Source organism: Saccostrea cucullata, unplaced genomic scaffold (assembly GCF_032062105.1).
Source record: "Saccostrea cucullata isolate Sc308-1 unplaced genomic scaffold, CSIRO_AGI_Scuc_v1 ctg1289, whole genome shotgun sequence".
Lineage (NCBI taxonomy): Eukaryota > Metazoa > Mollusca > Bivalvia > Ostreida > Ostreidae > Saccostrea > Saccostrea cuccullata.
The window spans coordinates 1-51,047 of record NW_026928460.1 but is presented as its reverse complement, the minus strand read 5'-3'; the positions used below and the strand labels follow the sequence as shown (position 1 = coordinate 51,047).

Here is a 51,047-nt window from a genome sequence, read left to right as displayed (position 1 = left end):
ATTTAGAAAAGAACATCAAAAGTGGGGGTATATGATGTAAATTTTCAGATATAAATAAAAAAAAATGGCAATTTTACGTTAAAATTAGCTCAATTTTTTAAATGGGTTTTTCAGAATATATTTACTATATTTGTCACACTTTGTTGAATGAATTTATAACAAATAAGTTAATAGATATTTTAGAACCAGCATAACACATTTCACTGCAAAAAAACAGATTTGTGTGCAACCAGGATGGAAAAATAGGAATCTAAAATTAACAGTACTGTTATAGTTCAAAATGGAAAAACTGATCATTTTCGTCTAAAAAACCTTCCGCTACAAAATTTAGTCCCTAGCTTAATTCTACTTGAATAGAATTTAATCGTGGTTTTTTCATTGAATATAGCTAAATTTGCAATGTAGAATTTAGATTAAATGTTAGAACTTAAAAATGATACAGAATTTTATAAATAAAGGACCTGACCAAAATACGCTCAAAATCTCAGGATCGAACGTCCTTAAGGAGGAAGACCTTTTTTAACGGTGTCTAACACAGTAGGAAGTATGGCACTCGGTGAAATGGAAATTGACTAAAAGTCTACTCAAAGTTGACTAGAGGTCAGAGCTGTATCATTACGTCACCTTTCCAAACTCTAGGACAGTTAGTTGACTTATAATCAAAGATTTGTACATTTTTTTTCGTGTATACATGAATATTATAGATTAAGGTGTGTCCAAGCTGATATTACCCATGGTGACTGTTATATTTGTACCGTAACATTATACATTTATTGACTGAGTTCGAGGGCAATATGCGTTTTGTCGGACCCAAGAACCAAACTGTCTACTTGAGGCCGTTAGGCCAATGACAGACAGTTTGGTTCGAGGGTCGACAAAACATTTTGTCACATCGAGAAAACAGTCAATAAATGTTTTGTTACACTTTTTTTTTATATCTTAATATATTATTTTTTTGACATACATGTATCTTGCAAAGTCTTCCGTGATGTAAACCTCAGGTCCGTCACTGTTGAATACCAACAAATGCAAATGAGAAATCTTATGCTCCGCCCATTGTGTGACGTAAGCGGTCCAACATCTCACTCAGTGGTCAAACATCGATTTTTTATGCCCGCTCAGTAGAACATTAGAAATATTAAACTTTTTTCGTATAGATTTGTATAAGAACAATTTTTTTAAAAAGGTACATGTATAACAAAATGTGTTTCAAAGACAACTGGAGAATACCTGTATGTTGATACCTTAATTTGTAGACAGTAAAATTCTGTATTTTTTATGTCATCTTATTGCTTTAAGTTAATATTATTAAAATATTGATTTTCTTGTCTAGTTGAAATATTTGTGTTATGGTTTTTATGTTATACTAGTCTTTGGCCAAAAATCTAAGAATTGTGCAGTGTAAATAAGGTGCACTTTACGACACAAAGATTTTCTGAGCTCGGGTTGGGGATTATCTCCACTTTCAAGCATTGGTCAATAAACTATCTTTCACTAATTTAAGCCATATTTTTTACCCACCCTGTGTATTTTACCCACCTTCTTACCCTCAATTACCTTCTCTACAGACAGACAAACCCGCTTTCCAAAAATTTTCTGCCAACAGACAAAAAAAGTATTTTTCAAAGACAAATGGAGAACAGTGTTGATACCTTTGTAGATTAGTAATAGTCTATACTTTTTTTTCATTTTATTTTTTTAAGTTAAAATTCAAAAGAAAGGGAAAAATAAAAGAAAGAAAGAAAAAATATCACCAAGGGTGACTTAGTAAGGTATCATTCAATACACCGCCATTGTCTTTGAGCTGACTTCTGGTTGTCTTGTGAAATGAGACCCTCTTGTATTGGACGAGGCAGGCTAATCACCGAGTCGGTCGTGTGAAAAGACATATCAGCTACCGTCAATAACACATAAAGCTGCCTGCACAACTATTAAGATTTTCTAAAGCATCTGTTTGCGCTGATTTTAACACGATTAACTTCAATTTCTGGGTAGCCCGGCGATTACACATGATGACCGCTCTACGGCATGTCGTGACGTTAATGGCCACTAGACTAAAGAACGGTTTATGGCATGTCGTGAAGTTAATGCATTGATAATGCCTCCGCATTTACAAATTAAAACAGCCCCCAGTTGCCCGGTTATATAACGATCACATCTATTAGAATGAAAACATGCGTTTGATAACGAAATTCGGGGATTTGTTGCGAATTAGTTTTGTGTGTCTTTCTAGTTAACAAGCCGTAATTGAGATACGGTTAATTTATTTTCATAACTAGCCAAACGAAATAATTTTTCATTGCACTCCTCAAAACAGCTGGTAAATCCTTCCTGCAAAAGCACTCATTCTGATCATTCTTCTAAAAATAAAAAAATAATAATAAAATCTCGTCATGGTAAATAAACTATTTGAAATAAATAAAGAAAAATATACTTGTATCACTCTTTTCTGATCGGATGTATATGTATCTGACTTATGATATGTTAATTAAAAATGAATAAAGTAAATCAATTAAATATTAATAAATAAGTTATTTATTACTCAATAGTAAATGAATGAAATGACACAGTCAGTTTCTTCGTCTACAGTATTCAAAGTTTCAGAAATAAAGAATTAAAAAAAATGTACATTGAAAAGCTCCGACAAATCTCGCTTTTTTCTAGAAAAATGCATTGCATAAAAAAATGAAGGATTTATCGTTGATTTATTTATTGTTTATACGCGCAGATATAGAAAATAAAATGGGTTTCAGCATCGGGAATAGTTTAAGTATGTATAGTTGTATAGCTATATAATAAAAGTAAATAACACAATATGTTAAAGATTTTTTTTATCAACCGTTGCAAAATTTTGCAAATATAAATTTATCATTGGAAGCAATGTATGTATTTGAATGTTCCAAAACTTTACATTTCAAGTTTTACTTTTCAAAGTTGAAGGAAAAACAGGGTTTTGTGTCCGCGTTTTTACCGAAATTTTTTTTTAAAAACCTCGCCCTGTTTTTGCGGTGGTCTCCATGCCTTTTAGTTCTATAGATGAAGATTCCTGATAATTTGTCGGTCACTTTAGAAAGTTATTTTCATGCTGTTTAAATAAATCTATATTTCAAAAATAATGTCTATATCTGGGCATGATCGTGTGTTGTGACAAGTTTATTTAGATTTAAAGCCGTGCAAAGCGGGACTGAAATTAACATAGAAATCTTCTTTTTCTGACTCCGTGTCCTGATTTTAATGGAGATGTTATCACACACCATCAAAGAATGCCCATCGACAGTCCAAACCTACCCTTCACACAGATCCTACCATTCACACACATCCAGGATACGAATAAATAACTGGTTAGTCTGATAGCAATGTAAGGATAATTAGATCTAGTCGAAGTAGACTTTCGGGGTTTATGTTTATAAGCATATAATGTTTATTGAAGAAGGATAAGGATTTTACTTCATATATTTATTTTGAATTTTCAACAAACAAAAAAATTATTAATTAAAAGTAAAATTAGGTACTCGGTATCTTGCGATGCCGTATGATTATCCTTATTAAAGATTGCTTCTAATTCAAAGACTTTATAAAAATAACCAGTTTAACAAAAGCCAGTAAAATAGTAAAATGTTATCGTCAATATGATAATGGAGTGACATGAAATATCTCTCACGGAATGACGAAGTAAAGTATCACTTATAAAAAAAAGTGTTTAAGAAGTGAGTTAGTAATAAAGGAATGAATTTTGAATTTAATAGCTACTCAAATCACACGGTATACATGTAATCTGGATTGGAACATTTAGTTACTGCTTTAGGCGGTTTATGAAAAAGCGGGTTATACCGTAAAACTTAGGATGCTTTTAATATTCATTATCACTTAAGGTTTTACCACTTAATGTAGAAAAAAATACACTCTCTTCTCAAATATAACAATAAATTATGTAATATTTTTAATCGTAATTCCAAGCTGGTTTATACGTTTTTTTTTAACGCAGGTCTTTGTGACTTGGGCAACCTAATATATAAATAATATTTCAGTAAAAAAGTGTGTTGTAAACAGAATTAGATTGTTAAAATATCAATTATGAAAAAGGGATAAAGAAATGTACTTATGTAGAAGAATTAATGCATGAATTTGTAAAAATAGATAAATAAATTAAGAGACTGAACTCGCTACAATTTTCCCGAAATATTCATTTGTGTTCTAGTTCAATTTGAAAATGTTATTGAGAGGAACGTTTAAAATGATGTACAGTTTTTATTATTAATCCTTAATTTAGTTTGATTAAATAAGAAATTTAAGCAATAGAACACATTGACAATCAATACTAAAAGTACAAAAAGATCTCTTTTAAACTTTTAACCAGCTGTGCAAAAAAAAAAAAAAAATAAAGCAGTAGTAATTAATACCAATTAAATGATTTTAAAATATACACTTATTATTGAACATACTAAAAATGATGGATATAAATGTTTCATCCTTGACTGACCCCTCCATGAAAATTAACAAATAATAATACGTGAAGTACAAAGAGAGCACATATAAATTGATACATTAATAAGAGCAGATTTAGAACCCTGTTGTATATTTTCAACGCTAGTGATTTCAAATACTAGCCTTTCTTTCTTTATTTAATCAATTGTTTGTTGTCTTTCCTTTTTTATTGGTCTCGAAGGGTCCAAGCTACAAACACCTTTAAGATGCCCAAAGGTCCATTTCGATTTTCAGATACAAGAAGTGAATTTAGATTATGGTCAGTCTATAAATCTGACCGTATGGTCATAAAACGAAAGAAATGTCCTATTTCACAAATTGTTCCGCGCCCTTTGAAGTGCTGGACCGATATCGCTAATCTTCTATGCGGATTAAGACGCCTGGTGGACAAATGGCCGAATGGAGTGGCTATCAGCAAATATAATCATCGTTTAACGACGGAAGAAACTTTTTTGAGATGCTCACAAAAACTTTGTCAAGATGGCCGTTGGACTTGACCAATGGTCGACAATGATCGCGTTCATACGAGGCATGTGTTGAAAATACACGGATCCTAAACCTGTCAAACGCTGCAGTGATTCTGATTGACTTCGATGATTGAGTTATCAATTTATATTGAGCTGGTCAGTTGAGCGTTTTACTGCATTTTTCTTTCTTCGTGTATCGGATACCCGGGGAGAAGCCTGAGTGACACCTACATATAATCCATAAATCGTACCATGGTGTGTTTGCAGTGAAGAAAAAGAGAGACAGAAGTCAAAATTACTGTTTATATCTATAAGACCCTGTAATTAAAAACTTAGAGATGTACGTTAGGGAGGATCGACATACAAAAAGTCTGGAAGAACAGAACACATGTTGATTAATTTGTATCATATGTTGAAATATTGAGAAAACGTCTTAATCGATAGCTGAATGTATTTTATGGTTTTAAAACATATCTTTATTTCACAAAATAGAATTTTAACTGTCATACACCAGTTTTATATCGATTCGTTTTTTAAGGCTTGATAATGCGCCGATAGCTATGGCAATTGAAAAAAAATTAACGTTATTCTTTGGGTGTTACATTACATATCTACTAGTAATATTTAAGGAATGGAATGGGAACATTTTGTGGTAGATTTCTTGGACGAAAAATCTTGATATTGTAACGTGAAACCCGGTTCAGGATTATCCACGCTAGAAGCTTACCAACAAAACAATATGCACGTACTTTAATTTTCTTAACAAACTTATTGCTGCAATATTTATCCATATTTAATTTTGTATTATTAATATACCCCTGGTATTAGTGTTAAATTGTTCACTCAGTTCAATATACACTTCAAACTATAGATGTCTTTTAAAATGTTCATCTCCTGATTTATATTTAGTCATAAAACTTAAAATCAAGTCTTATATCTGATTATGATTATATACAGTTGTATATCTACATGTAAATCAATTCTTGAATAGCAGTGTTGCTAGAAATCAACTCTGTACCAACAATGGTGCGCGGGAAATGTGTAGTCCAGCAAACCTGCACACACCAATTCAAAGAACTGAAAATTAGTATTGACTAATTAAATTGCGTGATACAATTAAGAACAAAATGCAAAACTGTAATTACCCAAATAAATAGTTACATGCAGACAGTAAAGAAAAAATATTTACATACAAACATAATAAAAAGTATTGCATTAAAATTTGAAATTGTGTTGTTGAATTAACATTATAAATTTGTTCTAACGTCTTACGGGCCGGTCGGTAAGCAGAGTTTTGATATTTCATCATGTTAATACAGACAAAAAATGTAAAAGTTTAATCCTTAATTTCAGATCACCAACACCATTTTGATATATAACACTTTGGACCATAATAAAATGCAGCAATGGAAGGATTGAATAAATAAATCAAATATTCTTGTCTTACAATATTTCTTTTTATTTTATCTAAAGTCATTTTGAAGAAAAAAAAGACATGAAAAAGGTAGCTTCATAAGACTGTACTTTATCGCCATGCTCCAACAAAAGGCGGTTTTATAGCTGACAGAACGTAATCTGTGCTCATCGAAATCACATTAAAGTAAGAAGAAAAGGAATCGCCGGTCATTTTGACAAGGCAAAATGTAATTAAAATTAAAAGGCTAAATTAATGTGAAGTCATTTAAAAATTGATGAACGTAAAATCGATCTCCCGTTTAAGATAATTTTGTGCTCGTAAAACGTGATCTTTGATTCACCCTTGTAAATCTCTGATATTATCGTTGTGTCGGGACTATCGCGAGAACAAAGTGAGACTTCAATGGATTACAGGATTAAATCCGAATTATCTCTGTCTACAATTGCGGGGAACAGTGCATAGCACGTGCCCTGGCATTGCTGATGGCATTTCAAAGGAAGTTCCAGAAAATAGTGGCTTGCTTGTCGTGCAGACATGAGAACAATTTTCAAAATGATGAAGATTTAACCATATGAGGGACATGCTCGAGAGACTTGGACTAACGGCCGCGCGGAATACGGGCGGGAGGATAAAAATTCCAAAATCACATACGTGTGTTAATTGTTAAACACGACGGTTACAAGCTTACAAAAAATGATATTTTTTTTTAAAATCTACTACACAGTAAGAATTTACATAATAATCTTATGATCATTCAAAATTTAACACTCATCATGCTGTATAATATAAGTAAGGTCACCCAGACCTTCTCTACATGTATACAGATTTATAAATGTGTGCAGAAGAGTATTAAAATATTAAGTATAATCATTTTAGATAAAACCTTTATCCTACTGTAGCTATAGATTTTATTTTGACAATGCTTACTGGTCTAAAAAAGTAAATATATAATTCCGTATTATGGTCTTGATCGATCGTTTTATATTTTAAAAATATTCCTTTTTTATTTTAATTGAACATTAGACATGCGCGCCTTTCAAATGAATACATTTTTTAGTTCTTTTTACAAACATTACGTATTCACAAAGACTATCTACCTGCAACGCTCTCTAAGTCAAAGTAAGTATGCAAAGCTAAAAAAACCCAGACGCACCGGAGTTTTTTCTGATGGCCTGTCACTTGCTACTGTTACTGAATCTATCGAGGCTGGGTCTTATATATTTACTCGGTATATCACCTGATAAGCCTATTCGGAATTAATCGAACTCGTGGATTTTGTGGAGCGCACTGTCACCTTCCGGTATTCATCTGTTTTTACTGTGCATTTGTTTGTTGTTTAACGTTTCTGATGGATGGCTGCAAATTTAAACCTTTACTTGGCATAGGGACTTTACGTGCCACCACCTACTGCGATACAGGACCTCGATTTATACGATCTCTTTATCCCGCAATAAATTCGAACTCGGGACGTAAAGATCAGCCTCTTATACTCTGCGTCGCTACAGTACACGCTCTTTCCACTGTGCCACACGCTCTCTTCACTGCTCCACACGCTCTATCCACTGCTCCACACGCTCTATCCACTGCACCACACATTCTATCCAATGCACCACATATTCTATCCACTGCGCCACACGCTCTATCCACTGCACCACACACTCTATCCACTGCGCCACACACTCTCTCCATTGCGCCACACGCTTTATTTACTGCGCCACACACTCTCTCCACTGCGCCACACACTCTATCCACTGCGCCACACACTCTCTCCATTGCGCCACACGCTTTATTTACTGCGCCACACGCTCTATCTACTGCGCCACACGCTCTATATCTACACGCTTTATCCACTGAGCCACACGGTTTTCTCCACTAACACACACACTCTCTCCATTGCGCCACACTCTATCTACTGCGGCACACTCTCTATCCACTGCGCCACACTATATCTACTGCGCCACACGTTCCCTTATCCATTGCACCACACGCTTTTTCCACTGCGCCACATGCTATCTCTACTGCGTCTCACACTTTATCCATTGCACCACACGCTCTATCCACTGCACCAGACACTCTATCCACTGCGCCACACGCTCTCTATCTACTGCGCCACACGCTCTATCCACTGCGCCACACGCTCTTTCCGCTGCGCCACACGCTCTATCCACTGCGCCACACGCTCTATCCACTGCGCCACATACTTTATCTACTGCGCCACACGCTCTCTCCACTGCGCCACACACTCTGTCTACTGCGCCACACGCTCTCTCTACTGTGCCACAAAATATTTCCACCGGAGGGAACGAACTTGTTAAGATTACTCGTTTATTTCTTATCTTCTTCATCGGGGGAAAAGAACTTGTTAACTTGAAGGTTACTCCTTTATTTCTTATCGTCTTCTACAAATTTCAAACAACTGGACATGTAACGCTAACCAAGTGGTAGTGATTTACTTCATGATCGAAAGGCCATGAAGTTGTAGTGGAAGTGGTAGTGATTTACGTTATGATCGAAAGTTCATTTACTATGTCAGAATTAGTAGACCTATATCAAGGTTAGAAGATACTTCTTCCGTCGACCCTGGATATCAAATCTAGGACAGTGGTTCTTTTAATTCAATATCGAGTCAAATTTATCTGTTTTTATTTCAGATGATATATTTTGTACTATTTCATGAGATGAAATGTGAGGACACATTTTTCTCAAATAGAAGGAGAATGTCACAGGGTAAATTATAATTAGTTAATTAATATTACTAATTATCATTCATATCATTTTCATATATTTTTGATTATGAAATTGCAGCTTTTAAATAATGATAATTCAGTGCTTTTGTTGATATTTTGTGTCTCCTGTATTTTCTGCAATTTTTTCTATTTAGAATTCCCATGGTATCCTTCATGCAAATTGCAATTGATAGAAAAGCCTTTGGAACAGCTTAATCCGGGAAAGAAAATAGTGCACACTTATAACAGATAAAAGTAATCAAAGTTTTATTTATTTTTCAATTTCAAATAATATTCTAAATTTTTGCAACAAAGAAATACAAATGAATCGTATATAAAACAATTTTTTTTAGATTTGCTTAAAAATAACGGCACACAGTCCCTGTGTTCATACGCCAGACAGGCTTCAAATTGGTGATTAGGTCTTGTAAGTTATGTGTAATGATCACTTGTAATTTTATAATGCTTTTTATTAGGGTCAAACAAAGTAGATGTAAATATTCATAATTGAATTTAAAAAAAAACATATACAACTCCCTGTATCTGTATTTATGATGGGAGGGGGGGGGGGGCTAATTCAATGCAGTATATGTAAATATGGTGGAAGTAACTGCTATATCTGCAATGAAAAGGAACCAAAAGGAATAAAAGTCAATGGCAGAAGACACGTCATTCCAGCTTATATCCTCATCCATTGCCTCCTCCGCCTTTTCTTTGTCCTCCGTAACCGGAAGGTCTATTACCTGCACACGTCCTGAGCATGCGCAGCCCGAGCCCGATCTTTGACCTGCACACCGCAGACGACGCTCCAGCCTTACCAGACCTTGGTACACCTTCCCGATTTTCCTTTCTGACTTCCTTCGGTTAATTCGTAATTGTACTGACGTAATGACGATAATCATGGCGCCAAACATAAGCTTGATGACGAGGTACATAGCCATGTACGAGACACTGTCAGAATTAACTGGAAGGTTTGAACTGATAATAGTTAGAAACACGACGAAGGTCAGAAAAATCGTGACAGCGTAGCCCATTTTTTCTCCGGCATCGGCTGGGATAATGAATACCATGGGACTGAGAATACCCAGAAAGATTATAGGAAGAAACACATTCATGATGTAATACAAAGATTTACGCCGGAGATTAATTATAAATGCAATGGTGGGTTCAAAGTTTGAATCTTCATTTACCGCATCTGTTGACGTCACTTCCCATACAGTGTTTTCCACATATTCCTTAAACCCAATCTTATCATCAGCAAAGGTTAGATTTATCTCCCACTGCGTGTAGCTCCAGGACTTGAACTGGATTTTACATGTTTGTGTGTCGAAGGGATAAAATGAGACATCGAGTTCACACTTGGATTCAAACACCATGTACGGATACCAAGACACCGATCCATCGCTGTCCACGAAAAGATAATAGAAATCGCCACCTAGAGGTTTGAAGGTTGTGAAGCCATTACTCAACACAATGTCTGGTATCCATAAATCTTTCTGAATGAGAACAGAAAATTTACTTTCGATATTCACTATTATGCAGGTAAAGTACTAAGTAGTCTGTAGTTGTAAACCTAGTTGAGTTAGATTTGGGCATTTTTCCATTTAGAGGAAATCAATGAAAGAACTCGTTAGTTTCATTTTTAAAGTTCAAACGTTAACGCTATAAGGTTTCAGTTTCTGACCATTTTATACTTAGAACGAAACGTGTATATTTATTCCAGTAAAAATTATGCATCATTTTGGAAAATTTAGATATAGACTACCGTATTTCCGTTCATTTTTAATTTGCAAAATATAAAACACACAGAAATTATATCAGCTATAATGTGACCTAAAAATCACTACCATTTTGAACAGAAAAGAGCAAGAGTCATCTTATGCATAAAATGGCCATGTACGTATATCAATTAATTAACGATCACCCTCTTTCGCATTTTAAATGTCAAAATAAAGTACACTTGGTGCTTTCATTTTCTATAATAAAATTTCGTTTTGGGAATCCAAATCTTGGAAAACAGCTTTGAGAAATTGCAATATTTTTAAAATTTGCAGAAAACATACGTATTTAACTACCTTCAGCAAAAAATTAAAATATGAGTTCAACCCTCGATCCAAAAAATAAAACATGTTTTTTGATCTCCAGAAACAGAGCTTTCATTATGTATTTGCATATTTTGGATCAGAGGTTGTGCTCTATATGAAATATTTAAAAAATGCTACAACTTTAAGCCCTTTTCAAATGAATTTACGGAATAGGAGGAAATTGACGCATTTTATGACGTCATAATGCATTCGCTAGACGGAAAATTACGTCAGGATTATTAGAAACGTAGGCACCAACACTCCAAGTGATAAGTACTGCATTTGCAACCTAAACTGAGCGGTTTTGATTTTTCAGAAATTCTCAAGGCCAAATAAGGCCCAACATGGCTCTTGCTCTTTAATTGTAAAAAATAACAAACAAAATATAAACTGTACTAATCTAACCCCTTTTCGCAAAATTTACAACACGCCAAAACCAAAAAAACTGATATACGGTATGTGTATAGAATATGTTTTTATTTAGACTTCTTTACTTAACCTGAGAAACTTGCCTGACTAAAATGCATCCAATAAATCCCCGTTTCCGTTGAATTCCACGTCAACATGTCGTCTGTCCACGTGACGGCAAGGTATGCTGTGGTAACCATTTTCTGGGCGACATCGTTGACGTCATTAATACCCGCTAACCACATACTGACTTGTATGGGGAGGCTCTTACTCTGATCCCAGATAGGTCTGATCTTGCTGGAGTAGTTAGCCAGTAATCTGTTGGTCAGGGCTTGGTAGTCCTCTATCGTGGGGGAGAGGTGAGTACAGTGTACCGTCAATATCACGGTGGAGAGTAGAAGAAAAACTGTGGCCATTTTCTGTCCAGTTTTAAAACACATGGCCCTGTTGATGCGTTCAGTGCATAAAATCATTTAAACATCCGTATTTATACCTCCTATAATTATATTGTAATTGAAACATTCATATTTTTTTACCGGAAGGAGTTTCATTATTTCGTCTCTAAAATGTACTCTTATATTAAATAAACACTTATTCATCAATTTACAAATTTATCGAGCTCCTGCATCAACCAATTCTAATCAAATTCATTAAATGTACTTGTCCGCTGTTAATTGCTTTTGTTTATGCTCGGAGCTTACAAATTTTCTGATGGACACAAAGAAGAACAGTGCTGATGGTTAGGCCTAAATAACAGGAGTGCCAGTGAACTTTTTAAAAAAGTTCAATTAAGCTAAAATGTATGTCTTGTTTTTAATATCAACAGAGTTCAGTCATAACACAAAACACTATTAAATTGCTCTGATTTTTTATTGTATAATTAACAGAATAGCTTAAGTTACTAGTTCAATATATTATGTGATTGTTGAATGAATGACAAGACCATGTGCCAAAAAATAGATAATAATGAAAATAAACACAATCAACATATTAAACAAGTTCTAATTGTTACGCGGACCATTACAGACGTTCCACAAACGGGGGTATACACCAAAATGGTATTCAAATCAATTTCACAGTTGGTTCAGTAGAAAAAGACAGCGAATGTAAATGTTCTCGAATAAACAGTGAAATATTATACAATTGTGGACTTCAGTATAGGTCGATATGTTGTTATAAGGCCTCGCAGGCTCGGTCGCTATCACGTTCTGTGTCCTCGGTCAATAACAATTGCTATGAGTCCCATTAACTACATATTGACCGTTCACAGAATACACTGACACAGTTCTAACTAAACAGACTTGGCTGTCATTACGTCACATTGGCGTGTCGTGGTCATTACGTCACAAGGGCGTGTCATGCAATGTCAATTTCTGTCGACGCACTTTCGCGTCGATATCATAAAAGGAGGAACATCACATCCTTTCGGCAAATGAAAATTACGAAAATAATCCTCTTATATAATATTTCATTTTATTTTACCTCAACAGACAAGGATTCATTTGAGAAAATTAAAAGATGAATTTTGACTTTTGTCAAATGGTTACATGAACAGCAATGCTTAAAAAGTTAAAAAGGTACAACAATGAGGTGTAAATCAGACTTGGGTTTCTTTAATATCCAACGAAATTACAAAAAATAAATAAATAAATAAAAATTGCCGAAGTTTTCAAAATCCATTAAGATTGAAGATAACATTACAACGTTCTACTATTCTACACTTAAATAACCATTTCGCACTAGGAATTATAAGTAATAATATTGATGGAAAGTCGTAATACATGTATGTAGACGTATTGTACATCTAAATTAATTGAAACAACGAGACAATTCAATTGGAATTATTCGATATTAAGACTCTAAAAATCTTAAAGTTAGAAGAATTTGTGTAATCATGGTCGTTAATTATCGCAGGAAGACAAGAATCCTACTGTGTGAATATAATTACATTGAATAAACAACATCTATATCATTATTTACTTTGGGTCACGCCTCCATAGAAATGGAGGATAGCTGCATTTTCAACCACCCACTGCTTAATTACTGGCTACTGCTCATAGATGAATGGCCTCTTTTGTGTAATTTTCCAATTGTATTATTTTCCATTTGTATTGTCTCATTTTCCATTTGCTTTGTCTAATTTTCCGTTTGTTTTGTATACTTTTTTATTTATATCGTATATTTTTTTATTTGCATTGTATACATGCCCATTTTCATTCTATAATTTTCCATTTGCATTGTAAAAATCATTTGTAAAAATAATTTTTATTTGCTTCATATATCTTCCATTTACATTGTGTAAATTCTTATATGAATTTGTATAATTTTTTATTTGTATTGTGTAATTTTTCATGTTTATAGTATCCGAGTAATTGTTTCTTTTTTTTCTTTTACGAAGGATTTCATTGGTTTTCGCAAATTGTTTGACATTTTTTGTAGTAAAGTGTTCAAAGCAGTAAGATAACTTGGCCCCTTCATATGTATTTCCTTGGGGGATAAGGAACCTCTCTGGGCTGGGGAGGGGGTTGGAGAATAGGAAAAAATCTGATCAACCCGGAAACGTAATGCCTTGACTTCTGAGGGTGGTTGGTTGAAGTACTACCAGTCAAATTCAAATTATTTATTTTTCTCAGACAACATTTCTAATGACAATATTATAAATTGACAATTCAACACTCCCTCTTCATATATACTATATAAATGTACACAAATACACGAGAAGGATTCCGGTTTGCTTTTCAAGAGCACCCAGAACGTTAACATCTCGCTCATTTTCTGCACGATTCAGACTAAATCTTGACCAATGAAATCCTACATACCGTTATAACATGTATAAATCAAATATCATCATATACATTATATAAATGAAAGAAAAATCGATTACAGTAAGAATGAAAAAAATCTACTATACAAATGGAAAATTAAGAAATACAAATAAAAATCATACGATACATTAAAGGAAAAAAAAAATACAATACAAAATTAGAGAATATAAATATAAACAATACATACAAATAGAAAAGATACAGAAACGTCTGACATCCCATGCATAGCATAATTACTTTGTTTGCATTGTAATTTTTTATTTGTTTTTGATAATATTTTCATTTGTATTGTATCCGAGGATTGTTCATTTGTTTATTACGAAGAACTTCATTGGTCAAGATTTAGCTCCTTGACTCAAGCCCTGATTCGGTGTTCACAATAGCTCCCTCCCAATATTTGAAATAACCGTAAATATTGGCCCTGTATTGCGACAATGAGCGAGATGTTCTGTGTGCTCTTGAAAAGCAAACTGGGCTCCCTTATTAGACGACAGCAATTTAGGTAAAAAGATTGCGAATAAATAATCTGTCCTTGAAAGTTAGAAAATATTGCAAATAAATAATCTGTACTTTAAAAATGTGATAATAATTATCTCATCCCTCTGAAGAAATAGAGTTTGGGGGTTTTTGGTACATTGCCTTTTTCATTCTTGTATCTGGTCTGTTCTTGTAGGACATAAATATGCTCTCCTGCAAGAGCATGGAAACGAATAGAAATTAAGCTCACCGTATTCAACGTTCCTCAATGGGATTTGAACCTGCGACATAAAATTAGCCCCTCCAAAGCAAAATGCTCTAGAACCACTGCAATTCTTATGGCCCTCAAAAAAGTATATTGAATGTCTATAAGCACTGGAGGCTGATGGTAGGTTTGAAAAATATACTCGGATGTCTGGTGTTTGCGTACTTGAGAATCTTTTTTATTTATATAGGTAGTTTTCCATTAAATTTTAGAACGTATTTCCAAATGTGCTGTCTGAAAAAAAAATGTTTACCTACCTATCGACCCAGCTTGAGAATTTAGGTTCGGGTTAGGGGAAACAAAGATATTTTTGAATCCGAACTTATTTTTTTATACATGTATTTTATATTCTTCAAACTTCATGATCAAACAACCGGACAAGTAACGGAAGCCTAGTGGTATAGTTTTACTTCATAGTCGAAAGGCCAAGATTTGATTCCCGTTGCTGCACTGCGTTAAACCTAGGATGGCATGGCAATATATTTTGGTTTATTTCAAAATAAATATTTTGAGTGATTAAAGGATAAAAGTTATAAGCATTGCGTTCTTATTCATTATTGATATACTCCCTCTATCTGTGTGTATAGGGGGAGGGGGGGCTAATTCAATGCAGTATATGTAAATATGGAGGAAGTAACTGCTATATCTGCAATGACAAGGAACCAAAAGGAATAAAAGTCAATGGCAGAAGACACGTCGTTCCAGCTTATATCCTCCTCCTTTGCCTCCTCTACCTTTTCTTTGTCCTCCATAACCGGAAGGTCGATTCCCTGCACACGTCCTGAGCAGCCTGAGCCCGATCTTTGACCTGCACACCGCAGACGACGCTCCAGCCTTACCAGACCTTGGAACACCTTCCCAATTTTCCTTTCTGACTTCCTGTGGTTAATTCGTAATTGTACTGACGTAATGACGATAATCATGGCGCCAAACATAAGCTTGATGACGAGGTACATAGCCATGTACGAGACACTGTCAGAATTAACTGGAAGATTTGAACTGACAATAGTTAGAAACACGACGAAGGTCAGAAAAATCGTGACAGCGTAACCCATTTTTTCTCCGGCATCGGCTGGGATAATGAATACCATGGGACTGAGAATACCCAGAAAGATTATAGGAAGAAACACATTCATGATATAATACAAAGATTTACGCCGGAGATGAATTATAAACGCAATGGTGGGTTCACTGTCTGAATCTTCATTTACCGCATCTGTTGACGTCAGTTCCCATACAGTGTTTTCCACAAATTCGGTAAAGCCAATCTTATCTCCAGCAATGGTAAGATTTACCTCCCACTGACTATAGCTCCAGGTCTTGAACTGTATTTTACATGTTTGTGAGTCAAAGGGATAAAACGAGACATCGAGTTTACACTTGGATTCAAACACCATGTACGGATACCAAGACACCGATCCATCGCTGTCCACGTAAAGATAATAGAAATCACCACCCAGAGGTTTGAAAGCCGTGAAGCCATTACTCAACACCAGGTCTGGTATCCATAAATCTTTCTGAAAGAGAACATAAAATTTTGATATTCAATATAATGCAGATAAACTAGTCTGTAATTCTACACCTAGGTGAGTTAGTGTTGTAGTTCTACACCTAGGTGAGTTAGTGTTGGAGCATTTTTTTTATTTAGAGGAAATCGATGAAAGAACTCGTGAATTTCAGTTTCAACGTCCAAGCGCTATAGGATTTCAGTTTTTGATCATTATTTAGAACAAAACATGTATATTTATTCTAGTAAAATCAAAGCTTCAATATGGAAAATCCAAAGCAGACTATATCATATTTTTATATCAGACTTCTTTATTTAACATTAAAAACTAACCTGACAAAACTGCATCCAATAAATCCCAGTTTCCGTTGCATTCCATGTCAACATGTCGTCAGTCCACGTGACGGCCAGGTATGCTGTGGTAACCATCTTCTGTGCGACATCGTTGACGTCATTAATACTAGCTATCCACATACTGACTTGTATAGGGAGGCTCTGACCCTGGTCCCAGATAGGTCTGATCTTGCTGGAGTAGTTAGCCAGTAATCTTTTGTTCAGGGCCTGGTAGTCCTCTATCGTGTAGGAGAGGTGAGTACAGTGTACCGTCAATATTACGGTGGGGAGTAGAAGAAAAAGTGTGGCCATTTTCTGCCCAGTTTTGAAACACATAGCCCTGGTGATTCGTTCACTGCATAAATTTATTTAAACACCCGTATTTATACCTGCTATAAATACTAAACCTTCATATTTTTCCCGGAGGGACAGTTTCAATGTTCCGTCTCTAAAATGTACTCTTATATTAAACAAACACTTATCCATTAATCTTCAATCTTCAAATTTATCAAGCTCCAACCAATACAACTCTAATTCATTAAATGTACTTGTCCGCTGTAAATTGCATATTTATGTTTATGCTCGGAGCAAACAAATGGTCTGATGGACACAATGAAGAAAGACGCTGGTGGTTAGGCCTAAATTACAGAAATGCCAGTGAACTTTTTTAAAAAAAAAAGGTTCAAATAAAACTAAATTGTCTTGTTTTTAATAACAACATAGTTCAGTCAGAAAATAAAGCACTATTCAATTCCTTTGCCTTGAACGTATTGTATACATGTAATTCATACATATTGGTTTGGTTACAAGTTCATACAATTTAGAAAAAAAAACATTTGCCTATAAAATATTATAGTGCATGATTGTTGAATAAATAACAACAGTGCCAAAAAGAAAAAAATAAACATAATCACCATATTAAATTAGAAGATATACGTCTTACATTATAAAGGACCAACGATTCACATCTTTGATAAACATAGAAAAAAAGATACCTGGAATATACCTGAATCTGGAACAAACAGTGAAATGTTTTAAATCTGTCATTTCCGAATAATAAAAGATGAGTATTGACTTTTGTCAAAAAGTTATAATTACATTGTACAACAATGCTCAAAAAGTTACAAAATGCTTAAAGGGTTGTAAATGAGACCAGGGTTTCTTAAATACCCAAAGAAATTACAAAAAAAAAATTAATAAACAAAAATCACCGAAGTTTTCTAAACATTGAAGTTAACATTGAGCCGTTCTGCTATTCTACTTTAAGGTACTCTGATCCTCGGGTTCTGAAAATCAAGCATTGACTAATTGAAAATGCTCATAAAAATGCCTCTGAATTTTCAAAGTAACAAGTATTCTTCAAACTTAATCTTTCAAGTTAATCATATTATATAGAGAAAATTAGTAAATCTCAAATATATTTTCAGGAATTGCTAATAAAAACACCAGCTATGCATTTTCCAATTCAAATTTGATCAATTAACACATTTTAAAAACAAAAGCCATAGATATCCAGGCTTTTGAAGAAATTCCACAATTTTTATACATGTAATTTACTTTAATTTCTTTTATTTTCTTCGATCATTTTACAATGCAAATCGTATAAAGATTCTCCTGTCATTGTGAAGTACCATAAATCACTTCTAACTTCATATCATGATAATAAACATTGATATCTTTGGTTAGATTAAAATACACATCAATTTCTTGATATATGTAATTTTAAAATGCTTTTATCATATTTATGGAGTAAAAATCCAACCTATTTATTAGACTTTTCTGAGAACTTTAAAGAACCTTGAAGCACATTGAGAGGTATATAATGATAATTATTGCATGAAAAGATTTTATTTTTTAGCTTCATTTTTAGACTTTTTTGAATTATATTATGAATTAAAGAGTTGTCCTTCCTGGATGAGGATCGGAGTACCTTAAACAACCATTTCGCACTAGGAATTACTAGTTATTTAAATTGATTGAAAGTCGTAATATGTAGACGTATTGTACATGTAGAATAATTGAAACAACGAGACAATTCAATTGGAATAATTCGCTATCAAGACTCTAAAAATCTTAAAGATAAAATAATTTGTGTTATAATGGTCGTTAATTATCGCAGAAAGACAAGAATCCTACTGTGTGAACATAATTACAGTAAATAAACAACATCTGAATAATTATTTAGTTTTGCTTGCTTCAGATCATACGGATGTATAATAAAAATTTCATCTCGTAAGGCAGTTCGTGTCCTTCTTACATGAAAAGGAAGGTCACGCCTCCTTAGAAATGGAGGATAGCTGCATTTTCAACACAGAATTCCTTATACGACCGCCAACTGCTTACTGTTCATAGTTAAATTGCCTGTTTTGAATAATTATATCTTTTATATGGTCTTTAAAACGAATACTTAGATAAACCATATGGTAGAAGGAATACCTGGTATTCAAATGTACAATAAGTAATGAAAAGGGCAGCTAGATTCCGGGACTTTTTACGTTGATGACGACAAAGAACTCGTGAACGGAGAAGGAGTATTTCTTCCTAAGTACAAGGCTTCTAATTCCAACATTTAATGAAGGACAAATTATAGTTTTTCTTTCTTTTTTGAGAGGGATTCAAGACATATAACATCTTCAAAAAATGGGAGGACGTTAGTTTTCCTTTAATGAAAAAGTAAAAAAAAAAAAGAAGAATATGACAGTTATCTAGGCTTCAGTCTGTATGTCACGACAGCCGTCGTGCTCTGTCCAGTCAGATATAACAAGATTTTTTTTTCTATTTACAATTTTTTTTTTCTATAAATAAAATCAATAAAAACAATATTTACAACATATTTTTACAGCTATTATTTACAATACACAGAAATTAAAGTCTCTATTAATCCTCAATATCGTTGACTCTAAACCACGTCTATCCAGACACGACCCGTTTCACGACGGACTCCCGCCAACTGGCTCCCAGTGGGTATCCCGGTCTGGTAAGTTCATTGCCAACACACACATGGATAGATTAACATTGGATAACATCAGGAACCTTTGAATTAAATAACATTTTTTAAGTCACAAGCCACGTATACAAAAGGAAGAAAAGTCACCATTGACTACAATTGCACTAATGGCACACCATACAATCAGTCCCGGTAATTTTAACCGAACACTTTTATAATAAGAAAAACGTTAAGAATACACAACATCTTAACAAAGGTGGTTTTAACTATTAAACCCACAACACCGACTTTATAAGCGGCAAAACAAAATAGCCTACGTGCGTATATAACTCAGTACATTGCACAAAAATAGAACAATAAACGCATGAGTAACTCTACCCAGCAAAACCTGTATACGTAAATAGTAACAAAAACATTAATTAACTCAAGTTCTTAAATAGTTCTACGTTTTAAATGTATTACTCAAAAACTTACACATGAAATAAAAAACAAACTTACCCCTTTGGAGAAATGGTTACCGTTGAAAGAAAAAATTTAGCCACTCATCTTGGACTGTATGTCAACCATTTAAAAGCTATGAAAACGTGGACCCTGGTTACCTGGTCAGCTATGCAGCGATTTAAATACCCCAAAATACAATAGGTCGTAACTGACCAATACCTGCAAAACTTAACTGAGGTTCAATAAGGTAACAAAAGTATAGAGGTCCAGTAAAGGGTAAATAAAATAAAAACCATAAACATAATGTAAATGCAATTAAAATTAAATATTGATTGTGACAATATCTCCCCACATAAGAAAGTTCAACGAACTTTTGAAAAAACACAATCAATAAAAGCATAAAATCAACTATACATAATTATATACATATCTAAATTCTGCTTAGGCAATCAGCTCCTACATTTTCAGAACCCTTGATGGAAATAATGCGAAATCTGTATGGTTGCAGAAGTAATGCCCAGCGCATCAGACGTGCATTAGACACCTTGGCTTTGGTGAGATATACTAGTGGTTGATGATCTGTCTCTAGTAGGAATTCCTTACCATACAAATACCTGCGGAACTTTTGAACTGCCCAGATTATCGCATAGCACTCTTTCTCGATTGTAGAGTAATTTACCTGACATTTGGAAAGTTTCTTGCTAGCGTATGCGACAGGTTTCTTCACACCATCTTCGTACTGCATCAAAACTGCCCCAACACCACGATCTGACGCATCAGTCTGTAAAACAAAGCTTTCATTTAAATCAGGTAGTTTGAGAACTGGTGTTACCGTTAAAGCTGTCTTGAGAGTGATGAACGCATTTTCCTGCGGTCCTTTCCAAATCACTTTGTTCGGCTGGCCTTTCTTGGTAAGATCTGATAAAGGCGAAGCAATAGCTGAAAAATTCGGAATGAATTTGCGATAAAATCCTACCAGACCTAAAAATGATCGCACTTGCTTCTTCGTTGAAGGTTGGGTAAAGTTGTGAATGGCGGAAACTTTGTCAGGAAGAGGTCTAAGTTCTTCATTTCCTGCAATATGTCCGAGACACTCAAGACTCCGGTAACCAATAAAACACTTACTTGGTTTCACAGTCAAATTCGCAGCACGAAGTCTTTGCAAAAGATCCCGAATTACATTAACATGTTCCTGAAATGTTCGAGTGTACACAATCACATCGTCTATAAAGTTATCCACACACTGCATTCCGTCTAAGAGCTTACGCATCAGGCGACTGAAACTTGCGGAAGCGTTTATCAAGCCAAAGGGCATCACCCTGAATTGAAACAAACCAAGTGGCGTTTGGAAAGCGGTGATCTCCTTCGCTGCATCATCCAAAGGTAACTGCCAGTATCCCTTAGATAGATCAAATTTGGACACATATTTACAGCCAGATAATTGTACATAAATATCATCAGCACTTGGAATGGTTTCTGCATCGAAAACAGTTACTTTATTAATTGCACGAAAATCGATACAAAACCTGTTCGTACCGTCCTTCTTTTTCACGATGACTATCGGGGAACTGTATGGACTCGTTGAAGGCTCGATCACATCGGCTTCCACCATCTTCCTTACCTCGTCACAAACAACGTCTTTTGAAGTAAACGGCAAAGGATAAGGTTTGGTGCGAATAGGCTGGTCACTAGTCAACTTGATATGATGAACTCCGAGATTCGTCAAACCAGGTACATCTGATAAAACATCTGAAAAATCTTCTAGTAATGTCTTGACTTCTGCTTTTTCATTCTCAGTTAGCTCATCACTTACTTTCACATCTGCCGGTCCCTCATTTTTCGTTTCTCCTAGAGAATCACACAACAGCTCATCGTCGCTCTCTCCATCATCATCTAGATCGAGTACTGCGGCGCCTACAACACCTAGAACACCTGTCTCATCATTACTCTCGTTTTCTCTGTCAATGTACAACTTCAACATATTTGCATGAAATGTTTTGATTTTTCCATTCACGTTAATTCTGTAATCAACTTTTCCTAGTTTCTCTATAATTTCATATGGACCTTTCCATTGCATTTGTAATTTGTTACTGGCAGTTGGTAAAAGAATAAGAACTTTCTCACCTTTTGACATTTGTCTGTTCCGTGCTCCCTTGTTATAATACTTCCGGTATTTCTCTGACGACTTTTGTAGATTCTCTCTCGCTAATCTGCACGTAGCTTCTAGTCGTTCCTTCAAATCAACAACATACTGGTATGTAGTTCTAACCTCTGAATCTGCTACTTCTTTAGTCCACAACTCCCTCAAAATCTTCATAGGTCCTCTAACTTCGTGTCCGTAAACCAGTTCAAACGGTGAGAATCCTAAACTCTCCTGTGGTGCATCACGGTAAGCAAACAATGAGGCTGATAGATACTTATCCCAATCAGTAGGACGTTCCGCACATAACCGTCGGAGTATCTGCTTCAGTGTACCGTTGAACCGCTCGACCAGTCCATTGCACATGGGGTGGTACGGTGTCGTTGTTAACTGTCGTATAGAAAGTAGACGACTAACCTCTGTCATCAGCTCGGATGTAAATTGTGACCCCATATCCGTGAGCATTTCCTTCGGTACTCCTACTCTACAAAATACATCTACCAGAGCCTCAGCAACTCGTTCAGTGTCAATTCCTTTTAAAGCAATTGCCTCTGGGTAACGGGTAGCAAAGTCAACAATAGTCAAAATGTAACGATTACCCTTACTGGTTGCTGGCTGGATAGGTCCTACCAAATCGACAGCTACACGTCTGAACGGTACCTCAATAATAGGCATATCTCCGAGTGGTACCTTTGTAGTCCTGCCTTTCGGAGTAGTACGTTGACAAATGTCGCATGATCTGCAGAATCGACGTACGTCCGCTTGAACTCCCGGCCAATAAAATTCTGCAAGGACTTTGCTGGCTGTCCTGGAAGTACCTAGGTGACCTGTCATAATAGATTCATGAGCAAGCGAAAGAACTTTAGTCCTATATTTCTTTGGAACAACTAGCTGTGTAAAACGTTTACCATTCCGATGTTTATCTGACTGGAAGACACGATAAATGATACCTTTTTTACTAATGTAAGATACCTTGGAGTCGTCGTCTTGTCCTACCAAAGAGCGTATCTTGGCTAACGTCTCGTCTTTCTCCTGTGCTGCCTTGATGTCGTCAGGACATATCTCAGCGTCAATAATATCTGGAACATGAAGAGATTTAGTCTTCTTACCTTCCTTTTGAGCTTGTTGCCTTGTCACTACTGCATGCGCTTGATAAGGTGTCCAGTTTCTATCCGGATCCTTTGGATCTCTTGCGTTGGGGATGTTCCCTATGATCAAGGAATACAATGGATTTTCTAAACACCAAGCGTCTATTTCACCCACAAAGTAAGGAGTGTCTATTTTCACTCGCGCAACAGGTGCTTGAATTCTAGATCCATCCGCCAGAACACAAATTCGGTGATTTCCTGTAAGCTGAACATTATCTATCAAATCCCTACGAACTACAACACCGTTACAACCAGTGTCTCTAAGCACTGTCACAAAATGTTCATTCAACTTGCCCTTACAGGTAGGCATATCTTCAAGAGATGCACTAACGTTACACGATGAAGTGTTTACAAGGTCCATTGAATTTGACGCCATCGAAAATGTTGATGTGTTTGTAAAGGAAGTAAAAGTTCCACACTTGCCTTGTAATTCTGAGTTCTTTGTCGTAGATTCCTTTTCTGTACGATCGACGACAACATTCAATGAGTTCCGGTTCTTCTGAGTCTGGTGGCACTGAGATGCTATGTGGCCCAGTCTGTCACACTTGAAGCAACGAACTTCTTTCTTCATTGGAGTTTTCATGGGTTGAAACTTCAATCCTGGCTTCTGATCTCGCTGTTCCTGTTCTCTCGATGCCTGACTTTTTCCTGGAGAGTTCTCTTTCTTGCTAAAATGAACTAATGTCTGAATGTTAACATGCCTTGCCTCTCTAAACTGATCTGCTAAATCACACATTTCTCTGATGTTTTTCGGTATGCGTTCTTTCAAAAACAATGTCAATTCTTTGTTACACATGAACAGAAACTGATCTCTGAGTATCATATCGTAGAGGCCATCAAAAGTCTTGTTAACTCGACCAAGTTCAATCCACCTATCGAGATAACTACCGAGACGAACAACAAACTGTGAAAAAGTTTCCCCTACCTCAGGTCTGCTCTTACGGAACTTTTGACGAAATCCATCCTCCGTCTTTTCAAACCTTTTTAGTAAAGCCGTCTTCAAAGCATCAAAGTCCAACGCTTTCTCCTGCGGCAACAGTGCATACACATCCAGTGCACGACATCTGAGTAGTGCGCTCAAGTTAACTGCCCAACTGTCAAACTTCCATTTCTGTGCTGCAGCGTACCTTTCAAAACGTCTCAAATAAGAATCAATATCATCCTTAACTTCATCGAATACAGGCATTTTTGGAAACTTTGCATTACTAGGATTTTCTGATTTCGTTTCTGACTCCTTTACAGCTAACTTTTGCTCTAAGGTTTGAATAGTTTGCATGAATTTAAATCTCTTCCATACCTTTCTTTTCCTGTAGTTTGAGTTTCTCAATTTCAAGTGCTTCTCTACTGAGATGATACTCCCTGTCCTGCTTCTCTTTCTCCCTTTCCGCCGCTCGTAGCTCACGTTGATGTGCCTGTTGTTGCTGTATAAACTGCTGCAAGTCCGCACCAGTCAAGTTCAGACTTGTTTTTGCAAGTTCTTTCAATGTCGACATTGTAATAGAACTTAACACTAACTGACTAAATATGAAAAATATTACTACAATCCAGTAGAACAACATTGATTTTCAAAACAAAATGAAATGTGAAAAATTTTTCTCAAAAATGTGTATACTAGTATCTCAACAGATAAATTAAGTATACAAACTCAATTCATACAAAACAAAGCAACGGTAACCTAGCTTTCTCCATTTGGGGCTCCATCAATAAACCAAGTACTCACACCCTGAGACTGTCAAAAATCTACAAACTCTTTGACTGCAAAATACAACAAAAATGATTAAAGAAAAAAAAACATAAGTGTAATATACAAAAATACTCCTGACTGAACAGACTAATCCCACTTCTGACACCAATTTGTCACGACAGCCGTCGTGCTCTGTCCAGTCAGATATAACAAGATTTTTTTTTCTATTTACAATTTTTTTTTTCTATAAATAAAATCAATAAAAACAATATTTACAACATATTTTTACAGCTATTATTTACAATACACAGAAATTAAAGTCTCTATTAATCCTCAATATCGTTGACTCTAAACCACGTCTATCCAGACACGACCCGTTTCACGACGGACTCCCGCCAACTGGCTCCCAGTGGGTATCCCGGTCTGGTAAGTTCATTGCCAACACACACATGGATAGATTAACATTGGATAACATCAGGAACCTTTGAATTAAATAACATTTTTTAAGTCACAAGCCACGTATACAAAAGGAAGAAAAGTCACCATTGACTACAATTGCACTAATGGCACACCATACAATCAGTCCCGGTAATTTTAACCGAACACTTTTATAATAAGAAAAACGTTAAGAATACACAACATCTTAACAAAAGTGGTTTTAACTATTAAACCCACAACACCGACTTTATAAGCGGCAAAACAAAATAGCCTACGTGCGTATATAACTCAGTACATTGCACAAAAATAGAACAATAAACGCATGAGTAACTCTACCCAGCAAAACCTGTATACGTAAATAGTAACAAAAACATTAATTAACTCAAGTTCTTAAATAGTTCTACGTTTTAAATGTATTACTCAAAAACTTACACATGAAATAAAAAACAAACTTACCCCTTTGGAGAAATGGTTACCGTTGAAAGAAAAAATTTAGCCACTCATCTTGGACTGTATGTCAACCATTTAAAAGCTATGAAAACGTGGACCCTGGTTACCTGGTCAGCTATGCAGCGATTTAAATACCCCAAAATACAATAGGTCGTAACTGACCAATACCTGCAAAACTTAACTGAGGTTCAATAAGGTAACAAAAGTATAGAGGTCCAGTAAAGGGTAAATAAAATAAAAACCATAAACATAATGTAAATGCAATTAAAATTAAATATTGATTGTGACACTGTAAACATCTCGTAAAACGACAAAAAGTTTGGCATGAATTTATCAAATTAAAGTCTAATCTTGTTTTATCGAATAGAAGCTATGTCTTATATGGCATGTAAAATGTGGCAATTTTCGATCTTTTCCATTTGTATTGTATCTAGTTTTTTATTTGTATTTTATAATTTCTTATTTGCATTCTTAAATTCTCCATTTGTATTGCATCGCTTTTATTTTTTTCTTTAATTTTCCATTTGTATTTTTCATAAGTATCATTTGTGTTCTATAATTTTCCATTTGAATTGTACAATTTTTTTTTTGTTTGTATTATATACTTTCCATTTGTATTGTAACAAAATGTGTTTGTGAAACACAGATGCCCCCGTAAGGCAACATAGTGAAGATTAAACGTATCTTAAATGCAAACTCACTGGAATTACAATTCTGAAATATGACAGTATGCCAAACTTTTTTTCATAAGTACGGAAATTTCTAAGATCAAGGTTATAAGATCAAGGTTATTGGTATCCAATGAAAGGTCTTGCCACACAAAATATATCTGTGAAGTATGGAAGGCCTAACCCTTACCCTTCAAAAGTTATGGTCAAGAGTTATGGCCAAGGTTAAAAATTTTAAAAGTAGGTTAAACTCCATGGTCAAGGTCAAAGGTCTTGCTAACAATTGAAAGCATTGTGACAAGGACTACATATGTAAGAAGGATATGGAGATAACGAACATTAGTCAATCTCAAAGTCCATCAAACAATACAAAATAGGAGCAGAGCAAACACGGACCTCCGAAACATCAGAGGTGGGACCAGGTGCCATGGCGGAGTGAGCAACCTTCTGACCGGTCACACTCTTTGTCATGATCGGGAAACAACGGAAAAACCCGTCGTCAACACAATGTATCAACAATAGAATAACAGTAAGTATAAACAACATCAGTCAGCATTTGACTTGATAATCCAAAATCTTATGCGTGAAAAGAAGAAAACACTTTCTGTGGCCTTCAACTCGACATTTAGATATATCGACGACGTATTGTCAATTAACAATGGTAATTTCAATTCCTCTTGCATACGGAGTGTGTATATCTCAGTTGATTCGATACGCAAGAGCATGCTCTACGTATGAACAATTTCTAAAACGAGGTAAATTATTGACAAGCAAGTTTATGAAACAATAATATCAGCAGTCTCGTTTAAAGTCATCATTTCGTAAGTTCTATGGTCGATACAATGACCTTGTCAACAAATACAATGAGTGGGATATGGAGATAACGAACAGTATTCAATCTCAAAGTTTATAAAACAATACAAAATAAGAGCAGAGCAAACACGGACCCTCAAAACATCAGAGGTGGGATCAGGTGCCATGGAGGAGTGAGCATCCCCTGCCGACTGGTCACACCCGTCGTGTGCTCCTTGTCATGATCAGGAAATAACGGGAAAATCCGTCGTCAATTCAATGTATAAAAAATGGACTAGCAATTGGTATAAAAAATTTCAGTCAGCATTTGACTCAATGATAACCATTTGCTGTATATACTCCGTATGCAGGTGATGAAGGTATATTGCTGCATAATTAAGGGTAGTTGACGAAAGAGAAGTTAAAGTCATCACGTTTATCATATAGCTTGGTTGTTATATTACCATTAGCGTCTTTTTCAAGTAAAATATCCAAGTATGAAACAGAAGTGTCAGATTCTGTGGTATCTTTTATCTCAAGCTCGCCAGGATATATCGTATCGACGTAGCAATGGAAATTACCATTTTTAATTGACAATACGTCGTCGATATATCTAAATGTCGAGTTGAAGGCCACAGCAAGTGTTTTCTTCTTCTAACGCATAAGATTTTGCACAAATTCTGCTTCAAATGAATACAAAAATAGGTCTGCTAATAACGGAGCGCAATTAATATCCATGGGAATTCCAATAGATTGTTGGAAGACCTGGTCTCCAAAAATCACATAGATATTGTCAATCAGAAATTCAAGCATCTTTTTGATATCGACCTCAGAGAACTTGAGGTGCGTGCAATCAGAATATGTTTTAACAAAATAATTTTGCAAATGACCAAAGATCAGGTAAGTAAATTTACAAGTTCCTTTTTTATTGAAAAAGCAGCTGTCAATGCTAAAAAAGAGCCTGGACTTTAATTTATCGAGGGGAATTGTGGTGTGTATAGATGAAAAGCAATTTTTTTATTTTGGTAAAATCTTGTGATTTCAAATTGTCCAAAAGTTCTTTGGAAATTTTGAGTATTTACATCTGATTCACACCACTACCTTCATCACCTGCATACGGAGTATATATACCGGTATCTCAGTTGATTCGATATGCAAAAGCATGCTTCATGTATGAACAATTTCTAAAACGAGATAAATTATTGACAAGCAAGTTGAGGAAACAAGAATATCAGCAATCTCGTTTAAAGTCATCATTTTGTAAGTTCTATGTTCGATACAATGACCTTGTCAGAAATTAAGTTTATCATTGAGTCAAATGCTGACTTACGTTTTTCATACTAATTGTTAGTCCATTATTTATACACTGAATTGACGACAGATTTTTCCGTTATTTCCTGATCATGACAAGGAGCACACGGCGGGTGTGACCGGTCAGCAGGGGATGCTCACTCCTCTATGGCTCCTGATCCCACCTCTGATGTTTCGGAGGTCCGTGTTTACTCTGCTCCTATTTTGTATTGTTTCATGAACTTTGAGATTGACTACTGTTCGTTATCTTCATATCCTTCTTGAATATATTGTTGCAAAGTGCTCTTGGAGTTTTTCTTTCACTACTGTCAATATCTTAGTGGGCAGTAACGAAAGAGACTTGGTTGAACATTTTACCGGAACCCGCAATGTACCTTTGTTTGTAAGGATTTTTACGAAGTCCATCATTATTCCGTAACGGTGCTACACCAAGGCCTCTTGTTTTTTGCTTTAAATAAATGACCATGCAGAGCTTCTTGGGATTTTCTGAGGCGCTGGGTTGATAATTTCATTCACATTTTGTTGGTAAGCAGGACCGAATGGTTCTCTGGTACTTTGACGTAAGATACAGGTACCTTTGCTGATCATGCTGCTTCTTTGTTAGCTTGGTTTGGTAGTTTCCTGCGTGCTAAACGCTTGCTACATGTACTTGTATTCATCCAAGGGTTGATGTACTGGATCGTGTGAACTTGTAAGGAACATGTCGGTTCATGATGTATGATGTCTCTAAAGAGTTCCCATTGAGTGAGTATCAACAGAAGAGAAAGGTCTGGTGAGGAAGTCTTCTACAAAGTTGTTGATGTCTCTTCGCAGATATGTCATATATGCCTTATACCATGCGTATATTTCTCGACAGTTCGGCTTACTTCTTAAATCAAGGTAAGATTGTTGAATTGTGTTGGATTCCAAGTCATATTGGTATTTCTGGTAACACTAAGGTTGTTAGTGCTGCAAAAAAGCACTTCAGTTTGAAATTGTACACTTTGAAATTCCTTATACCGATTTGAAATATTTAATAAAAAATTATGTAAATTCTTTATGGCAAATATATTGGAATTTTTGCGATAATAATAAACTTTATGCAATACAGAACAAGGTTAGTCATTCATCTAATTTTGGTCTGAAACGTCAGGATAAAGTTATTATTTCAAGAATTCGTATTGGACATTCAAGGTTTACTCTTTCATATTTACTCAACAAGGAACAACAACCCGAATGCATCTCTTGTGACTATGTAAAACACATACTATTAGAATGTTCTGATTTTTCGCCCATATAGCGTAGTAGACTCTTTTATAACATACATACAATGCATGACCTTTTTCAAAATATTAATCCTTCTACAATATTAAAGTATTTGCAAGAAACTGATTTTTACTGTAAGATCTAAATTCGTATATTTTAATGGAAATCGTTTTTGATCATTTTAATTGTACAGCTTTTCATTTTTAATTTTGAGGTCCGTCGGATGGGACGTTAAATGGTGCCCCGTGTCAAGGATTACAACCCCCTTGGCGCGCAAAAGATCGTTTCCCTGATTTTCGAAAAAGAGTAGGCTCGATCATTGGGGGCCGTCAGAGAAACCCAAAACTTTAAAAACTGGTCACATGATTTTCTTTCTATCGCCGATATATTGCTGAAATATTGCCGATTCGGTGTAAAACATTAATCAATCAATCAATCTTATCGGTTGGATTAAGGAGTGAATTAAGACCGCGTCTTGATTGCCTACCCCTGGGATGACTTTACATCGTTGCACAAGCGATGAGTTTGCTGGTAAAGAACAAATCTAGGATTTTATCTCCCAGTGTTGGTGCGTATACAAGCTGCACCACTCCATAATCACCAGAAATGCCCAAAACTGTATCGACATTTTGGAAGATAATTGATTGGGTAGACCAGTTAATTTCGGGAAGATTAAATCACCCGCCATCCAAAAGTCACACTTAGGATTTTCCGAGACCCTTGCTCATTTCTGATACAGCCAGGCATGCATTATTTTCGCAAGTGACGTTGGGTGGGCGGTAGTAGCCTCCTGTAATGATTGACTTTTTCTCGTTTACCTGAAGTCTAACACAGAGGATCTCCTTGTCTTTACTGGTGTAAACTGGCGAACACACCAAGTCATTCTTGACAGCAATGATGATTCCACAACGTGAGTCAGTCCTATCCCTTCGGAAAATATTGTATGTTGTATGTATAAGTTTTGCTGAGAAGATGCCATACAGCCAAGACAGCCTGTCAGGTTCCGGGCTATCATTGAGTACCTCAGTCTTGTGAACTTTGTTTTTTTATGCTTTGGAAGTTTAGTGATACAATGTACTTTGTTTTCTATGCTTTGGAAGTTTAGTGATACTTTTTTGTTTATGCTTTAATTGGAAATTTAGTGATACCACTCCGAGGAACTTTCCTTTCTGTTGTTTGGGAGGTGAATGATCTCGGACTATAGATGATGTAGCACACAGACTCCCGATGGGAGAGCACGGACTGTACGGTATGTCAGAGTTAGGGGCTGAGAGGCTGTTGTATAATTATGTTCTCATCCACTGAGATAGAATTGTAGATCTTACTGCTGTTAGGGGTGTTGCAAGCACTGCAGATCCGCACTCAGTGGATGTGTTAACTAGCAGGGTGGATTTACTCTGAGGTATTCATGGACATGCATGGAGTGTGACATGTGTGATACCATTTGATACTTAAGGAGTAATAACGATGTAAAAGTAGTTATAATTAAGGAATGAATTTAATAGCTACCCATTTTATACGGTATAAACTGCCCCAGTCCTGTCTGTTTGCCCTGTCCACTAATAAGCTCTTTCAAACGACACCAAGGTGAAAGACATTGTGACATTGACTGTGACCTGTATCATGTGTATGCTAAAAAAACTTTTTCGAACTTTCACCATAACTTTTGAATCATGAGAGATAGAGAGTGTTTGGTATGCATATTCCACTAATTAGTTCAAGTTGAATTACCTTGTTGCCTTGACTGTTACCTATATGCTAAAAAAAGCTCTTTCGAACTTTTGCCGCCGGGAGCACAGTTTCTTGTCTTTTTTTTTTTATTTAAGGGGGCCGACTGCCCAGGGTTTTATTGTATGAAAACTACAATAGCGAAACTCTTCATTTTTAAACCATATATAATTTACATCAACTTCCGTGTACATGTTAAGTTTGACTATTTTACTTTAAGTCATTTTACTATGATGCGCGAAATATTGCGCAATGTAAACCACAGTCGGACCCTTTAATAGACTAATTCATCGTACGAGTTGATGTTGACTTTCTCCGGAAGTATCTGCCACGTCCGTTTTTACACGATTTACCGGCAAAGTTGTGATATAAACAACCCATATTTAAAACTTTTAAGCATACTTAGGGCAACTATAGTGTGTTGAAGATGGTAAAGAAACTTTCATTCTCATAAACTGGAAGATTCTTTAGATATTTTTAAAGTTTTCTCCCTTATAATGATGTAGTGTATCGCATTAGTTGAATGATTGTTTTCTATTTGTTTTTTTTGTTTTTTTGTTTGTTTTTAATTGAAGTTCTAAGTAGATTAACTATTTTCCAGTAGAATATACTTATATTATCTCAGGATCTATACGAGTACCAGTCAGGCTTAATATTTCTCGTTTTGTATTTCAGGTTTCCGTCATCAACTCGATAGACACCTCACACGAAGACATGATCGTAAGTAATGTTATTGGAAACCCAGGTAGTATTTCACTTGAAATTAACTTCTCTTCTCGGAAATTATATAAAATATTTACAATAAACAGGTTGGGCACAGCCTACCAAATGGTACTTTTTCTCTGTTTGGTAGAGAATCTACCATATCGGTGACGAATTTTACTGACCATTTGGGGGACAGAATTGGTTGTGTTTACTTCCATGGAGTAGAGTGGAATTGTAATTTAAAACCATGTGGAATAAAATATAGATATTTATTGGTGTTCTGGGTGAAAAAAATCAGAAATTCTATGTGCAATTTTTTGCGCCGAGTCGTTCAAAAATTTGACAAAAACGTAGCTTGTGTAAACAAGTGCAATGTTTCTCCGTATTTTACTTTAAAAGAAAATTCTGTCTTTCTCCAACACTGCTGCACCTGTCAATCATGTCAGAGTTCTTGAAATCTTTCGGTCCTGTCGGCAAGACCGATAAAAACAACCACGGACCGATCACTTTACGTTCTGTGTCAGTCCAAATGACCGGTAGATGTTGAGAAAGCAACTTGCGAAAATCCGACTAAATTTCGTAAGAATTCCCTATAACCGACTGATCATAATCTGTTAAACACTTTTCAGTATCTCGTAATGGTTTCTTCGATGAACGCAACTGTCGCAAGTTTATAAATTGCTGTAGTTTTCATTTTTTTCGATTTTTTTTTCATTTCATTTCCACATTTATAAACCGGTATTCATTGTTGTTGTTTTTTTTCTTTTTCTCTCTTCACTCATGTATTTTTCCCCCTATAATCCATTCAAATTTGTGTTAGTTATATATAACTTATTGGTCATATATAAACCTGCTACTATATGTGTATTAATTAACCTTGTACCTATGGAGAGGGCTTATATAGGCTACGCCTGCTGCCCAATCCATTTATGTATTCTACATAATAAAATATGTTCAAATCAAATCAAACTGTCGCAAGTACAGTGTACCAAACTATGATTGATTAATTGTTTTAACAAGTTTTTGACGGCGATAAGGTATTAGCCAGGTGAGAAAAATAGAACTAGATTAAAAACTTATGAAAAAAATTGACCTCCCACGAGAATTCAACGAAATTTGTTGTACAATGATCAAATTCGCATGAATTATGCAGTGTGTATCAGGGGTTCAAAATTTTTTTTGTCATGGTCAAGTCCAGGACTTGAAGAGTAAATTTTAGGCAAGTCCGAGGAAGAAATTTCAGAGTCCATATTTACCTATACATCATTAAATTTATGTAACTTATAATTTACTTTCATTTGTTGCATTGAATGAATAAAGACTATGTGTATTAATATATGTTTTATTTTTCCTCAATAAACTGTCATACAGTCATACATGAGTATTTCAACACAATACCAGACTGATAGATTACTGGTAGATTACATTAACTTTTACAAATACTCACTACTGAATAAACCATCTGTTACAATAAATAGAAATTAGAATGTGCTGTAAGTCACAGCTAAAACCGAAATTTAACAAACTCATTGCCGTTTTTCATGTAGGAGGAAACATGAGGAATTGCGTAAAAGCAAGAGTCTAACCGCAACGGAAAATAAAAAGACGGATTGTATTTTCGAAACGTTCGTAATGTTTTATGGGTATTTTAACGCCCACAAACCCACATTTTTACTTAATACATTTGAGAATTTGCTTTATTTTTAGCTTTACGATCATTTTTTTAATTTATAAAAAAAGTTAAACAAGAAACATAGCCAAGTCCCAGGACTTTGGCGAATTCTAAATGCCGAGTCCGGATCCGGAATTTGTTAGTCCGGGACGTCGGGCTTGAGGATTTTTGAACCCCTGGTGTATATGACGGAGGGTGCGAAATGTAATGATAATAAAATTCAAATATAGTTTTAATCTTCTTAAAATTATGTTTAATTATTTTGTTGGACTGATAAAAATCTGTCTGGACCGACAAACTTCCTGCGGCAGTCAGTCCAAATGACTGACAGTGGAAAAAAGATTTCAAGAACTCTGCATGTCCTTTACTTTCTATTTCGATTATCTGGGCAACCAATCAATTAGTGCAAACCAATCAAAACGATGATCTTTTTTAAGATGATGAAAAGTCGGATTTAACTACGGAGGCACATTTGTGATAATTTTCAATTAGGAAATCAGAAGAAAAATAAGTTTTTGCCTTTATTTCTTTTTATTTTGAACACAATGACTTTGTTCTTCACAAAAATAGTAAATGCAGTTGGAGTATGATATAATTATTGTTTTAAAATGATGTACTTGGAACAAAAACAAGAATAATGGCAAAAGTCATTTTGTACATCTTTTATTGAATATTATTTTTCAAATTTATTAAATTCACCAGTAATATGCATATTAAACCCCAAAAGGTCGCATGGAATCTGCAACTTCATCCTAGAAGAAAAATGACAACAAATATTACGTTCAACTCTGGAAAAATTTAACTTTATAGCAGGAAGTGCCCACCATACCGGTAAGGCATGAGGAGCTCGTGTTTAACAGGATTTTATGGACATTGACGAAGATCCAAAAAGAGATTCAAAGTTAACTCATCAAGAGTTAAATCACTAGATAAAATTGAATTTTTATCCAACAAGACTCAACAAAGATTTTTTTTGATTGATTGATCAAGAACTTCGACTGTTACAGACAACTATGGGTATTGTTTTTATGAAGTTAGTTATGGAGAAATTGCACATAGAAATTTGACTGATTTATGTTAATTTTGCGAGGAATATGTTCACTAAAATCCCCCAATGCCTAAATAAATGCACTTTTGTTTTATTTTAATAAAAATTGCAATAGAATAAAAAAGTTCCCCATTTGGTTAGTAAAATTCGTCTTCGATATGGTAGATTGTCTACCAAACGGGGGATAAAGGACCATTTGGTAGACTGTGCCCAACCTGATAAATTCAAATAGAACTTGGTCACGTTGATGGTATGACTGTTGGGGCAAGAAATTCATGTATATTTAATTGCCGAATATCTCATTTACTTGTCTTGAGACAATCTTAGCAAAATTGGGTCAGTAGTATGAAAGAGGAGCTATTGTACTGTATAACTGATTTTGCCAAGATTCTCTCAAGACCCAGTAAGGCATTTATCATGCTTAAGATCTATCGAACAATGTTGGAAGAGGTTAGGAATTATTACATTCTTTTTAATTGCTTATCAAAAGATTTTGAGCATAACTGCAGTTATATTGAAAACATTGTGTTAGAGGTGCATTGTTTGTACTGAAGTTAATTGCAGAGAAAAAGTAATGAATTCAGAAAACCAATTTTTTTTCTTTGGAAGACATTTGTGTAAGAACTCTTGTGCTATTAGTGCTTCACTCTCTGAGCTTGCTATTACATTTAGAAAAATCTTTTTTAATCGATGTGTTTTGTCTTAAATTTCTCATAAAGTTTAAATGTATTATCATGAGTTATTGGATTTATTTTGTATCTCTTTGCCATTCTACAGAAAATGTGTACATGTATATTAAATGATTATTTTTTTATTGTATGACTCAGCATGATGCTCAGTTGGATTACTATGGAACAAAGCTGGCCACATGTTCCTCAGACAGATCAATCAAGATATTTGATGTCAAAGGAGGCCAGCAGACCCTGATTACTGAACTCCGCGGGTGAGTTAGAGAAACCAACTGATTTAACTTTGTAAGAGAAAAAATAAGTGTGTCGATACACATATGTGACAAACATAGGTCAAAGACTCTCATTTTTGGATGGGTCAGATTTAAAGAATAGCCTTATCTTTATTTGTTTTTTTTTTTAGTTTTAGGTTAAAGTGTTGAAGAGAGTAATTTTAAATATTCTAATATTGTACCCCTTTGCTCTGATTAAGTTAAATTGTAATTAAACAGAAAAGTGGTAGATTCATCGGAGAATATTTTTCTGATCTGTGCTTTATGAACACATAAGTATATTTTGCTAATATTTGATGTTGTGTTTGGGGATGAGAATCTAGGAATATTTTTATTATGGCCATAACTTTGTGTTCTGTAGTCATGACGGCCCAGTGTGGCAGCTCGCCTGGGCTCATCCAATGTTTGGTAATCTGATCGCGTCCTGCAGCTACGATAGAAAAGTTATCATCTGGAAGGAAACAAACGGATCATGGGGAAAGCTCTACGAATATCAAAATCACGACTCATCAGGTAATGCATCATGGGGAAATTTCTACGAATATCAAAATCACGACTCGCCAGGTAATTCATCAGGGGGAAAACTCTACAAATATCAAAATTATGACTCTTCGGGTAATGCATCATGGGGAAATTTCTGCGAATATCAAAATCACGACTCGTCAGGTATTGCATCCTGGGGAAAACTCTATGAATATCAAAATCACGACTCGTCAGGTAATGCATTATGGGGAAAACTCTATGAATATCAAAATCACGACTCGTCAGGTAATGCATCATGGGGAAAACTCCATGAATATCAAAATCACGACTCGTCAGGTAATGCACCTTTGGGAAAACTCTACGAATATCAAAATCACAACTTGTCAGGAAATGCATCATGGGTAAACTTTACGGTATCAAAATCATGACTCGTCAGGTAATGCATCTTGGGTAAAATTCTACGAATATCAAAATCACGACTTGTCAGATAACGTCTATATTTAGATCACGGGTTAGACTCACGAATTGTCAAGTATATTTATATTTACAACTGCAAGAATCACAACTTTTCAGGTAACATATGTTGTTTATTTTGACAGTGAACTCTGTGAACTTTGCCCCCCATGAGTTTGGCCTCCTTTTGGCATGTGGAAGTTCTGATGGCTCCATCTCCATCATTTCTAGTACAGGTAAGAGTCAGCATCAAATATTATCATACAGATGTATGTATTTATATCAAAAAATATAAAATAGATATGATAGACAGCACATGTACATGTATATTAAAACAGTCCTGTTGTTACGTGATCAGTCAATATGTCAGACACATGGATTTTCATTTCAAAGAGAGATAACTCTAGTATTCTTAATGATGGCTATATTTACAAAGATATGGCTTATTAATAATTTTTGCATCCAGTTCCTGGAAAGGAAACCTGTCCCAATTGAAAAATAAATCTTTTTCCTCCCAAAAGTAGAATTTAATGTAAGAAATCAGTCTTAAAAGATTTTGTCATTTTTAGCAATTGCCGGCTTATGTGATCCTGTTCAAGGCAGGATGTTAACCCCATAGTCGCCATTTTAAAGTTACAGGCAAAAATATAGTTCTTACTCTCAACCGCTTTTGAGATAATACAAACGCTAAATAAAGCAACAAAAATAAAACGAAGTTTTATCTATATAAAATGAACATTAGAAGTAATGACTTTGAAAACTTCATAAGTCAAAGAACATAGTTCATTAGCGTAAGGATTTTTGATAATCAGTGTTACCTTAGTTCTCTACATATACGAGGTAAAGCAGGAGAGGGAACCAGACTGGCCTGTTTGTTTACATTCAGCTGCGGTACCAGATTAATTCTGATTCTGACAAAATCGGACCATGGTATTAGGATTGAAAAACTCACTGTCAGTGTCTTATCATTTATATTGATAGTTTTAAAATAATTTTTTCATCAGAATATAAATGTGATTCATGTAAGAAATCCATTCTACTCTGTAAATGAGCCCGGCTCTCTGTACTTTTGAGTACTTTGATTTCAAATTAAAAATATGAATTGAAATGTACAAGACCCTGTAGAAAAAATGTCAGTTAAGCACTTAAAACAAAGTTATTCCATTTAGACATTGAGAAATGACACATTTATATTTAGTGACTTTAATTTACAGTAATAAACCTTCTCATTTACATGTATACATTCAAGTTAGAGTATTAGTCTTGTTTTACCAATAAACATGCATCACAATTTATAATGTGTCATGATAGGAGATAAAATATTAACATGTGTTGTCACTATTTATAGATGTATATTTATACATGTATTCTATTTATAGGGGATGGAACCTGGGATGCCAAGAAAATCCCTAACGCTCACTCTGTAAGTGTTAATACTCTAATAATTAATGCTCACTCTGTAAGTGTTAATACTGTAATACCTAACGCTCACTCTGTAAGTGTTAATACTGTAATACCTAACGCTCACTCTGTAAGTGTTAATACTGTAATACCTAACGCTCACTCTGTAAGTGTTAATACTGTAATACCTAACGCTCACTCTGTAAGTGTTAATGCTCTAATACCTAACGCTCACTCTGTAAGTGTTAATACTGTAATACCTAACGCTCACTCTAAGTGTTCATACTGTTATACCTAACGCTCACTCTGTAAGTGTTAATACTGTAATACCTAATGCTCACTCTGTAAGTGTTAATACTGTAATATTTCCATTTCTAAATTTTTTCTCTATGATAACCCTTTGAAAGTAAGCGGAGTTGATTTCCTGATAATTCTGCCGGAATGTAAATACAGGTCTAACGCTATGGAGGCCAAGTCTGTGAAAATCTCGTGTTAATACTGTAATAGGCCAAATATGCACGTGCGGCTGCTGTTGTGTTAGAGGCCTACTAAAATTGGGATGGGAACGCTCAATTTAAATCTATGTCTGTTTTTAAGTGTTAATTTTATTTCACGATGAAATAAATACCTAACGCTCACTCTAAGTGTTAATACTGTAATACCTAACGCTCACTCTGTAAGTGTTAATACTGTAATACCTAACGCTCACTCTGTAAGTGTTAATGCTCTAATACCTAACGCTCACTCTGTAAGTGTTAATACTGTAATACCTAACGCTCACTCTAAGTGTTAATAATGTAATACCTAACGCTCACTCTAAGTGTTAATACTGTAATACCTAACGCTCACTCTGTAAGTGTTAATACTGTAATACCTAACGCTCACTCTAAGTGTTCATACTGTTATACCTTACGCTCACTCTGTAAGTGTTAATACTCTTATCCCTAATGCTCACTCTGTAAGTGTTAATACTGTAATACCTAATGCTCACTCTGTAAGTGTTAATACTGTAATACCTAACGCTCACTCTGTAAGTATTAATGCTCTTATACCTAACGCTCACTCTGTAAGTGTTAATACTGTAATACCTAACGCTCACTCTGTAAGTGTTAATGCTCTTATACCTAACGCTCACTCTGTAAGTGTTAATACTGTAATACCTAACGCTCACTCTGTAAGTGTTAATACTGTAATACCTAACGCTCACTCTAAGTGTTAATACTGTAATCCCTAACGCTCACTCTGTAAGTGTTAAAACTGTAATGTTCACACAGAGAGTTTAATTCACAGTAAATGAATTTGAAGTTAAACAGAATTAATTAAAATGTTAATTAAATTGCATTCACACTACAGCTAATGCAAAATAAACTAAATGTGAATAAACATTTTATTTCTACTGTATGGCTATTCAGGAAGGTTGTTATGACTTATAAATTTGCAAATCACATTACGTTTTGTAGAGCAGATCCATTTGACAAAATATTAAAGTGTCTGTACACACTTAAGTGATTAACATAATTTTTATTTGTTTTTGATTAACTCAAAAATGACACAGATACCTTATGCATGTGTCTGAATTTAATTTGGATCCTTTGCTTGGCATTTACACAAAGACAATTACACAGTACTATAATGTGCAGAAAACTATCTCAAATAAAACTTATTCACAAAAAAAACTTTAAAACATGAAATATAAGAAATAATATCAGAAGTGAGTGACAAAAAAATTGGCTGCTTAAATCGAAGGTTTTTTACAACACGTGGATCTGTCACTTTCTGCTTTATCTGTCTGAATTTCCTTAAACGGAGAGCAGCTACAACCATTTAAGTTAGCCTTATTGATTTATGATTGTCTACATTTTTTGGATGAATTATTTGACAGATTGGCTGTAATGCAGTAAGCTGGGCCCCGCCCATTAATCCTGGAGATCTATTGGATCCCTCCGGACGTCATCAACCAATCAAACAGCTCGTCTCAGGAGGATGTGATAACCTGGTCAAAATCTGGAAGTAGGTTTTCTTTTTAATTTTTATTCTTGAAAAATTGGAACGAAAATGAATATTAAAAATGGGAACGAAAATGAATGTTAAAAATGGGAACGAAAATGAATGTTAAAATTTACAGGGAAATAACTTGCACAGGTGTCAATCAGTTTTTAGGTGTCAATCAATAATCCGAAAAATTAATTTTCCTGTTGTTTCCTGAAGACATGCCAAGCCTTCCTGTTAATCACTTAAATACACATTTCCTTTGCTCTAGCTGGAAAATCTCAAAATAAAGGCTCTTACATATCATTTAGCATGAATGACAGTCCATGGTAGTCCAAGGGTTACTACACTAGGTTAGAGAAAATTTGACCTAGTAAATAGGAAACGGGCATATGAGAATGGCAAAGGATATTTCTTTTGATCAAATTTCAAGATTATGGCAGTAATGTATATTGTATGTAATTAATATGTTAATCTGATGTATCTGTTGATACAAGGAATAAAAGAATTGAATTGAATTGAAAAGATTGATTAACCTATGGCACCAAGCTGCAATTGTTATCCATGGCAATCTTGAAAATTAACTGTAATTGAATGACAAGGGAAGGATTAGGGGGTGTTTTAACAGTCATGTGTCATTTTCTAAAGTTTAAAGATATTCATTAATTTTATTTTAAATTATTAAATGAAGAAAATCAAATATTTATAGATTACTGCTTGTTGTGTTTCTTGTGAGTTTTAGTATGAAGGAATATTAAAACCTTGTGTTGTAGGGAGGAGGACGGTCAATGGAAGGAAGACCAGAAACTTGAAGGTCACAGTGACTGGGTCAGGGACGTCGCCTGGGCTCCCAGTATAGGTCTACCCAAAAGTATCATAGCAAGCTGTTCACAGGTATGTACAGGTCTACCCAAAAGTATCATAGCAAGCTATTCACAGGTATGTATAGGTCTACTCAAAAGTATCATAGCAAGCTGTTCATAGGTATGTATAGGTCTACTCAAAAGTACCGTAACAAGCTGTTCACAGGTATGTATATGTCTACCCAAAGGTATCATAGCAAGCTGTTCATAAGTATGTATATGTCTACTCAAAAGTATCATAGCAAGCTATTCACAGGTATGTATAGGTCTACCTAACAGTATCATAGCAAGCAGTTTACCGGTATGTATAGGTCTACTCAAAAGTATCATAACAATCTGTTTACTGGTATGTACAGTGTATAGTATCACAGCAAGATCTTCACAGGTATGGATCATAAAATGCATCTTCTCTGAAGTACCATAGCAAGCTGTTCATTAGTACAGATGGATCTACTCAAAAGCATAAAATCAAGTAGTTCAAAGGTATGTAAAGGTCTGTCCAAAAATCATGGTAAGTTTTTTCCAGGTTAATTACATGATATTGTTACAATGCAAAAGTTTAACATCAGTTGAATGGTTATGTTTAAGATTCATTGTAAAGGCCTGTAAATTTTATACTACCTGAATCATTTACTGACTTTTTTTTTCAGTATTTATTTTGGTCTTGTAGGACTTGAGGGTGATCTTATGGACTAATGACGGTAATGGCTGGACACAGAAAGTGTTGAACAAATTTAGCGACGTTATCTGGCACCTTAGCTGGTCAATCACAGGAAATATACTGGCTACATCAGGGGGCGATAACAAGGTAAGACAAAATATAGTATTCAAGGGAATATATTCACTCCTTCAGGGGGAGATAACAAGTGAAAATAAAATAGTTACGTGCAAGAAATCTGCTATTAGTATCAAACTTTGATGTCCATATCAAAAGGTGGTATTATAAATGTACAGGTATATTCTTTGTGTAAATGTTTTTTAAGGTTCTTTGGATTTAAAGAAATTATAGGTAAATAACAAATTGAAAATTAAATTACATATATAAATCTTTTGCTAAGTGAATTTTGATTCATGTTAAGAGCAAAAGCCATAAAAATATGATATGATTGATTAATTCCTATTTCATTCATATGTTGAGATCAAACGATGGAGAAAAAATACTATTTCTTTTGGGCTCTGTGAATATTGTACCCCTCATGTAGCTACATGCAAATTATTTTGTTATACCTTTAAAAATTTGTTCCTATACAACAAAAAGTCTAACATTTCTAATGTTTTGCTGAGCGGGAACAAAAAATCCATGTTTGACCTGAGTGATATGTTGACTGGTCTATGAGATATTGGACCGCTTGCGTCACAGAATACGTGGAGCTTAATCTCATTTTCATTTGTTTGTGTTCATCAATGACAGACCTGAGGTTTAAAACATTATGGAAGACAGTACAAAATACATGATTGTCCAAAAAAATGAAATAAAAGGTATAACAAAACATTTATTGACTGTGATCTTGGGCAAAATGCGTTTTGTCGGCCCTCGAACTAAACTGTCTGCCTGAGATCTAACGAGGCAGACAGTTTTCTTGGGTCCGACAAAACTTATATTGCCCTCAAATTGAGTCAATAAATGTATACTATTGACCTCAAATATAGCACTAGTTGTTATACATGTAGATCATAATTCATTTTTTCCTCTGTTTTACAGGTCAGCTTATGGAAAGAGACATTAAATGGAAACTGGGTGTGTATAAGTGATGTGAACAAAGGTCAAGGACAAATATCAGATGGTCAGAGGTCATTGTCATAGTATCAGAAAGCAGGCATTTTCCAGACTATTGTTGTGTTGTGTTTATTTTGCTGATATAAAGATACCAGTGGATCTTATAAGAAGAGATTATTCATTAGTGACCTTAATCAGCATGGAAACAACTCTCTCAAGGAATCACAGCAGCAAAACTACTGAACTGGTAGGATTCAGTGAAAAGTCTCAGTCATAGTAAAGGAATCTTCTACACAACTTTTTAAAGAATTGTCTATAGACTTTTTAAATGCAGACAAATAGATGCATGAAAGAAGAATCATCTAAATTGTTGGAATGATGCAAACAAAAAAATTACGTCAAGATTAAATTATAATACTATGTAATACTGTACTTTGAGTGAAAGGTTAAATGTAGAATGTAAGATGGATGAATAAAAGTTGTATAGTTTAAATCTGGTGTTTTTGCTTTTTTTTTGTCAGAAAAAATGTCTGTCATGTTAAAATTAACTTGGTAGGTGTACATACAACCTTAGTGGTCAAATGGTAGGCTTTGTATGTTTATACTCAGTAAATTTGTAAAACAGTTTCAAATAACCATTAATTATATATGTTTGCAAAATTTAAGCAAGGTGTGGTATTCTGTTTACTGTTTGTAAAACTTATTATTCTAAGCATCCTGAAAATTAAAATGATTCTCATCTTTGAATTTAATATTGCTATTTTGTATTGTTATAATTTTTAATAAATTGTAACCTTTTGCTGTATTGAACATAAATTTAAGTTGCGACATATTTGATGCAAGATATAATTTATAGCATCTGCTTAGGGAGATATATGCTCACTTTTGACCTCTCTTTTGACCTTTTGGTCTACACAAATGATCAATGTATTTGTAGGCGTTATTGGTCATTGGCCATGTTGAAACTATCTTAATCCTGGTTGCATAGATTGTGCAGCTGCAGAGTTCATTGTACTATTCAGTTTTAGATGTTGCATTTTCAGCAAATATTTTCTGTATGACCAATGCAAGTTAATGATTTTGGAGCAAATTTAATTATCATTCCCAAGTATTTTGGAGCCCTACCTGGACCAATAATACTGTAGATCACTTAATTTTGGCGACATCGCTCTATATAATCTTAAGGAATTCTATAATACGCGAGAATGAAATTTTCGCGGGCATTCTGAAATTTTGATTTAGGCCATAAAAAATTAATTTCTTGGTTCGGGTGCCTCATTGACCCTTTTTATTGTCAATAAAATAAAAACAACAAATCACCTCCCTCATCAGTTTTTGAGGTTTTGTACGTAATTATGCGAAAAAAAGTAAAAAAAAAAAGTTCTCATCAAATTTCTTGAATAAAAAGTGATTTACAGTATTTAGCTCACCTGAGCTGAAAGTTCAACTGAGCTATAGAGTGTTTTCCGTTAAGGTGATTTAAGCAAGAGTTATTCCCCATTACCCCCCATGTTGTAGGTGAACATTCCCAGATCCCTTCATTATTCAACCAAATTCAATTTGTTATACTGGGTTACTGAGGTAAAGATAACACTACCGTATAAGTGGAAATTTTAGCAAGACGCAAATTTAGCGATTTGTCCTGAAAAACTGGTATTTTATTTTTAGCGAGATGTTAATTTAGCGATTTTAAAATATTCACTAAAGATTCTACTACTGTACAAATATAGCACGATTAATTTTAGTGATCTCGGCACCCTCGCTAATAATTCCAAAATTAATCCCTCACTAAAAATGCTGCTTATACGTGTATTTTTCTTATTGATTTTATGATTATACCCCCGCTCAGAAGGAGAGGGGGGTACACTGTTTTACCCTTGTCTGTCTGTCTGTCCATCTGTGTGTCCGTGTGTCTGTATGTAACAAATTTTCGTCGCAGTTTTCTCAGCAACTACTCATTGTAGAAGCTTGAAATTTTAACACAATCTTCTCTGAGGCATGCCATACAGTGGGATACATTTTTGGTCAAATCTGATGTCAACTTCCTGTTTGTCTGTGCATCTGTCTGTTTCATACATAAATTTTCGTCACAGTTTTCTCAGCAACTACTCATTGTAGAAGCTTGAAATTTTAACACAATCTTCTCTGAGGCATGCCATGTGGTGGGATACATCTTTCTTCAAATTCAATGTCAACTTCCTGTTTGTCTGTGTGTCTGTCTGTTTCATACATAACAAATTTTCATCACAGTTTTCTCAGCAACTACTCATCGTAGAAGCTTGAAATTTTAACACAATCTTCTCTAAGGCATACCATACGGGTGGATACATTTTTGGTCAAATCCGATGTCAACTTCCTGTTTGTCTGTCCGTTTTATGAAAAACAAGTTTTGTCACAGTTTTCTCTGCAACTACTGATCGCAGATGCTTGGAATTTTTACACAATCTTCCCTGAGGCATGCCATATGGTGGAATACATTTTTGTTCAAATCCGATGTCAACTTCCTGTTTGTCTGTGCGTCTGTCCGTTTCATACATAACAAATTTTCGTCACAGTTTTCTCATTAACTATTCATAGCAGATGCTTTAAATTTTAGTACACTCTTTCTTGAGGCATGCCATATGGTGGGATTAATTTTGATATGAATCTGATGTCAACTCCATATTTTTCTGTTCATCTACCTGTAATTGAACTTGTTTGTATTAAAATGATAGTGTTTTAATTTACATTAGAGCGGAGCGGGGATATTACTAGTGAGTATTGACTCACAGATTTCTTGTTTTAAGATTGTAAATATATCCCCCCACATATTTCTTGCATCCATGTTTAAAATTGGTTGCTCAAAGAGAAAAAAATCACTATCTTGAATTTTTTTTTAGTGAGCTAAACCTTAATTTAAAAAAAGTCAAGTCCATCTAATAGGAAAAGTTGGTGTCCAATAATTTTGATGTTGTTGAAAGTCTTATCAATATGTGTAAGTATATAATGTTTGATAGAATACCGGCCGGGGTATCTTGAATAGATTCTTTGCAATGGAAACCTTATTTATGAAAACTGACTTTTGAAATTGATTGCATCATCTTAATGGTATATTTAAAATGGAGCTAAACACTTATTTGAGAAAAGTGAGGTTAAGGTCTAAGAAAAGGTCAAGGTCAAAAAAGTTTGATAAAAATATCTTTGAAACTGAGCTGAACACAAAGCGGGGTGAAAGGACAGTAGGACGGAAGACGGACGTCGACATGACAACCTCTGTATGCCCCGTCCATTTTTACGTTGGGGCATAAAAATCTTCTCAAGAACCATTAGGCCAGAAAAGCTGAAACTTATGTGAAAGCGTCCTGAGGTGAAAATTCACAATCGTTAAAATCATGACCTCTGGGATAGGGCAGTACCAAAATACAGAATCATTTTTTTACAAAGAAATAAATGCATATAAAGCTGAAACATATGTGGAAGTGTCCTGGATTAGTACAGATTCTAAATTATTCAAATCATGATCCCCGGAGTAGGGCGAAAACACGATAAGAATTACATTGAGAAAAATCTGGTGAAATACAACAGGTCCAATTACTCAGGTGAGCATGTGACCTATAGGCCTCTTGTATTACCTTTGTTTGACGTGAGAACTGATGGACTGGCACCAACTAAAATTTTCATTCAACAAAGTAAAGGATAAAATGTTCTTTAAATAAAGGATCAGACTCCTTAAGGTGGTATGGGATATGAAACAAGGAGGCACACTACCTTAAGATAATATAGAATGGTTAAAGTAAAGGAAATTACAAAATATTATACGTAAGTTTCCTTAATTCAATTTGCTTAGGAAAAATGTTCCCATCTCTAATGGTTTCAAAATTTGATTTGTTTTGACTTCTTAGTACGAATCTTATTATTTCATATGGACCATTCAAATATTTCAACCGAATGGGATAAGTTTTTCATCTGTATTTAAAATTAATGCGTAATTGCAAAAGCTCTTGCGGCATACTAGTAGTTGATTGATTGTGTATTGTTTAATGTCCCTTTCGAGAATTTTTCACTCATAATGAGACGCCACCACTGGTGAAGAGCTTCAAATTTTGTCCTATGCTCGGCACTTAGGGCCATTGAGCAGGGAGGGATCACCTACTGCGACACGCGGAAGCGCTGTCTATATCATATGGTCTCATCCTATGGAGCGGTCTCCACGTCCCACAGTGGAATTCGAACCCGCGACGTAAGGATCAACTCCTTACCTCGCGACTCTACAACAGACGCTCTAACCACTGCACCATACGGGCGACTAAACTTGTTGTTGAGACCACGAATTGATTGTATAATTTACAAGGTCATTCATAAAAAAAAAATTCTTCACAACTCATGTAGAAAACTTAAAAGAACGGTATTCAGTATCAAAGTCCATAAAACAATACAAAATAGGAGCAGAGCAACACGGACCTCCGAAACATCAGAGGTGGGATCAGGTGCCATAGAGGATTGAGCATCCCCTGGTGACCGGTCACACCCGCCGTGTGCTCCTTGTCATGACGAAAATTAAAAATCCGTCGTCAATTCAGTGTATGGACTAACAATGAGTATGAAAAACGTCAGTCAGCATGTGACTCAATGATAAATTGTATTTGCTGACAAGGTCATTATATCGACCATAGAGACTGCTGATATTCTTGTTTCATCAATTTGCTTGTCAATAATTTACCTCGTTTTAGAAATTGTTCATATGTAGAGCATGCTTTTGCGTATCGAATCAACTGAGATATATATACTCCGCATGCAGGTGATGAAGGTATATTGCTGCATAAGTAAGCTAGGGAAGTTGACGATAGAAAAGTTAAAGTCATCACGTTTATCATATAGCTTGGTTGTTAGATTACCATTTACGTCTTTTTCAAGTAAAATATCCAAGTATGAAACAGTTGTGTCAGGCTCTATGGTATCTTTTATCTCAAGCTCACCAGTATATATTGTATCGACGTAGGAATGTAAATTACCATTGTTAATTGACAATACGTCGTCGATATATCTAAATGTCGAGTTGAAGACCACAGCAAGTGTTTTCTTCTTTTCATGCATAAGATTTTGCACAAATTCTGCTTCATATGAATATAAGAATAGGTCTGCTAATAACGGAGCGCAATTGGTACCCATGGGAATTTCCAATAGATTGTTGGAAGACCTGGTCTCCAAAAACCCCATAGATATTGTCAATCAGAAACTTAAGCATCTCTTTGGTGTCAACTTCAGAGTACTTGTGGGTGCAATCAGACTGTGTTTGAACAAAATAATTTTACATATGACCAGGTAAGTAAATTTACGAGTTCCATTTTTATTGAAAAAAAACAGCTGTCAATGATATAAAAAAAGCCTGGACTTTAAATCATTATATACATGTGTATCAATAAATTTTACTGTAGATTTTACGCAATCACGTGACGTCGTGATCCGAATCACCACACTGTGGTTTACTGAATCCATATCACCTCTTTCTGAAACTGATGACGTGGTACGCAAAAACATGACGTTATATTTCTTGCGCGTGAAAAAGCCCATTGCTATTTTGATTTGTTTTATCGATGAATATAATACAATTGATCTCTAAATTTTTATTTTGCTATATTTAGCTAGTTATAAGGGGGTATATAATAAATCTATCATTATAACAATAACTTGATCCGAAGAGTCGTGTCACGTCGACGTGACACGACTCTTTGGATCAAGTTACTGTTTTAATAATATATATTTATCGTGGGGAATGGTTGTGTATAAAGTTGAAAAGTAGTAAGTTTTCAAGCTGTTGATTTTGGTAAAATCTTGTGATTTCAAATTATCCAAAAGTTCTTTGGAATTTTTGAGTATCCACATCTGATTCACATCACTTCTTGAAAATATTGTTGCACAGTACTCTTGAAGTGTTCTTTCACTACTGTCAATTAATATCTTAGTAAGGAGTAACGAAAGAGGTTTGGTTGAACATTTACTGGAACCCGCAATGTTTCTTTGTTTGTACGGATTTTTATGAAGTTTCGAAATCCAATATACATGTATATAAGGTACTAGTAGTTCAAATTCATTTTGGCTCTGTGGAATTGCAAATAAATGGTTATATATTAAATATACTAATGCGTGTATAATCTACAATAATATTTCATGAATTTAATTTATTCAATCCAAAGTCCATGGTCGGGGTATGATTAGGGTACCATGATTGAAGTTTCACATTGAACCATAAAGGAATTTAAACGGATTTCATTTTTTGTACTTGTGTATACATCATGGAGATTAATTCAAAAGCTTGCTTTAGATGTTATTTTCTACAGTTTCAATCCTGGTGGCTTTGTTTGTTTTGTTTATTTTTTCTTTTTTGTTTAACGTCCAGTCGAGAATTTTTCCCTCATTTTGAGACGTGAGAGCAGCATGAACAGTGAAAGAATCTCCTCAATCCAATACGGGACCTCGGCTTATAGTCTCCATGTGACGTCATACTCAACTCGATGATCCTGCTTGACTCTTCTGACCACTGTCACTCAGGCAACCTTGACGGCTGAAATACTTTACACATGCTAGTAGATGCCAATGGCTGCAACAGGTAGTACCAGGTATGTCTGTATACGTCAGACACGTGACCGGTGGACAGGGGATACTCACTCCTCCAAGACATCTGATCCCACCTCTGTTGTTGTTCCAAGGGTCCATGATTTCTCCCTGTGCACGATTCGTTTTGTGGGCTAGATTATGAGGTTGATTGCTGTTCGTTATGTTTCCATTAAATACAATTAGATAATGTTAACAACACTTATACACTAATTGTCTTGAGTTACGAGACAACTAAACAACACCCATGTCTTTGGTTCCATTTATTAGACAAGCTACGCAAAAGTTACATGATGAGATATTACAATTTAAATAAGAATACATGAATAAAAAAAAAACTGCTATCATTCTCCCTCTTAAATAACAGTAGAATTACATGACTATAAGAAATCTTTAGAAAGGTTCATTTCACTCCGTCCGCCAGTTGTCGTAAAAAATTATAGTAGAAAAAAAATTGCACGCGCGGAGCGGTATCCATGGACACATTACGTCATGACACAAATGTACACGTCACACAGTCAGAATGTCAAGGCTTGTTACACAGCATCTTTACAAATGATTAACACTAATTAAATGAGTACACGTTTAGTTATGATAACTTTGTTCAGATTCAGGAATGGCGACCTGTTTACACTATCTCCGCTATACTTCCGGGAGCCGAGGTACCACTTATCCATTCCTTCAGTAAAAAATGTTTTAAGAAACAAGAGATGGACCCACCCTTACATGCGCAGTAGAGTTATAGAGTAACACATATCCCCTTCTTCTTTTTCTTGGTTTGCAGCGCCGCCCTGGTGGCGTTTTCGAACACTTCACGGACGCCCTCTTTTGTTTTAGCGGAGCATTCTAAATATCCATAAGCATTGATCTTTTCTGCCATGGCGCGGCCGTCTTCCGGTCGCACGGGTTCCTGTTTCATCTTCATCAACTCTCGCTTCGTACTCTCGTCGTTTCTTAGATCTTTCTTGTTGCCTACAAGGATTATGGGAACACTGGGACAGAAGTGTTTGACTTCCGGTGTCCATTTTTCTGGGATGTTTTCTAAACTGTCGGGGCTGTCTATAGAGAAGCACATTAGTATGACGTCAGTGTCGGGGTAGGAGAGTGGGCGGAGCCTGTCGTAGTCTTCCTGTCCTGCCGTATCCCATAATGCCAACTCAACCTTAAACAGAAATAAA

General features: G+C 35.1%; 4 protein-coding genes across 4 annotated transcripts; 1 reads left to right on the top strand and 3 right to left on the bottom strand.

Annotated features, from left to right (window-relative positions):
- Window positions 1–9,667: 9,667 nt before the first annotated feature.
- LOC134277661 (neuronal acetylcholine receptor subunit alpha-7-like) lies at window positions 9,668–12,079 on the bottom strand. The gene is made up of 3 exons (XM_062759984.1): window positions 11,692–12,079; window positions 9,865–10,591; window positions 9,668–9,831 (listed from the first exon to the last, which is right to left on the bottom strand). Exons 1-3 carry the CDS (start codon window positions 12,058–12,060, stop codon window positions 9,668–9,670), a joined length of 1,260 nt encoding a protein of 419 aa, XP_062615968.1. The 5' UTR covers window positions 12,061–12,079.
- Window positions 12,080–15,753: 3,674 nt separating this feature from the next.
- On the bottom strand, window positions 15,754–17,306 carry LOC134277660 (neuronal acetylcholine receptor subunit alpha-7-like). Its single transcript, XM_062759983.1, has 2 exons — window positions 16,995–17,306; window positions 15,754–16,671 (listed from the first exon to the last, which is right to left on the bottom strand). The coding sequence occupies exons 1-2, from the start codon at window positions 17,304–17,306 to the stop codon at window positions 15,754–15,756; spliced, it is 1,230 nt and encodes a 409-aa protein (XP_062615967.1).
- A 14,970-nt stretch (window positions 17,307–32,276) lies between these two features.
- On the top strand, window positions 32,277–43,771 carry LOC134277675 (protein SEC13 homolog). Its single transcript, XM_062760001.1, has 10 exons — window positions 32,277–32,416; window positions 32,662–32,706; window positions 36,239–36,354; window positions 36,734–36,885; window positions 37,455–37,544; window positions 38,688–38,731; window positions 40,592–40,719; window positions 41,472–41,592; window positions 42,232–42,369; window positions 43,264–43,771. Exons 1-10 carry the CDS (start codon window positions 32,414–32,416, stop codon window positions 43,363–43,365), a joined length of 939 nt encoding a protein of 312 aa, XP_062615985.1. The 5' UTR covers window positions 32,277–32,413; the 3' UTR covers window positions 43,366–43,771.
- A 6,346-nt stretch (window positions 43,772–50,117) lies between these two features.
- On the bottom strand, window positions 50,118–51,040 carry LOC134277664 (ras-like GTP-binding protein RHO). The gene has a single exon (XM_062759986.1). The coding sequence runs from the start codon at window positions 50,942–50,944 to the stop codon at window positions 50,609–50,611; it is 336 nt and encodes a 111-aa protein (XP_062615970.1). The 5' UTR covers window positions 50,945–51,040; the 3' UTR covers window positions 50,118–50,608.
- Between the last annotated feature and the right edge of the window lie 7 nt (window positions 51,041–51,047).

Bases quoted from the DNA above. Each gene is read 5' to 3' on its own strand.
- LOC134277664 (XM_062759986.1), bottom strand. From the start codon at position 50,944: ATGTGCTTCTCTATAGACAGCCCCGACAGTTTAGAAAACATCCCAGAA.
- LOC134277660 (XM_062759983.1), bottom strand. From the start codon at position 17,306: ATGGCCACACTTTTTCTTCTACTCCCCACCGTAATATTGACGGTACAC. The intron at 16,672-16,994 runs GTTAGTTTTTAA...GTTCTCTTTCAG, and splicing joins ATTGGATGCAGTTTTGTCAG to AAAGATTTATGGATACCAGA.
- LOC134277675 (XM_062760001.1), top strand. The intron at 38,732-40,591 runs GTAAGTGTTAAT...ATTATTTGACAG, and splicing joins AAATCCCTAACGCTCACTCT to ATTGGCTGTAATGCAGTAAG. The intron at 40,720-41,471 runs GTAGGTTTTCTT...CTTGTGTTGTAG, and splicing joins AACCTGGTCAAAATCTGGAA to GGAGGAGGACGGTCAATGGA.
- LOC134277661 (XM_062759984.1), bottom strand. From the start codon at position 12,060: ATGATTTTATGCACTGAACGCATCAACAGGGCCATGTGTTTTAAAACT. The intron at 10,592-11,691 runs GCAAGTTTCTCA...GTTCTCATTCAG, and splicing joins ATTGGATGCATTTTAGTCAG to AAAGATTTATGGATACCAGA. The intron at 9,832-9,864 runs GCTGCGCATGCT...TGCAGGTAATAG, and splicing joins AGGTCAAAGATCGGGCTCGG to ACCTTCCGGTTACGGAGGAC.